The 65967-nt window shown below is 32.1% G+C and overlaps 1 long non-coding RNA gene across 2 annotated transcripts; it reads left to right on the top strand.

Annotated features, from left to right (window-relative positions):
* Positions 1-29888: 29888 nt before the first annotated feature.
* On the top strand, positions 29889-37139 carry LOC116422257. 2 transcript variants are annotated; one of them, XR_004232820.1, is made up of 4 exons: positions 29889-30306; positions 32156-32219; positions 32450-32667; positions 36385-37139. It is a non-coding gene; the product is annotated as an uncharacterized LOC116422257 (long non-coding RNA). The 2 variants fall into 2 exon arrangements; XR_004232821.1 differs by lacking the exon at positions 32450-32667.
* The last annotated feature ends 28828 nt before the right edge of the window (positions 37140-65967 follow it).

Raw genomic sequence — 65967 nt, 5'->3', positions numbered from 1 at the left:
TGCACACTTCAGTTGTCTCTGTAGCTTATTCTGAAAGCAATGCAGCTGTATGTGTGTGAGAGAGCGCGCGTGACTGCACGCGTGTACGTCTGCAGCTTGTAACAGGAATCGATATGCAACTTTCTTCAACCTCGGGGAAAATCGGCTGTCCTCGTGTATCCGTGCAATGAGAGTCACTCGATTATTAAAGTGTTTTAGAGGAAAAGCAGAACCGCAATGATAGATACACCGTATCAGCAATGTAAAAACGCCTCTCTTTTAAAGAGACACGCATCAACTATACCAGAAGCTTAGACTGCCACAAATTAAATCAGGTTTATAATACTCAGGGGCCAACGCCCCTCGGTTACCCCATTTCAGTCTAAGGATCAACAAACTGAGATCTCCCTCCTAGGTTCCCCAAAGGCCAGAGCCCTCCCTGCCTCCATACATTAGTCTTGGGACTTTCCCTCAATCCTCTTTAAAAAAAAAAAAAAAAAAAAAAGAACCTTTACAACGTAATTTCAACTAATGTCTTCGAAAGATCATATAACCTTTGGTGCTCATTTTGCAAGTAGCTTCTACATTCCTCCTGCATATATTTTTTTTCAAATGGTAAAAAGGAATATAAACCCCAGAAAAAAATAAGTTTCTCTAATAGTAGCTTTGGAGAGTGCTTTGAATTGTTTTGATATTTTCTTTAAACCTTCTGTTTTCTAAGTAGCACTGTGGTTTAAAAAAAAAAATCCTGCTTCATTTCATCTCACGTCTCTACAACTGTGCTTCATTCCCGAATCATGGATTCTGCCTCGCTTTCCAAACTCTTCGAACATCAACATGTGGGGACTGAGGGATGCTGAATTTGTTTGAGATGCTGCCATCCTGGGGAAAGGTTTAGTGCAAAAAGAAAATTGGAATATTGAAATAGAAAAAAAAAAGGTGAGTGTTTTGATTGCTGGAATATTGATCAGGATTCATAAATATAAAGTTGAGTTGCCATTTATAAATTGTGTATGACGGATGTACAAACCTGTAACTTGAATCATTTAGGATACAAAGAAAATCATATCTAGATCTATTATAAGTAAGATAAATAGACAGGCACATGTATATAAATTATTACAGGGGTAATTGTTTTAAGGTTCAGGTAAAAAGAGTTGGGTTTTTGCTTTGTTTTGTTTTATTTTGTTTTAAATTTCTCTGAGAGTTTTCTTTGGAAGGGTAACCTTTAATCTGAAGTTAGAATCAGTATTGTGTCTATCTATAAATATTAGGAAATCAAGAGCGCCTCTAATGATTTTAGAAATTAAAACCGCTGCTCTTTTTAGTAGAATTTCAAATCCTGAGATGTCTGCACTTTCAAAATGGATAGTTTCTCTTGGGGTAGGATTTTGCAGTTAATCATCAGGAATGCAATGCTTTGTTAAAGCTGGGCTTGTTTTGCAAATAAGTTGGATGCATGAGTTGCCTGCAAAGTATAATTGAAGGACATCAGGCGCTTTGGTGGTGCTAATATGTACAGAGCTGTCCTTGTACCACAAACATGGAAGATGATGTTTTATGGATATTAAAATCACTAGATAATTTCTTAATTATAAAAGGGATGGACTGAATATAATTAATTAATTGATTTCTAAGCATTCCAAATCTTTTATTTATGGTGACTACACAATACTTCAAAGATAGTCATGCAAGGCACTTTAGATAGTTACACACTGCCTTGGTATTTGTTCTCTAACCTCTTTCCAACAAGATATGGAGAGACATGTATGTGGGAATAAATAAGTAAATAAGTCGTTGTTGTTGTTATTTTTTAATAATAGCTGTTAAACCCAGAAAGGTTAAGTCCCAGAGGATAGTTAATGAAATAGTGTTATGTTAATAGACATGTATACATGTGCATATTTTCATATAATATATGTATATGTAAAACCCTTATGTAATTATGCCCTGACTCCCTCTAGTGTATTGAGCAGGAATAGTGTGTATTTATGGCATATGCTGATGGAAGTGGGGCCAAGTGGAGAGTGAATTAGATTTAGAATAGGTAGGCTATACTTTCTATCTAATCTGTAGGAATATGGAAAGTTTGTTGTATACCAAAATGAGTTTTCCCCTTCATCTACTTTTTTAAAACTTAATTTTAAGTGGAAATTTTACTTTTTTGAAATGGTTGTTGAGAATGACACTCCCTTTTGTGAGTTCTTCCTTATCCATAGTTACTTTCAACTTTGAAAATCCTATTTTGGGTTTTGACTTCCTTTACCTAACAGAAGAATTCCTTTCATAGGATTTTCAGGGATGATTCTTGGGAGATTGCTCCTGATTTCTTTAATACGATATATTTCTCAAATGTATGATGAAAATATGGGCATGCAGTCTGATTCCCTCAATTCTTTCCCATCCCTAAAAATATAAATTAGATTGTGCTGGGGACAAATTACAGTATAGTGACAGTTTGCCTATGTATCTGACTATTGATTTAACCCCATTCAGTCTCATGTAGCTGAATTTACAGTTACAAAAAGACTAGATTCATACTGATTAATAGTAATTACAAATAAATGCTTCAAACTCTAATGAAATTATATTACCACCATTGTTAATATTTATTGAAAATCCAAAGTGTTCTAGATGATTTACACAATATCAATGCATATACATGTTCACTGAAAATAAACAGTTTAGAGTTTCTTAGAAGAAAGCTGCTATATAAATGAAAAGGGGTTGTACATTAATATGTTATGTTAATCTGGAGAATTTCAAGTATGGATTGTTGATATGTGTTAAAAATTTCTTAGACTAGAAGGTAAACAAACCTTCCTTTCTATGTAGGCTCTTATATTTAGACAATGCAATTAATACCTTTTCCATTACTTTGATTACTGACACTAATCAGGAGAATATTAAATGAGAGACTATATTCCCTCCCAAGGGAAGGTAATGGAACTGGGTTTCTATACAAAATAATTTTTTAAATATATTTCCTTGAGGAGGATGGGGTGGGGGGGGAAGATTGAGGTGGTATTTCTATACAGAATTGCATTGCTTTTTTGAATAAGTGAATTAAATATTATGCCCAGACAAGCACTTCATAAAGAGACAGTTAAGAAGTTCTTAGAAGTCTTAATAGCAACTGTAGTAATATGATTCAAAAACTTGCCCTGCCAGAGTTCTTCTAAAATAAGATGTCTTCCTTGAAAGAAGATGTTTGGTGCCAGTTTATTTTTCAAGTCAGCTAGTACTCTTTTCCATTTAGCTGAAGCTATGAAGAATGAAAAATAATGTTATGACTAAAATGCAGGCTTTTCCTTAATTTCTTCCTTGCTTTTTCTCCTGTTTTGATTTTATTTTTAAAAGATCTTTTTCTAATGTCTGAATAATAGTGTTTTATAATTGTCAAAATATATATAATCTTTCACATCTAATATTAGAATGACTGAAATGTTTTGGTAGGGTGGTCCTGCATGTTATTAGATTCAGTTTTTCTCTTTGTCCGCCATGGACACTTTTGAGAGAATTTTATGCTTCCATGATAAGCAAAAATTTTTCTTTTTAGAAGTTTAATTCTAAAGAAGTTTAAATTAAACTCTTCCTTCTTAACAAGTGTTCAGGTCACTAGTATCAACAGGATAACTGACAACATAGGTTACTTTCTTCTTAATGTTATATTTGAATTATGAGAATAGATTACACTTGGATGCAATTTTAAGGGAAATTATAGCACTTAAAAAAGTTAATCTTATAGATATTCCCTCTCCTCTAAATAATTCCCTCTTCAAGCAGTAACATGTGCAGATATATACACATGCACAACATGTGTGTACACATATCTTACATCTGAATTTGAAATCTCACTCTCAAAGGAAGATAAATCTAATTTTGATATTTAAAATTAACTGCTTTTGTTTTACATTCTTGGAATTTTAGATGAATTTAGAAGGACAGGTCAGAATATATCTGACATTTATGTTATAGAATATGTATTCTATAATTTTAGCATTTACATTAACATATAAATAAAATCATTAGAGTTCTTCTATTGGGAAATTGTTCTCAAATAGTGCCTAGAATAAGAGAAATTCACTGTAAGTAGAAATGAAATTTACATATGGAAGGTATGTATCTTTTATTTCATTGTAAAGATATAATTAATATAGATTCAATATGGGTATTTTTAGCAATTTATAGTTTTGGAAATTATCCGTTACTGATTCATGTGATGTGCCTTAGAAGTTAGTTTTTAAGCTTTTATGAAATTAATAATTTACAAACTCTAAGTTATTTAACAAGTAACCAGCATTGACCATGAATATATGTGTGGTGTGTGAAAAGGGTGTGTATGTGTATTATAAGAATTTATAAATTGGAACTTTGGAACCAAATATATCTGTTGTTTTGATGAAAATAGAAAAAGAAGTTGCTTTACCTTAATTAAAAATTATCATGTAGATAATTTTTTAATCCTGAGCTTTAAAAACCTATTGACAAAATTTACTTCTTGAGTTTAGAATCCAGAAACAAGTCTTAATTACTCAATCCTGACTTCCTTCAGAAGATACCCAAGAACAAGTTACATGTTAGCTCCCCCTTGTGGGTTGTTAGTAATATGCAGATAAGGTGGGAGGCAGGGTAAGATTACTTTGAAGAAATAATTTATTTGGTAGACTGTACACATTCATAAATTCATGTCCTTTTAATTCAAAAAGTTAGTTGTGAGTCAGATGCATTTATGTAACAAAAATAGATTTCTGCATCTTTAAAATAAACTTTAAAATATGGTAGGTAAGTCTTAAAAATCATTATACTACCAAAGGTTAGTATTCTGACAATTCTTACAGGAAAACAGGATAGGAAAGAGCTAAAATTGGGAGACCAGCCTAACAGGCACACCCGAGAAATTTGATTCAGTAGGTGGCACTCTATCCTCAGAGTCAGTATTGCAATGATGACCCAGCATGTTATTTCTAAGAACTGTGTCACTGGAGGTGCTGTCTTTTAGGAGAGGCAAAACCAACAACCTGACCACTTGTGATAATAACTGATCCCACATTACTTTTCACAATAAGGATGCATTTACACTGCCTGTCTGTCATATAGTTCCCTCACAGAGATAAAAGAGAAAAAATATCCAAGGAGCACATTGAGCTTCTGGGGAAATAGATGCTACAGAAAGCCACTGTACATTATTAGGGATCATTACTATTAACCCTCTCCAATCTTAGGGATAAGGTTTCACCTGTATCATTATGTCCTCACTATATAAGTTCTTCCTCTCCAAACACTTTAACCTGATATTCTCTCATCTTATGTTTCCCTTTAAATTGCAGTTGAATTGAAAAAAAGATAAAAAGAAAAGCAAAACAAAACAAAATAAAAAAATAGTAGTTGCATGTCAAACTATAAAGAATAAAATTTAGTATTTCAGTAACTACTTGCTTTTTTATACCTAAAATACATTATAAAAATCTTTTTCTACTAGAATACTGTGACAGCTAGAGTTGCAAACCCATTTCACTTGCTAAATGAAGTAAATTACTGGGGGGGAGCCTCTTAATTTTGTGTGAATTGATTTAAAGTTAATGGATCTTTATTTCTACTATTAAGTTTGTAAATTGAATCTGTGGTCTAGAATTTCCTCCTACATTAACACACACAGAGACACAGACACACATATATGCACACAAACACAGACTCTCTATAATTTAGAGGCCTTGGCCATAATATAATAATGCAAAAAAAAAATCTTGCACATGATAGTAACAATATACCTACTTTGCATTAAATTTAATACATGGAATAAGGTGTGCAGAAGATAAAATGTAGACATCATTTGAGCAATGAGAATTCATCACATTCCCAAAATTAGATATAATAGTATATTTTTGTAACTGTTAACTTATCCAGTTCATTGCACAAGATTGTAGAATTAAGTAAACAAGGCTATTATGCCTATGATGAGAACATAGTTGACTATTGGGCATCAAGTTTTACTTAACAAGTTAGAATTCCAGATAATTAGGTAGTGTAGTAAGTGAATAGAATTTCACACTAATACCTGAAAAACCTGTATTCCAAGACTGCTGCCTACATATATGAGGTAAATGACCCTGGAAAATCATATATTTCAATGGGCTTCATTTTTTTTAAATCTGTAAACTAGTCCTGTTGGGCTCAGGATTTCTAAAATCTTTTTTCATCTCCAAATTTATGATGCTGTAAAATAAAAGTAAGGTAAACTTTTTTTGGTAGGGGGGGAGGAATTGCTTTTCACAAATGCTTTTCAATGATAAAAATGTTATAGCTTCAGAGACAAAATATATTTTCTAAATAAATATATTTATTGAAAATATAATCTACATGTAGAAAATGCATTGTATTTGCATATGTATGTATATATAAGTATATATAGGTATACACACAGATATGACATATTAAAAATGTAAAATTTGGCAAACCATTTGAAAGCTACTTTAACAACCAAATATTAGAAGAGCAAGGTTTAATTTTGTTTCTCTTTTATAGGAGTTCAAAAGGACATGAAAACTATGTCCTTTGAAATATTGATACCTTTGAAATATCTTTGAAAAATTAAATAATACTAATTTAAAAAATAAAAATGTCTCTAAAATTGTGATGCTATAGTATCTATCAGTAAATCTTTTAAGAATCAAGGGAAAAATAAGACTTACCACATTAAAACTAATTCACTTCATTATTTAGGTCTATAGTCAACATGCCCACTGAGAAATAGAGGTCTTTCACCTTTCTTTAGAAGATTGATGTGCAATTCTGTCTAATTAGAGGTGAGGGGCAGTGTTGATGTGATCAGGGTAGAGTATTCTAAGAAAGGGGGAAAAAAGGGGAGGGGATTAATTGGTTGTATTTCATAGCATTTCCACATAAGAACTAATTCAATTTTTTAAAAGCAGGTTAATGAAAAAGGGTTAAACAATTAGGGCAATGTGATAGATTACCATACAAATAGAGGACTTTGACTCAGTGTGCCTTACTAGAAAAGGGATGAACACTTAATTCCTCCTTGTAACTCTTTTCTCTACACACCACTTTTTGATGTACATTCTCCAAAGACAGAGACCTTCCTCCTTGCCACCTTCCTAAGCTTCCTAAGCACAAACTGAATTTTCTCCAAGGGTCAGTATTCTTAATTATAATTTGAATTCTAGATGAGTCAAGGCTATAAATGAAAACATTTACTTGGTTATTTCAAATAAACAAATATACTAATGTAATTTTTTTTTTCTTAAAGAGCAGAGCAAAGCTTAGAATTTGGCCCTGACAATTCAGGCAGTTAGATAACACAATAGATAGAACACTGGGTTTGGAATCAGGAAGATTCATCTCCATCTTCATGAGTTCAAATCCAGACTCAGACACTTAGTATCTTTGTGACCCCTGAACAAATAATTTAACCCTGTTTACCTGAGTTCCTCATCTGTAAAATGAATTGGAGTAGGAAACGGCAAACCACTTTAGTATCTTTGCCAAGAAAACCCCAAAATGGGGTCATGAAGAGTCAGATATGACTGAAATGATCCAACAAAGATTTATACAAATCTACTTCCCACTACTTCTCATGTATTCCATCTACTAGTAGCCATTGAAATCTCTATAGAAGGGAAACGTTCTACTTTCATGGCTTTACTCATATTGGACAGCTTCCCTCATAATTCTATCTTCTCTCACCTATCTCACTTTGTCTACACATTGCCAAGACTCAAGCAAAGTATACTTTCCTCCACAATTTAGCTTAGCAATTTTAGTCTATATTTCTCTCCTCTCCATCAAAGTCTTTATGTACTGTACCATAATTTATTGTGATTATGCTGTCATGTCTTTTAGCATTGCCTGTATGTTTAACATCTCTTCATAATTATAGCTCAAGGACTCTTAGGGAAAACTCTCCCCAACAAAACTGTTTTCTACTTTTCCCACATCACCTATCATGGTGCCAGGAACATAGGAAATTCTCATTAAAATGTGTTGATAGATTATATGCTATAGGCAAGCAATTAGAACTATTAGATAGAGTAGAGTTGGCTTTTACATCTCAATGTGATATCCACAAAAATCTCTGCTTAGAGTTTCCCTCTATATGGCATCAATTCATAGATAAAGGAATTTTGAAATTGAGTTTTATGTATAATGTAACCATTATTATTATCATTGTTATTACATTCTTCTCATCTTTTTACTGAAATTTAGATAGAAATTGTCTTAGTAAAAAATGTTATTTGGTTTTTCTTTTATTTTTGATATTCTGCACACTGAATAAAATAACTGCTTTTGTAATTAGTTTTACTATTTTATTTGATTATCATGTTCTATATACTCACTGGAAAAGCATTTTTGAATAATTCTATGCATGAAAGGGATGATATGATGCTTATTCTTTTCTTAAACAATTTTAGTATTTTTCACAAGACTTCTATGTTGGGAAAGCATTCCATTCCATGTGGTGCATAGATTATTAGCATAGTACATCTATTAAAAGCAATGTTATAAAGTTTTTCCCCATTGTTTATTTATTCATTTGTTTGTTTATCTATCTATCTCTTTATTTATTTTAAACTTAAACACAAAAGGAAAAGAAAACATCATTGCCATGTACACAGCAGAACATAAGAGAAGATTCAAAATATAAGCCAATGCATTTCTATTTCAAGAAAGACTATATAATAGATGCTGTACATTGTATTCAGAGATGTCCATCTTTTCTTTCCTTTCTTGTGGGTTTTTTGTTCTTTGCTATGCACTTTTTACTTTATTCTTTTTTTTTCTACCCTCTTCTCAAGAAGGTTATAATGTAAAGATATACAGACATACATACATGCACAAAGATATATGTGTTTATATACAAACATACATATGCATATCTACATATTATATATACACACACACACACACACACACACACACATATATATATATATATACTTAGACATAGATATCTATAATCATAGATATATACATTCATATGCCTCTAGGTATATGTGTATATGTATGTGTATGTGTGTATATATGTGAAGACAGAGTTAGCACCCTGAATACCTTAAAATCAGCCAGAGTCAGGATAAGCAAAAGTCCTTGGTCTTTAGGGGTAGAAGTAAATTGGATGGATGCAGAATCTCTATGACCTCTCCTCTTTGTCTCCTACCCAAAAGTGACTCTGGCTAGTCTTACTCCACCCCCTAGTCCCTCCTGCAATTCTCTGTATACGCCAATTATCAAGCCAGCACAGAATAGTGGGAAGGGCCATTTTCCAAGTATATGCTAATAGAATATTGTTTAATTGGTAGTTAGCCTTAAGTGCTTGGTTGTCCAACCTCAGTGCATCAACTCAAGAGTTTCAGCCCTTTACATATATATGTATACATTTGGTTAATTAGTTGTTGTCTTTTGTTCCGGAAAAGGATCAGAATGACATCACTGTCTTAGAGTCAAGTCACAATGTGTCCAAGTGTGGCTGATCAGATCAATAGGAGCTTGGAATGCTCTGCCATAGGTCAGACACAAGTAGTCCCTATGAACATTTGGGATGACCTCATTAACTTGGAGCATTTCACATTTCTTCTAAGCTAATGCAATTCTGTTGCACAGCATCTTCTCTGATTAAGACACACCGTACTGGGTGGTCCTGTACTAGTATCTCCAAGTCATATAATTAATTCCAAAGTTCTTAAGAAAGACCTTGAGAGCATCCTTGTATTACTTTTTTTGACCATCTTGTGAGCCATTGCCCTGTATAGTTCTCCATAAAATAATCTCTTTGGCAAGCATACATTTGGCATTCAAACTATGTTGCCAGCCCAATAGAATTGTGCTGTCTGTAACAGAGTTGAAATGCTTGGCATTTAGTCAAGAAAGGACCTCAGTGTCTGGTATCTTATCAGATTCTCTTCAGAATGTTCCTAAGATAATTCAAATCAAAATGATTCAGTTTCCTGATATGGCTCTGGTATACAGTTCATGTTTCACAGGCATATAACAATGAGTTCAGCACAATAGCTCTGATAAGGCCATACTTTTCTTGTTTGCCTTTGTTTCTCTAAAAATGGATAACATCTTCCTTCATATGTAAAAGTTTTTCCATATATTTCTAATTTTACCAACTCATCGTTTGTTTTAAGTTTTGTTTTTTGTAGATTATTGTATCTGAGAGATTGAGTATAGTTCTTCTGTCTTCATAATACTTCAGCTTCAAAAGAATTTATTTCTGATATTCTCATTTACTCGAAACTTAAATACTTTAACCTTATAATGAGAAGACAGGATTCATTGAGAAAGACTCTCACATTGGAGAAGATAGAAGGGAAAAGGAGAAGAGGTTGGCAGAGAATGAGATGGATAAATAGTATCATGGAAGAACAAACTTTGAAAGATAGATAGAAGGATAGGGCATACTCCATGGAGTCATGAAAAGTTGGTTGTGACTGAATGACTGAACAAAAAGAAGTTTACTTGGGTGTTTGTATTTGGTGTATGAGGCTTATCATTTCTATAATCAGCAATTGTACTGAAAAATATTAAATTGATTTTAATGTGAGCAGAATGAAGCCCTACCAATACTGTAAGGGTAAGTTTGCCTCAGTCATCTGGATAAGTGCAATAAAGTTTGCACAGTGAAAGTATGCTATTCTTCCTAAACAAAGATGTCATTTCTGACCCATCTTCAGGAATTCATAGATATTTTGTCACCTACTATGTGTCCTCCTAATTTGTACAAATGCCTCCCTTTCTTTACATGTATTTCATTTTGTCAAAAGTAGTATGCATTCATGTATGCATGAAATGGCTGATGAGTGTTAGATAGTTCTTGGCTAGTTGCTCCATTTAGTGTCATTAGCACAAACTAACTGTGCAAATTTGCATATTATCCTCATTCCAACTGCTGGAAGAAAAAGAAATCATGATATGGAGTAAGACCTTTTATAAAACTTCATATCAAAAACATATGAACTTTGGCTAATCATTTCATTGTTAATAGCTTCAATTTCCTAGCACTGATCACCCAAGATTCTTTGAGATCTTTAATCATTTCCCACTTTACTTCGCAGGTTATGAACTTATTTTAACAGTATTAGAAGGTTTTTTTTTTTTCCTTTCTTTTTCTTTTTTTCTTTTTTTTTTCCTGAGGCAATTGGGGTTAAGTGACTTGCCTAGGGTCACACAGCTAGGAAGTGTTAAGTGTCTGAGACCAGACTTGACCTCAGGTCCTCTTGACTTCAGAGTTGGTACTGTATCCAGTGTGCCATCTACCTGCCCCTATTGGAAAGTTTTTCAAAGAAACAATGAGTATAAATATAATTTTACTGAAATATCTGATGGTATAATGTATTAGGCAACTATAGCTGAATTATGGAAGAATGGACAAAATGCATCATCAGGAAATGACAAATTATTTTGCACCAGTAGAGGAAAATATTGGACTTATTTATAATTAAAATTCTACAGCCATCCTGCTGTGCTCCCTTCTACTTCAATGGATATTACTGTCAAATGTTCCTCAAATTAAAGACTATGTTTTTTAGGCTGAATACAGTTTATTTGATTAGGATTTTTACATAGTTAGCAATTATTCTTTCTAATTTATATTTTTATCTGTTACCAACCAATTAGATCAGTATTTTGCTTTTTTGAACTTTTTATTTGTATGTTTCCAAATGTGTGATAGCATAAACACAACTGTAAAGAGTATGGAGAAGTTCTCAAAATGTTATGTGGCATTTTGCCCAAACATCTGTCAAATAAAGGTTACGAATTTCACTTTTTAAAGAAAAACATACACCAATTAGCAGCAGTGTTATGCTGTCAACAAGTTGATCTGGGGGAGGACTTGAGATCTTTCTTGACAAAACAAAAAGGGGTCTACTCCTAAATAAATATTTCTGTGAGAGATATATAGTATATATTTTAAAATAACCACTATACAAGATCAATTAAGTTGCAATTATTTAATACAAGGCATTAAGATTCAAAAAACAAAATAACTTTGACAAGATAATATACCCATTATCTATTAAATTGTCTATTAAATTTCATTTAACCTCACAATAGTTATATATATATATATATATATTTATATATACACACATATATACATAAATACATATACATACACATATATATATACATATATATTCACAAGAGAAACTCTTATCTACAAATCTAGTAATCCAAATTTAATATAATTGTTGTCATGAATGTAAGGATACTTATTGTCACCCTTTTTCCAGATTTCCAACTAAGAAAGGAAAAAACAGTATTATGCTGTATATCTGCTTTTATTTCTCTCAAAGGAGGCTTGCATATATGTGAATTTCTAATTGGAACAACTCACCAAAAGGTTGGATGTGAAGAAACTATAAAACTATAAAGCAAGGAAGTGATCCTAACTCAAGACTTCTAGCCTAATATCAGCCAAGATCAGAGTTTCCATGAAGCAAGGAAATGTCCCTGACTCAAAATATCTGGTCTATTATATTCCAAGAGTACACTTTCCATAAAGCAAGGAAGTGCCCCCTGACTCAGGATATCTGTGCAAGCTTAATCCATTCTTGTGGTTGCTGACACAGCAGTATTTCTTGTTTACTCAGAGAGTATCAGAGAGTTGTTATTATGACAGTCCAGAAGGGCTTAAATCATCTTCTCTGATTGGCCAGTCTGGTGTGTGTTTGGTTTTTTTTAATTTATTTGCTCAACTCATTATGAAATAAGAAAAAAGAAAGACAGAAAAGGAAAATTAAAAAATAAAGCAGTTTCATGTCTAGCAGAACATCAGGAAAGATTCAAAATATATAACAATACATTTCCATTTCAAGAAAATATATAATAATAGAAAAAATTATTTTCAAGTGTCCATTTTTTTTCTTTGCTTCTTTGTAGGTTATTCTTTTGCTCCCAGCTGTGCACGTTTTACTCTGTTCCTTTGTTCTCCCTTTCATAACTAGTCCCTGACTTCTCCAAGCAGGCTACAGTTAAGCACAGATAGACAGATAGATAGATTCACACCTATCAACACATCCACATACATATACCTATAGCTATATACACACATACATAGACCTATATGCATATATACTCATGTATACTCAGACACATGCAAAGTATTTACCCATATGTAAACATCTAAACAATACATTAAAAACAATATTAATATGGCTGACACATAATGTAGATTTCTCTCTTCATTGAATCTTTAAGTTTAACTTTGTATAAGTTCAATGATTACTAGTCCAGATTCTTGTTATAGTGTTTCTGTATATCTCTTATTTCCTATCTCTGCTAACACTTCTACTTTAATTCTGTTCCTTAATTTGCCTTGCTATCAGTTAATCTCTCCTCATCCATGGATCCTTTCCCTTATATTCTCTACCATTTTTTCCTATTTCCATTAATCTATATACCTTATCTTACTCAGATTAATCTAAACACCCTTCTGTACCCTGCCTCATCCTATGCTTTCCCCCTTCTCTTTAGCCCTTTCCCATTAATCTACATATCTTGTCTCACTATCTTTATATACCCTTCTATACTCCACCTTATCCTTTATCTCTTGCTCATTAATCTAAACACCTTGTCCCAGTGCCACAATACTACACATCCTTCTATACCCTATTTTATCCTATTCCCTCCTCCCCCCTTAATTTTTTAATAGATTTTGAAGGATGCTATACTCTTTATGGTATATATGTATGCATATATGTATGTGTGTATATATACATATACATACATATATATGTATATAGTGATATGAGTAGGTTTTCAGAACTATAAGTCCTCTCCCCTTCCAATGCCTCTGCATCAGTTCTTCCTCTGCACCTCATTGTATAACATCATCACAGTTTTTACATTTTCTTAGACAGTACTGCTTTTTAGAATCAGATCATAGACAACAATGCCCCAATCTTTCTTTTAAGCAGCCCAATTACTGAAGTCAGTCTTAAATATATAGTATACATTTCCATGACCAACACATAAACAATTTGCCCATGTTGAATTCCTTGAAATTTATTTTTTATATCGGCTCTTATATGTTAAATTTTCTATTAAGTTCAGATTTGATTGAGACAAAATTCTGAAAATCTGCAAATTTATTAAATGTTCATATTTTTTCATTCAGTCTTATGGATAATTTTTGCTGCAGGTCTAGTCCTTTTGATTGCCAGTGTATATTATCCCAGTACCCGCAATCTTTTATTGTGGCTGCTGATAAATCCTGTACAAGTCTCATTGTAGATACAACATATTTGATTTGGTTCTTGTTTGTTTCTTGGGAATTTTTCATTTTGATCTGTCATTTTGAAATTTGGCAAAATATTCCTATGAGTTTTCCATTTTAAAAATCTCTTTAAGATGGTGATTGGTAGATTTTTTTTTTTTGCTTCTAGTTTTTTCTCATGTTCTATCAATCCAGGACAATTTTCTTTGATTATTCTTGCATTATTGGGTGTGGATTCTTTTTCTTTTTTTGGTCACAGCTTTCAGGTAGTCCAATTATTCTTATATTTTCTCTTCTTGATCTGTTCTCCAGATTTGTTGTTTTTCTTATAACTTTTTCACAATCTGTTCTATTTTTTTTCATTCTTTATATTTTGTTTTGTTATTTCTCAGTCTCTTCCTGGCTTCCCATTGCCCAATTCTAATTTTCAAAAAAAATATTTTCTTATTTAGGAAACTGTATTTCCTTTTCTAGTGGTTAACTTTTTTCATAATTATGTTTTTCTTGGACTTTTAAAAGTTTTTCCTCAATCTCTTTCATTTGATTTTATTAGTCTTTTTGAGTTCTTTCTAGGCAGGTGGCCATTTAATGTTACTCCTTGGGGTAGAAAAGAGTTGTTTTTTTTTTCACTCTGCTGTTCTCCTCTGAACAAGAATCTTAGTCTTTCCTATTCCCATAATAAGTTTCTATAGTTGAGTTCTTCCTTTTTGCCTGTTCAATATTTATTTATTTATTTTTAATAAGAACTATTAGTGTAATCACTGTAATCCTGGGGTGGGAGGATGGTACTTCTAGCTTCACCTCATCTCTTCCCTCTGACCTAGAAACCCAAAACAAGAAATCCCTCTTCTTCCCAGTGCTGGCAGCCAGCAGCATCCCTGCCCCCCTGCTTCTGCACTCACTGGTGTTCTGGTTCCTTCTCTCCTAGGGCCATGTCTCAGCAGCACAGCTGCTGAGGTTCTTTCCCTCTTCCTGTACTTAGATCTCTGACTCTACACAAAATCCAGGAGGTGAAAGTTTCTGTGGTTCTTGCTGATGCTCCAGTCTTACCCAGCTTACCCCAGGGATCCTGTCTTGAAGTTTCTGAAGCTAGCTCTTCATACTGGTTAATCCCCAGCCTGAGGATTTTCTTCTCCTCTTCTGAAATTATCCCAGAAGATCTCCTGTTCTACCCCAAGTCTCCTTTATGTTTCACTGGCCTATTTCACCTTAAGGCTAAAATTTGTTCTATTAGTGGGGGAAATCTGGAGAGCTTGAAGTTTACCAACCTACTCCACCATTTTCCTAGAATCCTCCTGCCAATCCAGTTTTTGACCTTTGAGTTATAAGGAGTTTAAGGTAGTTTACACTACCTAGACTGCAAAACTATGATTCTCTTTTTTTTAATTGTCCCAGTTCCAAATTTCTGATTGAATTATTCTTTTTTGTATCCTCTCACAGTCCCAGAATCAGAATTTCTTTAAGTTCTTGCATATTCTGTAGGTGTCCTCCCCACAGTGTACTCTAATAAAAAAATCTAATTACATTGATGTTCCTTCATGCTTGCTTCTATTTATACACATATAATATAAGCATAAGGAACAGATTCTATTTCAGATGAGTCATAATTCTCAAGAGAAGCACTATTTAGTGATGTCATGTTAAGTTGTAATAAATAGATCTATCCCCCCATCCATGCACATGGTCTCTTCATATCTCAGATTATTGTCTTCATAACATTTTTGGTCCTGTATTTTTTCCTTTATTCTAATTTTTGATTTTTCAAACTGTTAAAGGTAATTTTAAAATTCATTAAAAGGTCATAATACTAATTTTGTTTAGTTGTTGTCATGTGCAACTTTCTGATCCCATTTGGGACTTTCTTGGCAAAGGTATTGAAGTAATTTGTCATTTCCTTCCCCAGCTCATTTTATAGAAGAGGAAACTGAGGCAAACAGGACTAAGTTATTTGCCTAGGATCAACACATCTAGTAAGTGCCTAAGCCACATTGAAACTCAGATTTTTCTGACCTGGGCCAAGCACTCCGCCACTATACTACCTCGCTACCCATAATATAATAGTAATAATGATAATAATAACATAATGATAACTAGCATTTATATAGCCCATTGAAGTTTGTGAAACAATTTATAAATGTTATCCCAGCTTTATCTTCTAGTAAGCTTGAATAGTAGGCCATGCTTTTATTCCCACTTTACAAGAGAGGAAATTGAGGCAGACAGAATTTAAATGATTTGCCAGGATAACACAGATGTTAATTCTGAGGCTGAATTTGTAGTCAGGTCTTCCATGCTCCTGGTCTAATGCTCTACTCTTTTATGCCACCAAGCTGCCAATGTGGCCTGTTCTCTGTGATTAGAGAAATGTACTAAAATTAGAAAGTTATATGAGAGAAACATGTTATTAACGTTATTCCTAAATTTATCACAATAAAATAAATGCAACCACAAGCAAAAATATTTCCTTTTCCTCTCCTTTCTCTTTTTTCTCCCTCTCCTTTCCCCTTTCCTACTCTTTTTCCTTCTTATTCTCACTTTCTCTGTCCCTCTCTCACTTCCTTTCCTTCTTTCTCCTTCATTCTCCCTCCTTCTTTCCACATAACACTCATACATAAACACACAAACATAGTTAAATGAGTAGAGAAACATGGAAAATGAATACACTCTCAATAGTGAAATATATGCATATGTTTGGTTGTTGTCCTTCATTCTTAAAGAGGAACAAAATGACATCACTATATTAGAGTCAAATTACAGTGTGTCTTAATTATGGCTGATAAAAACAATAGTAACTCAGAATGCTTTATGAAAGGTCAGGCACAAATAGTCCTTGTGAATATTTGGGAATGGTTCTCTAAATTCTTTCTATATAGATATATAGAAACGTGTACGTATATATATATATATATATATATGTATGTAGTGATATTTTTCTTTTTTATTTGGACTTGTGATTTCATCAGCATTAGGAACTTCCAGTGTGAACACTTTACATATTCTCTAACAGTGTAATTCTATAATACTTATGGTCTTAGACAGTCATTTGGGAAAGTAATAAGTTATGCTCATAGCTACAAAGTTAGTATACATGAAAAGCTCGACTTGAATCTAATGCCAAAAGTAGAGCTGGCCTTCTATCCATTACACTCCGTGCCTACTTCCTACTCCTTACTTCAATATTATTTAACGAAAATAAGCTAATATGTATTTGACTTTAGGGTAAGTAGGTGGTACAATAGCTAGAGTGCCAAGCCTCAAGTAAGAAAGACTCGTCTTTTTTGCCTCAGTTTCTTCATCTGTAAAATAAGCTGCAGAAGAAAATGGCAAACTGCTCCAGTATCTTTTCTGGACTCCCAAAAGGATCATGAAGAGTCAGACATAAGAAAAAAATACCAACATGTTTATATTTGTCTTTTTTAACTTGGAATAAATTTACCTGGCAAACATTTCATCATAGCAGATCTACAAAACTAATTTATCCATGTAAAGGAAATATTTCATTTCCACTTAATAAATATTACTATTCATCAATTATATGCATAGCACTCTTAAGTACTGAGTGAAATAAAATTTAGATTGTGTTCTGTTCTGTAACTTAGGACTTCTCCTTAGTTATTGAATCAATGTGTTTTAATTACCTAACCCTAAATTGCAACTGAATAAATTAGTCTAGAATGTCAATATTTTTAGATTGAATTTTCAGGACATTACAAATATAATTTATATTGCAAATTTGAAATTCAACAACATTTTACTAACTAGAATTTATATAGAGCTTTAAGGTTTGCAAAATTCTGTACACATGTTATCTCATTATGTATTTTTTAAAAATCCTGATTAATTCAGGTCATTTCTGTCTCATATATTTCAATCATGAATTCTGAGATTTTCTAAGGGTTTTGTTGTTATTGTTTTTGATTTACTTTAATGAAACATACAAATTGCTATACTGGAATTTTCATTCAGTAACTAAGATGGTTGAAAATATCAGTCTCTCACCCAAATTTTTGTTTCATGTGAACAGTGGGATTGGGAAGACTCAAAGCATTTGATTTAATATTGAAGAGATAAGCCATCATTTAGTCTAATATGACTAAATTTAATGTAGAATGATTCATCTGGTTAGCTAGACATCACCATAATCAAAGTTAACTAGCAAGGTATAGCAATTAGGATGGCTTATTCCATATAATAAGCTGGAAATAGAGGTAATTAACAAAATGAATCATGAATCAAAATCTATTTGAGATGAGAAAACTCTGAATGCATAGGTAGAAAGAGGAGGTCTACAGAAAAAGACATATAATATTTAGTACCAAATTCTTAACATAAAATTAAATAATTTAGTAGGGACAAATCATCCTAAATGAAAACAAGAAACAGAAACAAAATTCATATTGTTTATATGTGAGTATATTGTACCATGGATTTACATATTTTTTGTTTTAATCATATCAACTTCAAATTTTTTTTGATTTGTAAATGTGAATGAGTGTTGGCTCATGTCTATCAAGTATGTTATCTCCTTGTTGTTTCTAATAAAATATCAACCTGTTCCTAAGAACTCTGTGTAATTAGATTAATTATTATAGGTAAGCATCCATTTTGTTCAGGATATATATTCAGAATCCTAACACCAACAAAAGCACAAAAAAATCAACTAAAAGGATTATAAAACTGAGTCATTATACATCACATTTCATTCAGACTGTTGTTTAAATATGGGTGCGGTATTCTAATTATTTTTGGATCTTGTTTATGCAACTAGTACTTGTAATATGTGCCACATTTTATTATAGAAGTTTATGTTTTTTTTTGTTTGTTAACACAAAATGTATTGAGTGACATAGAATATAGTAATTAGATTGATGTGTATGTTAAAAATGAAATATTTTTGAAAATGAACTTATTTAAAATAAACCCTATCTGTAAGTTCATATACATATACACATACATATATATGCACACATATATAGACAGCATGTATATATTATTGTATTATAATAATTTGACACAAAGATTCACATATATTTTTAAGCTGACATATATTAGAAATCATATTTTACAATATGGTAAAAATAAGAGTTTTAGAAAAATTGAATTCAAAATAAAGTGACTTGAAGAAGATCCCCCAGAGTTGGTCAATGGAAACCTGCTATTAATCTGTAACCAAAGAAAATATAGTACAAGACACAAAGTTATATTCATAGTGAAAACCTGAGTCAAATTCTACCTTGGACATGTAGTAGCTGTGATCTTTTAAAAGTTACTTGATTTATTTGAATCTCAGTCTTCTTAAAGCATCTACTTAACAAGGTTATATTTAGGAAAAGAAAATGTTGGCAATGCAGTGTAAATTGTAAACCTTAAAGTGCTATGAAATGTGAGCCCTTTTTTATAATTACTTAAATAGGTTTTCTGTTTCAACATTAATTTATATGTGATAATTTAAATGTGTTTAATTAAGTACCTATTATTTATAATAGAGTATGAACTGTTTCCACACTATGGAGGTAGAAAAACTAATGAAATATCATTAGTATTGTTTTTTCTCTGGAAAAATACTGGAAAGAAGTGCTCTGAATAATTCTGGTACTGATACTGATAAGAAGCCTTCAATGCTAGTGTCTTTTAAAAGTTTAATTAATCTATTGTATTTTTAAAGAAGAGAGACATTAAGATTCATGTTAATTTATATTTGTATCTGAATTTTTACTAGATGGTTATCAGTTTTGACTTCATATGTTAAATACTCAACAAGATTAATTTTGGTATCATTTTATGATGTCTTTTAATGTGCTTTATTGTTTCAATTATCTTTATGAAGTTAATCCATTTTTTACAATAGTGTCAGATGCCCAAATTTTAGCAAACTGCTTTAGTCATATAAGTCATACACATAAATGATTTGATGTTACATTTTAATCGGTGTTATTGTTAATTAATCAAATCCTTAATTGGGCTTCAAGAGGAAAACTCTAGTAGGCATTTATTTCTTGTTAGGTTAGTGTGGCTCCAGTAAATTTTAAAAGAAAAGGAAAAGAAGGAAGGAAGGAAGGGAGGGAGGGAGGGAGAAAGGAAGGAAGGAAGGAAAGAAGGAAAGAAGAAAGAAAGGAAAAAAGGAAGAAAGGAAGAAAGGAAAGGAGGGAAGGAAAGAGGGAGAGAGAGAAAGAAGGAGAGAGAGAAGAAGGGAGGGAGGGAGAAAGAGAGGGAGGAAAGAAGGGAGGGAGGAAAGAGCAGATATCAACTTTTTATTATCAGAAGAATTTGTTGTTGGAAGCCTGTCTTTCTCAAGTAGCTTTTACTCTTACATTAGAAAATGGTTTTATACTTTTACAAAATTATCAATGATAAACATACTACAAGATTACTGAATCTATTTTCCTTTTGAATCACAGCTTCTGAATAATTTGGTGTGTAGGTTCACAAACTTATTAAAAATGAAGAAAAAAAGGGTTATAGTTCAGTATTATTGTGCTTTCAAAGGCTGGGAAATAGTTTGTAGGTAGAGGTGAAAAATCACACTAGAAGAGAGATAAAACTTATCAAAGAATATTTTATAACCTTTCTGTTCATTGGGCCCCCTTTAATTATACGTGGCTTTATAAACTTGCTATCAAAAACGATGGACTATATGACCCTTAGCAGCCTCTAGTATACATCCTGGAGATATTGTTGTTATTTTTTCCTGTGAAGCTATTCATATTTACATCTATTACCAAATATACATATATATTTATATCCCTTTATATTAAAAAAGAATGCATTTTTTGCATTCAAAATTTCGAAGCTATATAATTACATTTAATGATATGATAAAATAGGAAGCATTAAATGCTATAGAATCTTAAGTACGGAATAAAAGTAGATGGCAGAATATTATAAAAGCAAAGACATCTTTAAAAGTTCCACCTTTAAACTTAAAAACATATGGTTATTGAAATGCTCTAGAAGGTAAGTCCACTATTCCTTTTCTTATATTATAGCAAGGGAATATTTCTGGAAAATATCTTTCTCCATGAGGGAAACATTAAGAACTTAGAGATATTTCTTTAATAACTTGCTGAAGTTCTGTTATTTGAAAGAATTTATGATTTAGCCTAAGTGTTTTTATTTGAAAAACAAAATGTCATGTTCATGTACACACAAAATATGTAAAATAATTTTCAACTTTTAAACAAAACTAAAGTCATTTTACACAATTAGCAGGTGTCAGTCAGGAGAAACAATACATTATGTACCCAATTACTTTCCTATTTCAGACAACAGTTTGCAATCAGGAGAATGTGTGATGAGGTTTAATCAAAGATTAGAACTTTTTAATTAAATAGAGCCTTTTGTAACTAGTCATTTGACATTAATTACTATTTTAGTTGGATTCTTTTTGATTTGCAAAGGGCCCTGAGCACAGCAAAAATTATATTGCGCCACAGAAATTGTTGATAATTAAAATAAAAGCTCATCTTCATCAATCAATCACATACACCTTAAAAATGAACATGATTTCAGATGTTAAATGAGTGCTTTGGAGAAATAGACTAGTGCATTTTAAAAGTAAAATAACAGATGGCATGTCCACATAGTTGCTTTGGATGGGCATTCTGAAAGTCTTTAATCACAGTGATTGATAAACTATTTCTTAATGCTCAGCAAAACTTTTAGAGGACTAGATATTGAGCATGAAGTACATATAGAATTTTTGTTGGCCTAATACCCACTGGGGATCTTAAAGCTAACTCAGACTATTGTTATTAATAGAGGTCATCAATCAAAACATAGAACTAAAACAGTAACTGATCTAAAACTTCCACTAGCAGTTTAGTGTGTTGGGCCATAGAGGATAGGATCAATGTTTAGCATTCTTCAGATACTCTAAAATCAGGTACAATTATGACAATAGTGATTGATTCTATTTTATATTATTGTATTGGCTAGCACCAATTACTCAATACAAAATATGTTGAAGTTTAATGAAATAATATATAAAGAAGGGATTTGGAAAGGGAGAGGAAAAGGAAAGCACTAGTTCTAGAACAAATTTGCTATGATTACATAAGAGTATCATGAAATTGACTCAGCAGAAGGATGTGAGTAATAGTGTTGACAGAATCACAGGGAATGAAAACCATCACATCCCCAGAAATAAGACCTTTTGATTCAATACATTAAGTATACTTTAGGGACAGGCAGGTGATCAAGTGGATAGAATCCTAGGCTTGGAATCAGGTAGATCTGAGTTCAAATCTACCGTCATATTCTTACTAGCCATATGACCCTTAGTAAGACATTTCATAATGTTTGCCTCAGTTTTCTCATATATGAAATGAACTGGTGTAGAAAATGGCAATCCAGTCTAGTCTCTTTGCCAAGAAAATCCCAAATGGAGTTATGAAGAGTCAAATGTGGCTGAGACAATTAAAAAATAAAAAAGTATACACTTCGAGTTATTTGCCCAGCAGTGGGGACAGATTTGCAAGACCATTCATAATCCTTTATCTCACTCTCCAAATGATCAAGGCCATGCACTTCCAAGCCAACTACCAGACCATCAGGGCTGGATTCTGGAATTGTGGAACATTCACACTTGAGGATAAAAGTAATTACTGACTTTATTAGTCTTATGCTCTAACAACTGAACAAAAGAGCCTTAGTGGTAGTAAATGTTCATATAAAAAGTATACTATTTTTTGCACAGAAGTTGTTGTTTGTCCTTTGTTCTCAAAGAAGACCATTTACATCAGGGAAGTAATGCCATGACATGTATATTAGATTTAAGTGAATAAGGGCTGTGCAAGGTCACCTGCCTCACTTTCCCCTGAAGAGCCATCTGGGTCAAGTGGCAAGATAGAGATCAAGACACTGAAGATGGTTCTGGAAGAAATGGGAGATCTTGAGCTTCAACAGGTCTCAATTTGACTGAGGTCACATCTATTCAGTGATTAAGAGTAAGTAGCAATTGAGGCAATGAATACACAAGATATATATTGCTTGAAGTCACTTTTAAACCTTTACTATTTAAAATATTCTTTGTAAGATTTGCTAAATACCTTTCATTTAAAGAAATTATATTTAACAGTAGGAACATACTGCTAATAACAATTGTGTTATTGAGTTATTATGGAAATAGAAATCATGACTGTTAATATCATAAAAGAGGTCATGAATTGCCAAGAAATGTAAATTTTGTTTGATTTTGATTAGCAGACACTTCACAGACAAACTTATATTTCACTTTATTCATGCCCTATGGAGACTTTATGTGAAAATTTTCAAGGCAGAATATTGATTGTTCATTATGTGGAAAGGCTAGAAGAGTTTTGGAGATGGTACATTAGTGATCCTGATCCTCTTGGCTTCAGTCTTGGGGTGAAAACAGCTTGCATCTCTGCTATAAAGCAACTCTAATGCAAACTCAGCCCTAGAAATCAGTAGAAGAATAAGCCATGCCTCATAGTTATTCCAAATTATTTTAGTAAAACATACCCTAACTGTTTTGAATATGTTACATAGCCATCTAGCTAATTGCACACAGAATAGTAGTGCTGCCTAGCTAGTCCAGATCATTAGCCTAGTCTTTTCTTCAAACAAGACTATAGGTAAACATTTAGATAAAGAGAAAAGTTGCAACTGGGGTTAAGTGACTTGCCCAGGGTCACATAGCTAGTAAGTGTTAATTGTCTGAGGCTGGATTTGAACTCAGGTTCTCCTGACTCCAGGGACAATGTTCTATCCACTGCACCATCTAGCTGCCCCTAGAAAAAAAGTTTTTAAAGAATTCTGAAGATAACATTAAAAATATCCACTGACTTTTAATTTAGGGATTCTATAATTATTTATTTTAAGGGATAGAAAGTATTAAAAAGTGGGAAGAATATTAGAAAAAATTAATTTAGAGATTTCATTCAACTTCCTTGATGCTTAAAATGGGAACGTTTTCTGGGTCACTAATATATAATAATAATAATAGCTGTGGTAGTGTAAATGTTAGCATTTACACAATACTTTAAAGTTTGTAAAAACACTTTATAAACATCTAACTTTATCCTTAGAGTAATCCTGAGAAGTAGTTATTGTTATTACCCCCATTTAACTGTTGAGAAAAATGAGGCCCAGAGAAGTAAAATGACTTGTCTAGAGTCACACAATTAAGTATCTGAAGTCAAACTTAAACTTAGGTTTTACTGACTCTAGGTTTGGTGCTCTATCCACAGTACATATAGCTGCTTCTGAATTTACAAGCTACATTTATGAAAAAGCTGAAAATAATAAGATGTTGGGTATGAATAATCTTCCTCTACATAAATGCTGCTTCTACATAAGCCTTGATTTTCAAATATTCATAATCTAATCAGAATTGACACTTCCTTTACAATAGTAAATCATTGCCTCTCTATATTATAATATTTAAATTTACTCTAGCCAAGAAGAAATCATTACCTTTTCTGGTGGCTAAATTTTGGTTGTAAGACTCTAAATGTTTCTAGGTTTTGGATAACAGTGTAGATTTCTGTTCTTCTGCACATCCTTAAAGTTCTTCCGTCTTTTCCCACAATGCCAGACTTTTTGTTTGTTTTTTTTTTTGTTTGTTTTGTTTTGTTTTTGCTCTACTGTTAGCCTTAGATGGCCTAGTTTCATTTCCATGCTACAGGAAATCAGAAAAGGATTTTGGTAGGGAATGTTGCTACTATTCTTGCTGTCTTTCTACATTTTAAGGCTCATGGATATAAATCCAGAACCTTGAGAATAGAACAGAAAAACAGAAATTCCAAAGCAAAGGCAGTTGGAAATAGTTTTTAAATAGAAAGTGTTTGGTTTTAACTCTGCATCTTCTTATGAGTAGTAGGAAAAGGAAGACTAATACAGTTGAACAGGCAATGGATACTAAATGATTTATATGGGAAAATGGGAGAAAAAACTGTAACCAATTAGACTGAGGATATAATCAAAGGAAAATTACTGATCTTGGCCTTTTTTTCCTATTAGGTCTTGTTTACTTTTGGCTAAGAAATGGGAAAAAAGTAGCTGACCTCACTTACTTACACCACTTCCCAACAGCTGAGGAACAGCAGGGACTAAGAAGAAGAGAAGTAGAAGAGATTTCTGCTGATTCTAACTCCATACTATAGTTTAGATACCTATGGGTTTTCCATATCTTAGGAGTAAGGATTGCTCCAATTTCATGGGCAACATGAAAGATAATTTCAAGCTCAATTTAAACATGAGATTTATGAAATTAAACAGAAAGTTAAATTGAATAATATCAAATTATGAAGCACCAAAGGTTATTTATATTTATAGTAAATATCTACATGTATAGATATAAATACATGATATATGTGCATATTATATACATATCCATACACTATACACATAGGTATATGATATAACTATATGTATCTTTTTTAAATAAAATAAACTGTGGGATCCATAATTAGTATGAGAATCTTGTTTATCATTGAAAAGAGTTATGATATTTGAGGAATGCATTTGGAAAGCATCAAATTAAGGTTGCATTTGGTATTCTTTGCATCAGTTATTTCTCAAAGAAAGCCTATCAGTTAAAATGATGAATTTTAACCTTTTCCATTTCTTCCAGGGAACATTCAATTTTTTTCTTCAGGTTTTTGATACTGGTTCTCCATACTAATATAGAAATTATTGTTTTTTTATAATGTTTACTAACATTTGGTCACTGTGCGTTTCTTAAGGCCACATTTCATAAACCTTTTGAAGTGTAATTCTATGAGTATCACTTAGGAAAAGAAAAAGGGAAAAAAAGCATTATCATATGGGCCTAATTTTATGATTTAATGATTTATTATTGATTTATTCTGTATTAAATATGATTTATATGACCAATAGGAAATACAAAAGTCATAATATCAAAGATCAATGGATCAAAAAATAGCCATATCTAAAATGTTCTTTTGCTCAGTTTCTGATTTATGCTTTTCATACTGATCCAAAAATACTTAGGAAAGACAATTTTTGTTTTAAAAATCTAAAAAAATTACTAAATGGAACTCAGGTTTTAAAAACATTTTGAAATGTCTGATTGCCAGAAATAATTAGCAGAAATCATTTTATTGGAACCATTAATTGCCTTTGGACATTACTCAGAAGCACTGATTTAAAAGTATGAATTTGTGATCCTTGCCCCTCATTTAAAAAAAAAAAACAACAGGATGTTTTGAGTCACATTACTCAGAGAAGGGATTGTCTCCTTTATTCTGAATATTTAGGTAATAGATGGATAGCTACCTATGAAAGGGACTCTATAGGACTTTCTTAATACTGCTTTTTTTTTTCTTTTAGGCTCTTTGACCCTTATGAATATATGATTAGGGAATAAGAAAATAAAACATGTGTTTAAAGTACAACCTTTAGTTCTAATAAAATTTTAATGCATAATCTGATAATTTTAAATGCATTTCTTGGCCAAAAGGATGATACAGAACATTTTTTTGCCTTAAATTATTTCAACAATTTTGTTATAATAATTCAATACTATGGACTTTACTTGTCACAATTTATACAAGAATTTTACTGAAGACCTTATTTCAGGAGAGACTTGAATAATAGATATTGATATTCCTACTTAGATAGATAAAGATGTCATGGTGATGATTTTTTTTTAACAGTAATTCAGAACTTCTGGCCAAACATCTATTATAATATCTATTGATACACGTTCCTGTGCCCTCAATGTTGAGAAACATATGGTTTAGTTAAAATAGTACCAGAATTTTAGTCAAAGGGCATAACAATATCTTGATTCTGCAAGTTACTACCTGCATGACCTCAAGAAGTCTTGATTACAAAGAGCCTCAGTTTCCTCACTTGTAAAATGGGAAGTTTGAACTGAATTCTCATTTACTCTGTGCCCAGATATAAATGTATAGTCTAGAAATTGTCATTTTACAGATTTAAGAGAAAATAACTTTTAAGATCTGATTTTTGTACCTAATTTTTCCCCTCCCTTCAAATTACAATAATGGCATTGCTTTTGTTAGTCACTTAGATTGTATAGTGGATAGAATGCCATGTCTGGATTCAAGAAGAGTCATCTTCCTGACTTCAAATCTGGCCTCAGATACTTGCTAGCTGTGTGAGCCTGGTAAGTCACTTAACCCTATTTGCTTCAATTTTTTCATCTATATATATGTATAAAATTAAATATATAGAATTATTTTAAAATTATAAAATTTATGAATTTTCTTTTTGTGTTAAGGTTTAGCTTAACCCTTGCTGCAATTTGGACTAGAGTTGTTCACTGTATTTATTCTTGCCCTTAGTCACCTGGACTCTTGCTCTGATCTCTATCTCCCAGGCTTCCATCTTCCTGGATCTCTGAGAAAAGAGGGCTAAACTTTCAGTGTCTATTTTGAGGACTCAGAAAAGAATGGTATGGACTTGGGAAGCCCTGGGATAGTAGGCTGTTCCGGTCTGAGTGTTGTCATACCTCATTTGTCACTGATACTTCCCAGGGCTTACAAGGTCCCAGCTGTAGGTTTCTGACAACCCTGAAATTTCTGATTTCCCTGGAGCTTTCTGATTACTTTGGGCCTTTCTGAACACTAATATTTTGGGAGACATAGGGGGCTTTCAATCTTATTGTCTCCAGATACAGTCTGTCAAGTTACACAAATTTTCTGAATCTGTTTCTAGACACGTTGCCAGGCTAAAGACCATTATAGGAGGCTATAGTCTACTTTGTCTGTACTGGCACTGGCTTTGCTGGAGGTCCCACTTAGTAACAACCTATTAGCTTTTGAATAACTTTTTGTAGAGTTTTTTGAATTCAAGAAGTCACTTACTTTGATTTCTCATTAGATTTATTGATCATGACTTAGTCTATTTCAAATTTCAAGTTTTGCTAAAATAGAAAGCAAGTGGGAGCTAAATGGTACACCTCCATTCAGAACCCCATATTGTCTGCCAGGTATTTCATCTTATTTTGGGTGGTCGTCCTAGTTTTTCCAAAATGGTAATATTCCAGTAATATTCCATAGTGTACATCTCTATGAGCTGGAGGGGGAAAGTAAACAATTTGTGATAATTGAGTAAATTGTTAAAATTCCCATATATTTGACTTTTTATTATCTTCCCCATTCAATTCTGGATTTAGATTCTTGCCTTTTTGCTGTGTGTGCCTGCCTAACTCAATAGATTATCTGCCTTTCAAATTTCATATAATTTTCAGGGCAATGTACCTTTATTATTATTGTTGTTATTGTTATTATTGGTATGGATGGTTAAGCTGATTTCTTTCATATAATCCATCAACAAATATTTATTGTTTTCCTGTGGCTCAATTATGTTAGGTACATAAAAGCATAACTCAAGAACGAATCTTGTTCTCAGGAACTTTACATTCAATGACTGTTATTCCCTAAGCCTTTTAACAATCTCAATGAAATTAGTAAAATATTCTGTTGATTTGCAAATCTTCAGTATTGACAGAAAATCCATGTTTTATTTAAATTGGGCATAAGCCAACTTCTTTGACACTGATGAATATATTTAATTGAGCATATGATTTAGTAATCATCTGATCACTGAGAAAAGTAGGGCTGCACAATCAAAATCCATCACTGAGTATTGTATAACTTTGATGCATGCATTTGAAATACTTTGTTGAGATATTATTTGAGTTACTATATTAAATCCAATACTTTTAAAACAATAAACAGTAGATAAACCTTATCCTATGTTCTATCTTAGTCATTTATAAAGATGTCAGTTTGCATTGGTGCAGATTTTGTGTCATTCTGATCTTATCATTCTTGCACATTTCTTTTTCAAAGCTAAATTCTTAATAGTGATCTCTTTGATGGGATATATTATTTCCTAAATGTAATACATGATGCTCTTCCTATTAAATTTTGTGCTAAGTTAATTTCTATCTGTAGTGTCAATGCAATATATGCATATGGAGATGTTAATTCCACTGATGTATTTTAATTAAATACCAAAATCTGGATAAAATTTGTCCTTCATTCCCATTTTTATGGTACTGATTGGCTAGTTTCTCTAGATTCATTACTGATTTCAGTGAAAAAAATCTTCCAGAGTTCTGCATCTCATATACTCAGGTAATTGTAATCCACAAGCAGGAGTATCTGGAAACCTTTGCCATCAATAAACACTCATTTTTTGGAATTTGTGCTAGACATCCTCCATTAGACATGCTACAGTGAGCATCATTGCCTGTATGCCTGATTTGATTTTAATACTTAGTAAGTTGTTAAAATTTTGTGTTTTCATAGGTCATGGTATCTTATATGGTCTTATGAGTTATCTTATTAAAGTCCTTATTTTATTCCACAGCAAATTATTTATTTGTTTTCTTTTCAATATATTTTGCTTGGTAAATATTATAATAAACCATGTATTTATTTTCTATACATTGTTTAATTTTGTTATCTTTGATGTATGATCCATTGTAGAACACTTAATATGTGTTTAAGTCTTCCTGTTCACTTTTTATTTTTTCATTATGGATTTCATAAATGTATGCATAGTCAGAGAATTTTGGAATTTAAAATCTTATAAAATGAATGTTGAAAATTATTTTCACATATAATTGAAAAGATAAAATACCATTAAGAAGAAAAAAAGAAAGATCATGTGATATATGTATTCTATAAATATTCAATTACTATTTTTCCCAGAATTTATTTTTAAATGGTATAGGACATCATGAAGTGAGGTGATAAGAGTCCAAATGTGGTAGCTTCCTTTTTCATTGTTTATATAAATAAATTTAAATCCTTATATTGCTTCAGGGTCAAGATTGACTGTTGCTTCCTGCTTGAAATCTTTGTTGATTACCCAACTCTCCTCTTCTCATTACCTTATACTTACTCATCTGTGTATATTTTATATCTTCTCAGAGGATTACAAGCTCCATAAGATTGTAGACTATTCTGTATATTGTTGTACACTTTATCCAGTGTAGCATTATCATAGTGGGTACATACTTGTTAAATATTTCATGACAGTTTTTTTGTCTTCCTTCAAGTTTTACATATAAATGCCCACAGAATCTTCCTTCACTTGGGCTTATGAAGAGATGACCGCAGGTATGTTTCATGCTGAATTACTCTCCCCACCCCCTTCTTGAAGCTTCTATAATGGTCCATATTACAAAGTGTTCATATTCAAAATAAAAACAATGTTGTAAAGCCTTGGTATAGCTATTTTTACATAACTTAAATGGCTGTAGAACATAATAAGAATAATATGAAAAGTACTTTTGTCCATTTTCCAAGATGAAGAATTTGAATCTCAGAGATATTAAATTATTTACCCAGCCTTGAAAAGGTACCTTGGAATTGAACCAAAGGCAGAGGCAGCATCCTTTACCCTATATTACTCTGCAACTTGTTTAAATAAATTGGAATTGCTTTAACCATACGGAATTTCTTCTCATCTTTATTTTTCTCATATGTATTCCCTTGTAATTTTCTAGCCAATGAGAAGACTTTGTTCAGACAGTTGATTCTGATGACTATAATCAATTTTTTTATGTTTTTATTTTATTTTTTATTTTGTTGTTGTTGTTATTGCTTTTCAGTCACATCTGACTCTTCATGAGCCCATTAGGGGTTTTCTTGACAGAAATACTGAAGTATTTTTCTATTTCCTTTTCCTGCTCATTTTGCATATGAGGAAACTAAGACAACAGATTTAAGTGATTTTCCCTGGGTCACATAGATGATAATTAAGACTAGATTTGAATTCAGGAAGACTCCTCTTCTGGATGCCAGACCTATTGGTCTCTATACTATACCACCTAACTACTGCTATGTAATAATATATTCAATTTTATGTTATGATATAGTCAATTTAGTTTTTAATGTAGCATATAAAAAATAAAGAATGTCATTATGACTTATTCTAAAATGTTAGCTTTAAATGAAAAATAAAGATTTAAACTTAGGATAGCACAGAGCAGTGATATGTTTCCTTTTGTTTGTTGAACATAATGATATATGATATGTGCTTTTTCATCTATATTCATTTATTTGATCCTAACAAAAACCTCTGTGAGGAAAGATGAGGAAACTAAAGAAATTTGTCTAAGGTTATTAGACTAATTAAAGGAAGAGTCAGGGTTACTATCCTGCCTTTCTGTTACTTTGAATAGTGTTGTGTATTTTTTTTTCTTTTTGCACCATCCATGCATTATGAAATGAAGATATTTTAATGAAGTGATCATTTTATTTAGCCTTGAGCTAAGCATCTGGTATGTCACTTTACATGTCATAAATAAGCCCTATAACTATTGGTTAATGGAGTAAAGAATCTGCTCTCCTTTGAATAGGTTTAATCTTGTTTCTTTTTTCAGGTGCTCTTGAAATACATGTTAAAGAAAGGTAGTTTGTAGGTCACACCAGGTTTAGAGGCTATGAAGATAAGAAAGAGGAATTAGTTAAGAAAATAAAAACCACCCAACCCACTCAAATTGAAACTGCACAACATAATTTTAGTTAGTACAGAATTTGGTCAGAAATTGCAGATGAAAAAGGAACTAGCCCAAACTTTAATAGAAAGGAAAGAATAAGGTAGAAATGATTCTTCTAGCTTTCTCAGTTTTCCAAATTTGCAAAAAAAATTTTAGTGAACAAAGATTTAGAGGTAGTCCTCATATATATATAATTTAACACCCCTGTAATACTCTATTTATTTGAATTTTTATAAAGGATTAGTAGAAGATCATTCTTGAAAATTGTACAGGATAAGAAAATAAAGTTAGTATTTCTTAAATTTGGAAGAAGGACTCATGCTGTGAAAATTCTGAATTCAAAAAAGGAACACCACCTTTTCCATCAGGCTACTAAATACTGGATATTATCAGTAATTGAAAATGTCAATAATAATCTTTTCTTTTTCTTGTTCTCCTTCCAAAATATTATCTTTCTTTTGCAGTTTACTGAATATTTGAGTGGCAAGAATGTAACTAAGAAATGTCTTTATAGACATGGAAATCAAGGTATATGCTTATTGCCTCTTCAAGTAGTTTAGTTGCTGCCTTTTTCTGTTTTCCTTTCTCTCTAGATATGTCCATCTCATGGTGTCTCATTTTGCTCCTTTTCTATCTTCTCTTCCTTCCCTCCTTCATATGTCATCATTCACCAATTCTCCTTTTCTTTGTTTATTTCTCACCATCAGTCAGTGTTGCGTATCCATTGATATTTGAAACTAGTTTCCTTTGTTTTGTAGGAATGCTTCATGTTTGAATCGACCAATCAGAACTAGAAATAAATCCATTCTCCTTTTGCATAAGGAACTTAATATGAAAGCAGAAACACATTCAGAAACAGAAAGTGATTTTGAATACCTGGCAAAGAAGAGGAAGTAAGGAACAAATCAAGAGCTGAGAGAAAAATAATTGCCAATTAGGGACAACTAGAAAAAGGGAAAAGGGAAAGTAAAAGTAGGTAGGTATTCAGAACCACAGAGAGAGTTCTAGGCCTGGAGTCAAGAAGACTCATCTTCCTAAATTCAAATTTAGTCCCAGACACTTACTAATTATGTGACCCTGGGCAAATCATTTAACCTGTTTGTTTCAGTTTCCTCCTTTGTAAGATGTGGACAGTAATTGCATCTACCTCCCAGGGTTGTTGTGTGTTATGGACCAGAACTTGAAACAAGGTGCTAAGTAAGTGGAATTGAGGAGACAGTGGTTAAATCTAGTTTAGCATTGATTTAATCCTACAACAAATAATGGTTTCCTAGTGATATAATGATTGGTATATACTCAGTTTGGAACATATAAGGAGGAGCTGTCAGGACCAGAAAGGACATATCCACTAGAAGCTCTGGGAGCCTCAGCCAGGATTAGGTCAGCAGATTCAGAAGTCAGAGAAGGCAGTTGGGCAGAACTAAGGAAGACAGAGAAGTGGTGTCAGACTGTCCTATGGAAGAACACTGAAACCAAGATCCGGAAAGCCTCCAGAAAACTAGCTGATCCCCAAATGAAGGAGATAAGATTTTGAAGGAGACAATAAAGGATTTGGACTTTAACTCCTGGCTGCACTTGTGATTACTGAACTGAAACGAAGGCTGCCTCCAGAAGCCCCCTAAGAAACCTATTCCCAGAGAACATTATATTTTAGAGAACATTACATTTGTGAGTCTCAAATGAGTTAATAATTATAGAGTTTGGCATGGTGCCTGACACTACTATGTAAGTGTTATATAAATGCTAACTATTATTAATAGTGGTAATAGTAATAGCAGTAGTACTGAATTGTGACATAAATGAGAGATAGATATTTTGTTGAGGATTATTTCTTGTTTGTTGTTTGTCCTTTCTTCTGGAAGAGAAACCTATGGCATTAGGAAAGTAATATCATGACTTGCGTGTGAATTGGATTTAAGTGAGGCAGAACTGGGCAAAGTCATTAGCCTCCCTGTCTCCTCCAGTCATCAGAACCCTGTGGCCAGACATAAATCACAGCAGGAGATAAAGCCAGGTACACTGGGAAACATTAGCCTTTTTAAGTTCTTTCCTAGATTTTACTTTGCCAGAGGCAACACTCAATCAGTAACTAAAAGTTAGCTGAGAACTGAGGGAACAAATGGCCTATCTTGCCTTCTCAGAAGAATTAATCTGGGAGGGGAAGATGCTCAGAGTTTCTAACTAGAATTGGAACAATTACTATTTAACCTCAGAGCCATTAAAACCCAAACAATGAGCCTCTCTTGAAGAAGACATGGACTAAAGCTGCCAGTCATACTCACTTCTTTAAGAAATGAAAACTATTCCAAGAAAAAGTCTGGTCTTTTCCCAATCAAGAAACACTGCAATACTCTGCTGCTTCTTTACCTAAACATTTCTACTAATCTGAATTTTTATTCCAACAGAAAGAGGCCTGAGGTTAACTAGAGAAAGATACAAATGTATAAAGCAGGTAGTCAAAGCTCTGAAGAAATTAGATATTTCATACGTGGGGACTTGGAGGGCTTTGATTGATTGATTGTGCCCCTTTTGGTCTAATATAAACTCCCTAAAGTAGCAAAGAGGAGGGAACCTCCCAGGCTGCAGAAGGATCATTATATTGCCCCAGGTGGAATATATGCTAATTAGTTCAGCAGGCTATTACATATCTATACTACACATTTAATTGAAGGACCAGAACTGAATAGACCTAGGCCAATCCCCCCAAAATTAGGGAACATAATAAAAGAGAATTCTTAGAAAAGTATCACAAACATACTATTTCCATAGTCAAGTCAATTAGGCTAATACTAATAGCTAACAGTTATATATAACTGTTATATAGTTATATATAACAATTATAAGGTTTGTAAAACTACAATGAGTCTTCTTATTTGAGCCTCACAACTACATTGTGAGTTAGCAACTATTATATCCATTTTTCAAATGAGGAAACTAAGACTTAGATTAATGACTTGCTATAACTTACACAGCTTTAAACACATATCAGAGGCAGAATATGAAGGGAAGGGAAAAGGGAATAAATGTTTATATAGGTTTACTCATGTGCAAGCAACTGTATTAAGTGATTCTTACAATATCCCTGGGAGAAAGGTACTGATTATTATATGCATTTTACAATTGAGGCAACTCAGTTACACAAGGATTAAAAGTCTGACATAGGGTCACACAGCTAGGAAGAGGTAAGATTTGAACTCAAGTTTCCTGACTCCAGTTAGCCATTTTTTTATTACTACAGTAAGCTCTCTCTGTGTTTCTCTTTATCTCTCTCTTTCTTTCTCTATGTCTTTCTATCAGTCTCTGTGTCTCTCTCCTCCTCTTTGTCTCTCTGTCTTTGTCTCTTTTTCTCTGTTTGTCTCTCTGTCAATCTCTCTATCTACCTGTCTGTCTCTCTCTATCTCTCTGCCTCTGTCTCTCTACTCTGGGTCTCTGTCTCTCTCTGTTTCTCTCTCTCTAAATAGTAAAATGAAGTATTTGAAATTAGGTCAAGTGGGGACTTGAAGATCATAGGGAATAAGAATGAATTAAAATGTAAGAAGATATTGTCTTGTTTGATGGCCCTTATGTACAAAATAAGTAAAGACAAGATTATTATTTAAATGAGGATTGCTTAGTTTACCAGAATTTTTTCTTATTCATTCTCTACCTTGCAATTGGCATGTCCTGTCATTTCTCTTCTATGTCCTGAAACTGTTATTTAAATTAAAGGGACATCATTTAAGCTTCTTAAATATATGACAGAGTAATCATCATCACAATTTTATGTGAATAACAAACAACAATCAAGAACACCAAAATGTGTTTTAATGAAATAATTTGTCATTTAATCTGTCTAAGCATTGTGCATGACGAAGTTGCCCTATCAACAGAACAGTTAATTCAATTCACATGGATGAACAGTTTAAATATTAAGCAATCAATCAATCAATCACTTTTCCCCACTGTGTCTAATGAATATGAATATTGCTTCAGTTGTTTCTCCTCCTAGCAAAAGAATGAACATAAACAGAGTGGTCCTTTCTGGGGATGAAACAAATTAACTTTTTGAGTGAGAAATGCTCAGATGTGAATGATAGCTTACAAATATTATTAAGAGAGTGAGGAATATCTTTCAAATTGCAATAATTTATTTTCATAATTAGAAAGTATTTACCAATAGATAAATACTATTATTTTTATCTGATTATCAAAGTTTGTAGAATAAATTGATGCATGGATATTTCAGATTTTCATCAATTTATCTCACAGTTAATATTATGTGAATTGCCATGGTAAAAGAAAATATTTTTTAAAATGTTAGTGTCTAAATATCAAGGTGCTAAAATTCAGATTGAGCTGAAGATAGTTGATACTTGCACAAAAATATTTTTAGAATGAAAAAATTATTACTGAAAAATGTTAACATATGTTTGTGATCCTTGGTTTGATGTGGTGTGAAAAAGTTAGAAGAATTCAACAAGCATTTATTAAGCACCTACCCTGTACACGGTACTGTGCTAGGATCACAAAAATGAAAATGAATTAGTCCCTGCCTTCAAGTAGCTATTAGAGGGAGTCATTTACATGGATATTTGCATAGGAGATGAATACATTAAGTGTAAAGCACCAGTAATTTAGAGGAATAAGAAAGGCTGCATTTGAGCTATGCTTCAAAAGAATAAAGATTTTGAGTTTTGTTTGTTTGTTTTCAAAGGTGATCAAGGATAGAATGCATTATGTGTGAACAAGTAGCTGGACAATTTGACTGCCAGGAAGACTGTGAAAATGTATGACTTGGAAGAAGAATGAAAGGTAAATGGAAACCAGATTCTGTAGCTCCTAAAATTACAGACTGAAGATTTTCTGCTTTATTCTACAGATAACAGGGAATCTGAAAATTTTTGAGTAGTAGAATGATATAATCAAATCCACTTGAAGCTAGGTGAAAACGAATTGGAAAACACAGAGACTGGAAGCAGAGACATCAATGGGGGAAAAAAATTATTATTGCAAAAATCCTTTCCTATTGAAGAATATAATTGTAGACTTGAAAATTTCATTAGTCGTTAAATTTTTGTATGATTGTGTAGAGGGGATAATTGTATCTTCAACCAATTATAAGTTCTTTTCCAATACACCTGGAAAATTTTAAAATTTATTTACTAATGCCATATATTAGGTGCCTATACAGCACTATATTATACAGTAAATGTACAAAATTCCTTCATATAACCATGTATAAAATGATTTTTAAAAAATATGGTATTTAATGTAAAACTTAATTTATCAATTGTTAATCTAATAGAAATATATCATTGCATTTGTAAGAATTGAAAATGTAAAACAATTATCTTCTTCAATACTCGCCTCATCCTCCCACTTCTAATACAGGAAAGAAGACCCTATTTTCCTCTCCCTCTCCCACCTTTCCTTCTTTCTTTTCTTCTTTTTTCTCTTCCTCCCCTTCCTGCTTTCTTTTCCCCCCTTTCTTTATGTTTATATATTCATGTATTCATTTTTTAAAAAAAATTGTTCAACAACTCTCTAAGAAACATTTTACCTTCCCTGTGACCAGATTGAATTTCTATTTCTTTTGAACCTAGATGGCAAATTCCTTTCAATCAAGTATTTTCTCTTCTATTCCCTTATTGTGCCTAGGACAGAGATTTAAAGGCCTTGAGTAAGTAGTAACTAAACACAATTGATTTGCAGACTGATGAGAAAGATGTATGTTTAAATGAAGAAGAGTCCACAGGAGTGGAAAAAGTTAATATGAAGAAAATGGGAAGGGTGCCCTCAAATGATCCAGAGGGGGCCTCGGGATACAGGGAAACACTAATCCAATCATTTTTATGGTCACACAGCATTACACAAAGTTCAAGGCCAATTAACCTCAAAATAAGTTGAGAAATGTGGTGTCTTATGGTTCTTCTTTATTGTAGGCACTATTTATCAATAGGCAGCCTCTTTACCTGCCAAAAAAACAGATGCTCTGTGGGCTTTCCAGTTCTAAAACTCTAGGAGATAAGTGGGATTCTGTCAGGTTAAATAAATAAAAAAATATATAAAATTAAACTCTTGCTTTTTGGCAGCTATAGATTGCCACATTAAGCATTCCACAGACTTTCTCTCCTCACTCAGCATGAAGATTGCAATTGGGTATAATATATCAAAAACCTTTGACTGCCAGAGGCGTTTGAAATGCTCCATGGAGTATACTTTCAGAATCCTCATGGGGTCCAATATGGGGTGAGCTCCCCTGTGGCTGATTAATAGATTTCCTTCTAGGAGAGTTTAGGGTGGGTTTACAACAGAAATCCATTGCAAGTAAATCTTTGTGGAATAGTCAGAAGTGTGCTAACAGGTGATGCATAGACTTCATAAAGTTGGTACTAGATAGACTTGTCTCAAGATACAGATCCCAAGAATTTGTCATGGAGAAACTTGATATTCATTCTGTCCATCACAGAGCAGTTAAAAACAAAATAACAACAACAACAATAAGAAACTTCTAAATTTATATTGTAATTCTCTTTCCCCTTTTTAAATTTTGCATTACCTGCCCCCCCTCCCAATTTGGTAGCAACACTTCTTAGATGCTCCATTATTTGCAAGTCTTGCAAATTGATTTTGAATTCCAAATAAGATAAAAAGTTTCTTTTTTAGATGTCACTCTTAAATTTTATGTACCTTTTTTAATGAAAAGAAAGTTTTACAGTCACATTTCTCTTATTGCCATGACGTCTAAAGGAAAGAGATATTTTTGAAAATTTAATCCTTTTTCAAAGAGGCCTTCTGGGAAGATGATAGAGTAAGTCAAAAATTTCCAGGCTTTCCAAATTTCTTTCATAAACAGAAAGTACATTTCCATAAAATGACAGAGAACAGCAAAAATAAAGGATTTTTAAAGCAATTGTTCTCCTAAGATTACTTAAGAAGACAATTTGAGAGAGACTAGACTTTCAGGGGTTGAAGTTTGGTATGAATTAAGTATAAACACCTTCAGTCAGACTCCACTGAATCAACAATCTGCTGACCCTGGGATCACCTTTGTCCAGAAGCTGACTAGGTCTCAAGAACTTTCACTTCATAAACATAATGAAAGCTGGATCTAACAGCTGAGTGAAGGAAGATTAAAGAATATGGGGTCCTCCTCTTACACACATACACACACAGACACACACAATTTCGAGTAGTCATGCCTAGTGGTGCTGATCACATATGAGTAGAGGCTGTAGGTATGGGTGAGAAGGATGAACACACACTCAGTGAGTACAATAACACAGCAAAAATATTTTTATATATATTTATTTATTTAAAACAAACAACAAAATAGGAAAAGAAAAAACTAAAAAATAAAACATCGCCATGTGCACAGTAAAACGTGAGGATTCAAAATATGAAACAATAAATTTCCATTTCAAGAAAATGTATAAAATAAATACTATGCAATGTATTCAAAACTGTCAATCTTTCTTTGCTTCCTTATAGATTTTCTTTAGTTTTTCTGCTGTGCACATTTTACTTTATTTTTTTTTTCTTTTTTCCTCTCCACTATATCAAACGCATTCATACAAATACACATACATAGATATCTATAATCACATTGAGCACACATACACATATATGCAATATTTTATTATGCTGTCTCTGTTTCTCTGAAGGTAGATAACACTTTTAGGTCCAAGTCTTTGCATATTTTTCCAAACCCATCAATCCATCATTTCCTACATCACAGCAATATTTTGACCTCATGCTATAGTTCTTTTAAATATTCATAATATTTTTTATTAATATGGCTGACATATAGCATAGTTTCCCTATTTTTCTCTTTTGATTGAATCTATTTTAATCTTTAAATTTGTCTGAGATCAATTCCTACCCCTCCTTTTTTTTCTAATAAATTTTACATCTGAGCATTATTGCTGTTTATGTGTATCTCTTGTAGACTAGTTTCAGGCAAAAAAGTGAAAATTACAGGGATTCTTGTCAATTGGGAATAGCTGAATAAATTGTGGTATATGATTGTGATGGAATACTACTGTGCTTTGAGAAATGATATGCTCAATGATCTTAGAGAAACATGGATAGGTTTGAATGAAATAATGAAGAGCAAAATTAAAAAAAAAAAAGGGAACATTGCACACAGTAATAGTAATGTTGTTTAACAACAACTTTGAGTGAATAAGTCATTTTAACTATTGTAAATGCCTAAAGTAACTGCAAACATATATGAAGGAAGGCACCATCTGAAGCCAGAAAGAGATCTGATAAATAGAAGTATGTATAATTTTTATATATATATATAGAATATGTGTACATATTTATGTCTAATGGCAGCCATCTTTAAGATTAGAGGGGAGGTAAGATTAAAAAAAAAGAAAAAAGATTTACATGATAATTTTATTATATATTAAGAGGATTAGCAAGTTGTATATAATAGATTAGCAGTTTCATGCAATCATTTTTAAAAGTAATTATTATAATACATAATGGAAATGTTGAGGTAATGGGATGTAATCAAATTCTACCTGTACCAGGCCACTGAAATGATGGGGTTTAGATTCCAAATGATGGGATATGGGTTGATATCTCAAAAGAATATTGGCATTAGGGGTTGCAAGTCTTCTCAAAAGAAATTGTAAGTTTAGATGTTCTCCAACTCAGTGGACAAACATTTTATCATGCTACTAAGAGCAAGCTAAATTTCAAGAGAAGCTAGCAAGGAAAGGAATTTTGGCAATTAACAAAAAGAAAGACAAGTTTCCTGGTGGGACTCACAAATAACCAGGAGGAAGAAACTATGAGGTGGAAATAAGTCAAGGGACCAAATTCTTAGAGAAATTTAGGGAGGATCTACAAGAGAAGTAGGTCTTTTATAGGGGAAATATAACCTCATGAGTTTGATATTATATCTTGGCTTTCTGACTGGATAAAATAAAAGTAAGGTTTCTAGAGAACTCCACCTGGTGTGGAAGTATAATTAAAAATCCACTCGAACAAAAGACTTACTTAAGAACAAAAAGACTAAACAAAATCAAAAGGGTCCACTTATGATCCTATCAGTGCTACTCTCTGCTTGTTTTAGTAAGTAGTTAGACTTCTACAATATTTGTAGAGATTCAGTCTTTCTCTGCTAAGTCTACCTGGCTATCTAGAACATCATCAGAAATGCTTAGTATTTTCTCAAAATTAAATGAGTATCTATTAGGAAAAAAAAAGTTTAAAGGGTGATATAGACCATATATTGAGGGGGGAGGGGGTAATGACAAATTCACATTAGTTATACTTAATTCCATAGATAGCTAAAGCTATTTTTCCTCTAAGATTTGTTTTGTTTTAAAACCTACTTGTGTTTTGAAATGACTATGAAAATGATTGTTCTTTTATTAATAGCTGAGCTTTTCTAACTTTTTCACTTAAAGAGATAATATAGCATGGTGAAAAAAATAGCAAATCCTGCTGCTCTCACACACAATTTGTGTGAGCAATTTATTTAACTGATTTGGTCCTCAATTTTCTCATAAATAAGGGAGTTGGACTAGGTAACTTTTAAAATTCCTTTCCAGCTCAAAATTCATGTTTCCACTATATTCAAAATCTGACTCCTTCCTATCGTTCCAATATTTACACCCAATATTTCCCTTCTGTAAATCTGTGATCCCGACATACTAACATATTTCCTGTTATGGACATAGTTACTTCATCTCTGATATTTCACTTATTGCTAAGCATTTGCACTTCCTATCTCCCATGTATGAAAGACACTGTCCATTTCCATTTTCCATTTTTGAAGTTTTTTCCATTCTTCCTAGCTATTAAAGCAATTCATTCCTAAAACTACTTGTATTCATTTTGCATATATATTAATATGCATGTGTAAATGTTGTGACTCTTATTAGAATATAAGTTTCACTGAATGAAGCACATTTTTTGCTTTTTTTCTTTATATCCTTGCTGTTTACCTTGGAACCTGGAATGCAGTAAGCATTTAATAGATGTTTGTTGATTTATTGATTGATTTATACCTCTCAAATGGAAACTTATGAGAACTATTTTATTAATGCTGACGGTTCTCTTTCCATTGTGGCAAACCAGTAGCTATTCTTAGAACTATATGTCATTTTAGGTTATAACAGGTCTATCTCTCCTAACCTCCTGACTTTATAAATATGTAAAATGAAGGACAAAAAGGTAAAATGTCTAATTCAAGTATCTATAAATTGATAAATAACAATATCAGGGTACTTGAGTGTGAATCTTGGGTTCTGTTTTATTATGCAATGCTTTAAGAAAGAATTATAACTAATGACCTTCCATGAATGTAAAGGTATTTCAGGAATTTTTTAAACAAGAAAAACAGGAATGGAATAAATTCCTAATCATAATTGCATTGATAAACCATATTGAAGTTTAACTCTGATCTGGAAATAAATAAATCATAATGATATTGAAGAGCTGAATATAACAAGATTGAATTTTTTTGTGCATTTCTCATATATATATATATTTGAAAGGAAGGATAGCACAGGAAGTAGGATACAAGAAACAGGAAGTGAAAAGAGGCCTTTGAAAAAAACAGTGAAATGGTCACTGTGAACGAATGTTATGTAAATAATCAATTCACAAAAATAACAAAATTTCCCCCAGAGAAATGAAAAAAAAAAAAAAAACTTCCAATGAAATTACCAAGAATGAATACTAAAGAAAACAATTCTGAAGGAATTACATGATTCGTTATTTTAATATAAAATTTTTGTGTATGTGTTACCAGGAGGTAATTTAAAACACTCCAATATTATGAAAAATCTTAACTTGAAAACTGTGTGTCATCTGGAGTAGAGTATAAGCAAAAACTGAAATGAAATTGTTTATCTTGCCATTGCAGGTTGCATAATTCTCAGAATGTTAGCTATTACTGCTACATTTTATTCATAGGAGGCTGCTGTATTCCATCCAGTTTTGTGAAACAAACTTGATTTAAAAGAGTTCTTAATTCTGCCAAACTTTGCTCTAATTTCAGGTTTGACTAAATTATGTACCTAAATTAACATTTATTTCAATTAGATTTACCCTATCCCAGTTATGATCATTGCCCTTCTTTATCCAAATGAAGTTTCTTTATATATGTCTGCTGATAAATAATAAGTTAACTTTTCAGAGAAATAATAAATGAACTTTATCTTCCTAAATACATGAATATTATAAATATATGAATAAGGCTTTGTCTTAGTTTGGGGATTGTTAATATGAAATCCTTTATGCTTTTAGTATGTTCAATAAGATTAAAGAAAGAGATGTTATGAAAGTTCTGCTGTTTTTGATTTACTGACCAATATATCAAACTATATTTAATCTATTGGTCAGTATGTCAAATATATTTCTAAATATTGATTAGTATATCAAAATGTATTTTGATATATTGACTCTCATTTATAGTAGACCTCATCTGATTTCTGCTTTATCATTATTTTAATATTTATTTTATGCATGCTACTAAAAAATGTCACATCCTAATTAAACTTTGTCTTACCTTTTGGTCTACTCTCAGGTCTGTGTGTCTATGTTTGTTTGTGGGTAATCAGTGTCATAATATTCTATTTCAAGAAATATTCAAAGCCTTTTACTTATGTCATCTTGAAAACAATATTTCTCCACTTCTGAAATCCCTGTTGCAAAATGAGTGGTGAATATACATGTCCAGAATTTCTAAATTAGTTAAAAATAATGGATAAAAAGAAATTTTTAAAAAGAAAATAATGGATATAGATTTATAAGCCTTAGGTGTTACTGGAAATATTTGCATAATTATTATTGATAAAAATGGTTAAAATTTCAACTATCAATATTATAGGCTAAAAATATCTTTTATGGCTTAAAAAATATTAAAATTTAAAATTACAATACTATGGAGTGAACCAGGAATTTCATAGTATTTTTATGGAACTCTATCTTTACCTCAATATTGATGACCTCATCACATTTGGGCATTTTATAAAATGAGATTAATATGGTAGAAATAATTATCTCCATTTGAGCTCTAGTATTTTGTCATCATTGTTCTTTCAATATTTGTGTAATTTTTCAGCTGGATGAAAACTTATTGGTGGAATAGATAGGTTAGAGAATAACTTTTTGTTTCTTTAAGCTTGGTTTATCATATTTTGAAGTATCAGCTCTTTGTTAGTAGCTTCTACTATCAAGTTCTTAATTGAAAAATAAACAACTTTGAAAGCATATTTGACATTCCTAGAGTTCTTAAAATTTTTATATACATAAATGGTGAATATATATATATATAAATTCATTATGGAATATTTATTTCTTGTGGAGTATTAATATTTAAGGCCTCTCATGTCATAAATTCATCAAATAATAATGTACATTTTTACTTTCATTTATTTGTAAGGAGATGATTTCCTAATAAAATGATATATTTCTCTAAGTCATTCCCCATGTGTGGAATACAGTGGTATATGTTCATCTCTTGAAATCTTTCTTTTCCTAATAAAAATCAATTTATACCTCCTCACATTTCTACAAATACTTTCTAGTGTTCTCTTCTTTGACCCTAGCAATGCTACATTATGTCATATATATTGATTGTGAGCTTTTTGAAACACAGCTGTATTATCTTTTACCTTTGTACTTCCCATGTGTAGAACAGAATCTTCAAAATATTTCTTGTGTACATTCCTTGTCATTAAGCTCTGAAGGAATACTGAGCTTTTCTATTGGTCCTGTAGTTGAAACATGCTATATGTGTTTTCTCTCATAATACATTTTAGGCTTCTTGGTTTCCCTTCCCTCACCTTGTCTTCCTTTCTCTTCCTTCACCTTTCCCCTCTTCCTTGTCTTATTTTCCTTTCCCTTTTTTTTTGATTTCTCTTTGATTCCCTTTTCTTCTCATGTTTTTCCTTCACCTGCCTTGCCTTCCATTTCTCTGCCATTTTTTTTAACTGACTCTCACTATCTTACCATGTTATCTTTATTTCTAGGCCTATTAATGCTACCTTTAAGGGGCACAGGAGCTTTCATCGGCTCCATTTTTCATCTGAGTTGGTTTTCCCTTTCTAGGCAGCCTGGCTCCACCCTTTGCCCCACATTGCCAAAATTTGTGTTGGAATTGGTGCAGACATCAAACTGACTTACTACAGTGTAGCTAAGAACTCTCAGGCTCAAACCACCTACCAACCCATCTGGTAGCAGGGATTACAGATGAACCACATCATCATACCTGTCTTACTTTGCTTTTTATTTATTTGTATCATCAATTGATTGATCATCAATCAATACAATTTTATCAATTTGTATCAGCATTGTAGCACAGTGCTCTGCATATAATGAATGCCTAATAAACAGTTTTCATTGGTTCATTCATTCATGTCATAGGTATATAATGAATATTGTTGAAATAAAACAGAAATGCAGTTTAAAGTGATTATTTTTATACTCAAATTTCAAATCAAAAGAGAACATTTTTTTCTTTTTCTTTCTTTTTTGAATATCAAATTCAAATGGAAACTTTTCCCCTTAGAACTCCCTCTCCTAACTCTGTCTCCCTCCTCTCTCCACCCCCCCCCCAAAAAAAAAGAAAGAAAGAAAGCCTTTGGTGATATATACTGTTGAGAATGTATAAACTAATTGGAAAAACACTTGAAAATGACATGAATTTCACAGTATTGAAAAGAGTCTATGATTCAGCAAAACACTAATAAACAGAATAATAGACAACTAAAAAAATTAATAGCATTTTTCTTATTTGTTTTGTCTTGTTTTGGGGTTTTCCGTGAGGGAGAAGAATAATAAACCATAGCTTCAATATGACATTTTGCTCAATGAGAGTGTCAAATCTTTAACACCATGAGATCTGAACTGGGCCTAAAGTTTAGGTCAATTTTACATGTCTTATTTGTGAAGACTGCAATTCTGTAGAATGATAAAATAGGGTCAGTAACATTGACTTCCTTAAACACCTCATAAAAGCAATTTACAACATATATTTGACTGATAACAATGTTGTTCTTCATATTTAAAGGGATAACTGACCCACTGTTAGCCCTGGGACTCCTAGGAAAGAGTAGGTAAGCAACCGTCATGTAGGGTGAAGAGTCATGATTAAAAAAAAAAAAAAAAAAAAAAAATTTGGAACAGACTGGCAGGGAAAAATAATAGTCATGGGAATACACCAGACTTGGATGAAGTGGGTTGAAAAATCAGTTCTCACAGCTAAGAAGGGAGTCTGGATCCAGGTGAACCATCTAAAGGGAAGAGTAGTGACATAGATCAGTAGCATATGGTATACATACCACAATGCTTAAATTTATTTTTGAAACCTCTCTTGTGGTAACATTCTGAACCAGCTGGAGTTTTGCATAGTGATTTTGTTACCTAACCATTATTGATTTTTCCTCTTCAACACTTTAAATATATTTTACATAAACAGTTTTGGAGTATATTTATTGCTTCAAAATATATATATAACTCCCCCCTCCAGTAACAAATGTTATATATTAGTGGTAGTTGGCAAGATAATGCTCCCCAGTGATGAGAGAAAAGCTGATTTTTAAAAAATATTTTTTGCTTTAATTGAGAAGCTTCCTTCTCATCCTGATACTGTAATATTTGCTCCTTTTCTATGGAAAGCAATCCTCTCAACAAGTACAAATATTGTCACTCAGTAAAAATAGACAACTTCCCATTTGCATGCTTGAGTTGGGTTGTTAAGTGACATTAAGCAACATTTACCTCTTGGCTGCCATTTCCTCATCTTTTATTATGTATTTTTTGTTGCATTAAACACTGAAGCATAGGGAAATTTTAAAGTTGGAGTGCACCTGTGGGATGACAGCATGATAGAAATCTGTGTAATAAATGCAGACTTACAGTGTGCAAAATCAACTATAACTCTTTGGTGCATAGCTCAGACTTACCAGATGAAATGTGCAACAATTACAGAAAAAAATAATGTATTACATAAAATGGTAGTATAAGAATAGAAAATATAGTATGCAACTATATTGTATAGTATATATAATGTATAGTTGCCATATGGTATGCCAATAATAGTAATGACACTTCTACTCCTTCTGAGAGGACATTCAAAATGTAAACTAGTGACTGAACACAATGATGAACAAATTTTGGGAGAAATTTATGATTCTATTAACTCTTTGACCCCTTAACTTTATTTATCCCTCTTCCTAAAATATTCTTTCTGTCATTTGGAAAATTTTACACTTATAATACTTGTAACAATATTACCTTAATTACTTTTAATTACTTGGGCAGCTAAGTGGACATTGTGGATTGTTTGCTTGGCTTGAGGTCAAGAAGACTCATCTTGAGTTCAAATTTGGCCTGGGACACTTACTAGCTGCATGACCTCAGATAAGTCACTTAACTCAGTTTGCCTCCATTCCCCATCTATAAAAGAAGCTGGAGAAGAAAATTCAATTCTGTATCTTTGTCCACAAAACCACAAATAAGGTCATGAAAAGTTAGACATGACTGAAATGGTTAAACAACAGCAAAATTACATCCTTATAAATTAGTTCAAATGAAAGAAAGGTATATAAAATACTTTTCAAAAGTTTCGGTATTATATTATTGTTGCTGTTGCTATTGTGTTTTTCTTTTTTTTTTTTCTTTTTTGCTGAGGCAGTTGGGATTAAGTGACTTGCCCAGGGTCACACAGCTAGGAAATGCTGTTGTTATTGCTGAGGAATCATCAATGAAGACCAAAAAAATGCACTTCTTACCTCAAATAATGTTGAATTAACTTTCCCAATACCAGAGGCACATGTGTAATAGTAAAAAAAAAGTTTGGCATTTCTTGAACATTTGAAATAACAACAGTGCTGACCCTGACATCACTACTTATGAGAACAAAACAGAGATGTATCTTCCAGTGATTGAATTCAATAGCTAAATTTCACTAATATGAAGATATCAGAAATGAATGAGGTGGTTATGTTTGAGGACAGTCAACATTTTCTTGGGTAGTACAAGAACTGCAACCAACAACAGATTTTGTCCATAAATAGGAAGCCTTAATAATTGGGGAAGGGTTGTGGTTCTCATACACACATGGAAAATGGATGATCAGAAACATATCTATTAATATTAAGTACATTTAGAGATATTAAACTACTATATCATGCTTTCTATTAATAAATTGGTAAAATAGATGAGATACTCATCTTTCTACTAAAGCAAATTTTGTTAGCTTTCAAACAACTATCACTACATTATTCAAATAATTTGAACTACAGTCTTTATGTCATTTGCTTAGTAAAGTTATTCCCTAAATGTTTTATATTTCTGTTCGTGTATAGAATATATTAATTCTAATGTTATTCAATTTACGGTTCATAGACCATCATCTTTCCTTTTAGAGTGTAAGCTCCCTGCAGTCAAGGATTCTGCTTTTGACATTCTTTGTATCCCTAACTCTTACACTTTAGTACATATTAAGAAATAGATAAATGATCACTGACTGGTCAGTTTGATTGCCACATGTAAAAGGATTTGGTATACATTTAACATTCTTCCTCATGAAGGAAGGAAAATAGACAAGTGCACTTTTGCAAAGGATTTTCTGCAATTGCAATAGACAGATATTGGGAAAGAATATAAGATCTCATTGTGCTTATCGTTTGGTGATTTTAAAAATGCCTTAGATTTCATAGGGAAAAAGTCCTTCAACTTATAGAGCCTTCCATGTATATATTTTAAAAAATCAAATAGCAATTTTTAAAAAAATAATAATTTTATTTACAACCTTCTGATGACAAGTATTGAATTAGGATTGAAACTTATGCAATCCTGCCATATCTGCTATTATCCAGGAATATGTCCAATGCAGAACCCAAATTCAAGATTTCCTGTAAATGATAGAGTCTGCCTTATGTTCTCATTTCTTAGTTATATTGTGCTTATTTCAACAAGTTTTAGAACACTGTAACTACTTCTCAATGGGATTCTTAATTGTTCAAGATTTCAGTCTATTTATACAGGAGGGAAAAGAAATGAAAAAAGAATATTTGTAATTCATAATGTGATATGCTTTTGAATGGACAGTAAATGAAGCTGGCTAATAAGTATTTATATTTTGTTTAAACATCAAAAGTAGTCAATGAATTTGGGCTCAGATTTGAATAAGAAGAGGAATATAAGTGCATATGGCAAAATACAAAGGCTTTTTTAAATGATTGCAGTTTTCTCTCTGAAATAAAACACATATTTTGATGATAATATTCCTCTGGTTACTTGGTATAATTTTGAAATATAGAATACCAAGATCTGGGAATGATTAACTCTTAAGACCAACCAAAGAACAGGGCAAAGGTAAATACAAAAGTACATATATACTGGGTGTAATTCCTGTCTTCAACAATTCTCAAGACAACTCTATGTCTCACTGTCACTTCAGTCTCAACCAAAGTGCGTTTTTCCTTCCCCTTTGACTTTCTTTTTCTAGGTTTCTTATTTCTGGATCTGAAAATATCTTTTTCCTAGTCTCCTTTGATCACAGTTTTGGATTGTTATCTTTGACATAAAGCATCATAGAATATCAGAGGTCATTTAGCTTAATGCCTAAATGATGGGTTCCATCTTACAACATCCATCCCTGAAAACAGAAAAACAGACCTCATTTGATGCCTTGCAGTGATGGGGAAACTGGATATTTCAAAATATTGCATCCATTTTTAGACAGGAAGTTTTTCTTACAATGAATCTAAATTTAACTATCTCTAGTTTCTATTTGTTGACACTAGTTCTGCTCTTAAACCCAATATAATTGGTTTTCTACATGGTAGCCCTTCAAATACCAAAAGAAACTTTTCATATGTTCTCTCTGTGTTTCTCCTCCTAACCAAGTTATGCTTTATCATTTCCTTGTATCACAGTATTCATCATCAGATAGCATCACTGGAAAAAAAATTATTGTAGAGGGAATTCATGTCCTTGTATATGCTATGCTAGGTTGAGATCTCTTCCACTTTTGAATTTATATAATTCAACATACCAGTCAACCTTATGAATGCTTTTTACCTTATTAATTTTCCAAAATACATTACTCGTAAGTGCACTGATCAGGGAAGAGAACAGAAGTACTAATGACAATGTTAATATTATGCTCATATTAATGCAACTTCCAAGCACATTCTTTCAGTTCTGTGTAATAATGTTGACTCTTACTGAGTTTGTATTCCATTAAAGTTCTCAGACCTTTTTCAAATAAATGGTCATTTGTTACATTGTCCATGCCCTGTATTTGTGGAGTTTTTTTTTTAACCTAAATATAGTATACAAAATTGATATTTTTACAAGCTATATTTTTAGATTTGGTATTTTATTTTAGCCTATAGAGATATATTTTCACATTAATGCAGTCTTTCAATAGGTTACTTCTGTTTCCTAGCATAGTTTTATCTGACAATTTTATCTAAGTCATTGTGTTTATACACACAATGTTATATAGTAGAAGAAATGGCATATTTAGAATCAATGGACCTGGGTTAGAAGACTCTTTCATTTGTTACATGTGTGACTTGGTAAGTCATTTAGGCCTCAGTTTTCTCATCTCCAAAATGGAAGACCTTATAGCTCTATTGTGCAGCACACAGAAAAGGATAGTTCCCTGGTGTGTTTTATTAGATACTTGTATCTAAAATAGCATTTCTTCATTAATCACCATTCTTCAATTGTAGGCATTCAATTAACCTGCTAATTACATTTTGATCTAAGCTCCATATAATTTCCACAAATACAAGTTGAGAGCAATTACAATGGATTTCAAATCTAGAATTACCTTTTTGTATGCAAGTACATAATAAAATAGGAATATAACTAGGTACCGATAAATTATGCCTCCCTCCCCCCTGATTTTAGCTATCTTAGTGATTTTTTATCCTGCAACTGTCTTCATAAGAGTAATACTTTTATTGAAGAAATGAGAGACCCCAGATCCCTTAGAAATTGTTGTGAGAGAATCTTAAAAGAAGAGTAAGTATAATGTAGCTAAAGAAACAAATTAAAAAGATCTAGGAAGACCAAGCCCCCCCAGATTTAATCCTGAAAATAGTCTCTCACACACATACACTCATGTTCACATTCCCTAAACCTGAAGCTTAGCACAGTGTCTTCCCACCTCTAGGTAACCAGAACCCAACTTTAACATAATGTCCAAAATGAAGAAATAGTCTGGGAAAATGAAAACAAAACAAAAAGAAAAAGAACTAACCATAAAAATTTACTTTGGTAACAGGAAAGAACAAGAAAGAAGCTCAGAAGAAGACAACAATGGAAAGCTAGTTACAAATTAAGCCTTGGAAAAAAATGAAAATTGGACCCACAATCAGCAAAAATTCCTGGAAGAGTTAAAGCAATAGATAAGAATATTAAAGAAAAATTGGAAAACACATGAGAATGATTTAAAAATATTTTAAAAAAGAATTAATAATTTGACAAAAAAGACAAAAAAACTGAAAAAATAATACCTAAAAAATCAGAAGAGGCACAAAAATTCACTAAAGAAAACTCCTTTAAAAGCAGAATAAGCAAATAAAATAAGGTTTAAAAAAATCTCACTGAAAAAATTAATTCCCTTCAAAATTATAATTGGGTAGCTGAAAACTAATAACTCCATGAGACTTTAAAAATGATAAAATTAAAAAAGAATGTTTGAAATATTTTTGTTGAAAAAGAAACTGGAAACTAGATCAAGGAGAGATAAATTAAGAATTATTGAACTATCAGAAAGCCATGACCAAAAAAGGGGGGGGGGGGAGGAAGCCTAGCCATCATGTTTCAAGAAATTATTAAGGAAAATTTCCCTTATGTGCTAGAAGTAGAAGATAAAATAGAAACAGAAATAACCTACTAATAATCTCCTGAAAGAGAGCTTAAAATGAAAATTCTCAATTATATTATGGCCAAATTTCAAAGTAATTTGGAGGAGAAAATATTGTAAACAGTCAGAAAGAAACAATTCAAATACTGTAGAGCCATAAACAGAATCAAACATCAAATTGTGAAAGAAATGTGATATTCCAGAAAGTAAATACTACTACCAGGTTTGCACCCCATAAAGTTCAAAGGGGACAAAAAGAACCTACATATACAAAACCATTTATAGCAGTTCTTTTTCTTGTAGCAAATAATTGAACGTTGAGGGTATGTTCATCAGTTTTAATTGCTGAACAAATTATGACATATGATTGTGATGGAGTACTGTAAGAGATGATGGGGGAGGTGAATGTAAGAAAAAACAGTGGTTAGAACTATATGAACTGATGTAAAGTGTAATGAGAATAAAGAGATCATTATACTTAGTAACACAAGTAACATGTTACAATGTAATTGTGATTAACTGTGAAAGACATATCTAATCTGATCAATACAGTAGTCCTAGACAATAATAAAAGACTCATAATGAAAAAGTTCACCTCTGAAAAGACTGGTGCACTCCGAATACAAATTGAAGCATAATTTTCCTCCTTCCCTTCTTCCCTCCCTTTTTCCTTCCTTCCTTCCTTTTTTCCCTCCCTCCTTTCCTCTTTCCTTCCTTCCTTTCTTCCTTCCTTCTCTCTTTCCTTCCTTGCTTCCCTCCTTCCCTCCTTTCTTCCTTCCTTGCTTCCCTGCTTTCCTCCTTCCCTTCCTCCTTCATTCCTTCTTTATTTCCTTCTTTCCTTTTCTCCTTCCTTCCTTCCTTCCTTGCTTTCCACCTTCTCTCCCTTCTTCCTTCCTTCCTTCTTTCCCTCCATCTTTCCTTACTTCCCTTCTTCCCTCTTTCTTCCTTCCTTGTTTCCCCTTCTTTCTTTCCTTCCTTTCTTTTGCCCTGCCCTCCTTTCCTCCATCTTTCTTTCCTTTATTTTTTCCTTCCTTCCTTCCTTCTTCCTTCCTTCTCTTCCTCCTTTCCTCCTTCATTTATTTCTGTCTTTCTGTCTCTGTCTCTGTTTCTCTCTTTGTCTCTCTCTGTCTCTCTCTCTTTCATGACATGACTAAAATGGAAATATGTTTTGCATGATTTCACATGTATAATTAGCATCACATTATTTGACTCCTCATTGGGTAAGAGAGAAGTGGGAGGAAGGGAGAGAACCTGTAAATCAAAAATAAATAAATAAATAAATAAAGAGAAAAGTGTGTTAAAAAAAACTTTAAAAAAAGATATATACCCAAAAATTAGAGTTTGTTCTATGAAGCAGAGATTCATAAGTAATAAGATAGTTCAAACAATAGATTTGGACCTGAAGTTACTAACTCCTTATTTAATTATGACTTTGAGATTGTTCTAAAGAGTTTGAATTTTTGAGTTGCTTTCTTTGATTATCTCCAATTAGTCCTATAATTATCTTATTGTATATATATATATATATATATATATATATATATATATATATATATGTATGTTGACTTTCTTGATATATTATAAATACTTTGAACATAAGGACTGTTTTTGCTTTTCTTTGTATATTAAAATTTTATCACAGTATCTGGAATATAGCAAGTGCTTCATAAATGCTTTATAATATATAACTGGACATTTGGGCAAGTCATTTTTTTTTTGAGATGAAAAGGCTATTTTAGCAAATGTTTCATAAGAAGTGAGAAATGATTTCCTGAAAAAATGTTGAGAATGTTTTTCCCCTCCTAGGTACTGGAAGATGGTTGATGGCTATCATTCTAAAAGAAAATTTGAAGGCTTTCAACTGAAAGAGCATAGCCATCAGGGATCATGAGACCTGGGTTGAGACATCTGTCAGAGATTATATATCCAGTGAATTATGCCCAGAAAAAGGCCATACAATAAGCTAAGACCAATATGAAGAAGACAGAGGGAGAATAGTTCCATAAAATCAATGAAATAATTTGGTAGATTTGCTGTGCTGGAAAAATTTTCTATGTGTTTACCCTGGCTATAAATTTTCTTTCTATCTGAACCCCCTCAACATTTGTTCCAATTTCCATGTCTATTCTTTACCATAATATTGTGGAAAAGTACATATTGAGTTTATGAGAAAAAAAAGTTACATTGCTAATTTTCTTGATATGTGATTTCCTTGGGTGCTTTTACTTAGAATTGATTGTATACTCTGAGTAATAAAGGCATTTATGAGTCATGTTTCTGAATAGATTCAGATCTATAGAGTATCTTAAATATGGGTTAGCTTTGTGTAGAGGTGAAGATGTGAGATCTGTGAGATGAAAGTCTCTTTAGCTTTCAATTTTTAAAAGCTACTTATACTGTGAAATTTTCATGGTATACTAATTTAGCTACTCTCCAAGAGGAAATGACATTTCTTAAAACCTGCTTTTTATGAACCTGTGCTTCATCTTAAAGATCACCATCAATTTTTCTAGATTAATAATAATAGCAATAATAATAGTACGCATTTAAAGTTATCAAAAGATCTATTTGTACATAAATTCATAAATTATACAATAAATATAATATGTATAAGTGAAAACAAATGTCCATAAGTATAATTTCATACTCATTTCTAAATATTTTCAGTCCCAGAAATTCTTTATAATAAAGATTAAAAAAGAAAGGCAGTTGAATCAAAACAACTACAAAGATGACTAACAATATGTGTAACAATATACCACTGGAGTCTCCTGCTTCTTTGTTAAAGAGTGAGGTATGTTTCATTAGGGAAACATTAGAGACATCTAATTATAGACCACTCAATCTACAATCAAGAATTGAGTTAAAATCTGACCTTTAATAACTATGTCACCATATACAATTTACTTAGCCTACATATTTCTTAGTTTCCTCATCTGTAAAGTGGAGACAGTAAAACATCTAACTCACAAAACTATTATGAGTACAAAATAAAATAATATTTATAAAGATTTTGTAAATTTCAAAGCACTCCAAAAATGGTAGCTTCTATTATGATTACTTTTTTTAAGTAGTCATTTTAAATATATTTGTGTGTCTTTTAAAAAATCCTTCCCTAAATCCTATTGTGGAGATGATAATGTACTCTTTTTTTCGCCTTAACTTTTATTTTTATAATAACTTTATTTTTCAAAATATATACAAATATAGTTTTCAACATTCACCCTTGCAAAATCTTGTATTCCATATTTTTCTCCCTTTCTCTCCCCCTCCTCCATTCCCTAGACAGCAAGTAATGCAATATAGGTCTTACATGTACAAGTCTTCTAAGCATATTTCCAGATTCATCATGCTGACTAAGAAAATCAGATCATAAAGAGGAAAAAAGGAGAAAAAAATCCAAGCAAACAACAACAAAAGGTTAAAATATTATGTTGTAATACACATTCGGTCCTCATAGTATTCTCTCTGGGTGGAAATGGCTCTCCATTACAAGTCTATTGGAATTGTTCTGAATAACTCATTGTTGAAAAAAGTCATCTCCATCACAGTTGATCATCACATAATCTTATTGTTGCTGTGTACAATGTTCTTTGAGTTCTACTCACTTCACTTAGCATCAGTTCATGTAAGTCCCTCCATGTCTTTCTGAAATAATCTTACTGATCCTTTCTTATAGAACAATACTATTATATTACATTACATTGTTATATTGTAACTTACTCAGTCATTCCTCAAGTGAAGGGCATCTGTTCAGTTTTTAGTTCCTTCCCACTACAAAAAGGGCTGCTACCAATATTCTCACATATATAGGTCCTTTCCCTCCCTTTTTATGATCTCTTTGACTTACAGACCCAATAGAAACATTGCTGGATCAAAGGGCATGCATATTTTGATATCCCTTTCGCCATAGTTCCAAATTGCTCTCTAGTATGGCTAGCCTAGTCCATATCTCTACCAACAATGTATTAGTGTCCCAGTTTTTCCATATCCCCTCCGATATTTTTCATTAACTTTTCCTGTCACCTTTGACAATCTGAGAGGTAGGAAGTGGTATCTCAGAGTTGTTTTAATTCACATTTCTCTAATCTATATTAATTTAGAGCATTTTTGTCATATGACTAGAAATGGCTTTAATTTCTTCAGAAAATTTTCTGTTCATATCCTTTGACCAATTTTTTCTCATTAATTAATTTGTTTTTAAGACACATTGCTTTATTAATCATATTGGGAGAGAAAAAGCAGAGCAACAGAGATAAACCATGGGAGATTAAAAAAAAAAAAAAAACAGAAAAAAGAAGTGAACATAGCATGTATTGAATTACATTCAGTCTCAATTTGCACATGGGTAGTTTGAGCCAATGTAAAAAAAGCAAATTGAAATTTTTTTCCAATTGTTTATAGCTAACTTTATTTGTGTGAAAAGTGTTTTATAATTATTGGGTTTCTCTTGACCGGTAGACCCTCAAGCATTTTATTTTGTCTAAAGTAATTTTAAATGTAATTTCTCTATCTCTTGTTGATGGATTTTGTCAGTAATATACAGAACTACTGATGATTTGTGTGGGTTTATATTATATTCTGCAACAGTGCTAAAGCTGTAAAATATTTCCAGTAGGTTTTTAATAGGAATGGGGCTGTATTTTGTCAAAACCTTTTTCTGTATCTATTGAGATTATCATATGATTTCTATTGGTTTTGTTATTGATATAGTTAATTAAGGTAATAATTTTCTTATTGAACCAGCCCTGTGTTCCTGGTATAAATCCCACTTGGTCATAGTTTGCAGATAATTTGCCTGAATCTCTTTGCTAATATTTTATTTAAAATTTTTGCATCAGCGGTCACCAAAACCATTTGATATTGGCTAAGAAATAGATTAGTTGATCAGTGGAATAGATTAGGTTCACATTTGATATTGGCTAAGAAATAGATTAGTTGATCAGTGGAATAGATTAGGTTCACAAGACAAAATAGTCAATAACTATAGCAATATAGTGTTTGACAAACCCAAAGATCCCAATGTTTGGGATAAGAATTCACTATTTGACAAAAACTGCTGGGAAAACTGGAAATTAGTATGGCAGAAACTAGGCATGGACCCACACTTAGCACTATACACCAAGATAAGATCAAAATGGGTCCATGATTTAGGCATAAAGAATGAGATTGTAAATAAATTAGAGAAACATAGGATAGTGTACTTCTCAGACTTGTGGAGGAGGAAGGAATTTGTGACCAAAGAAGAACTAGATGTCATTATTAATCACAAAATAGAAAATTTTGATTATATCAAAATAAAAAACCTTTGTACAAACAAAACTAATGCAAACAAGATTAGAAAGGAAGCAACAAACTGGGAAAACATTTTTACAGTTAAAGGTTCCAGTAAAGGCCTCATTTCCAAAATATAGAGAGAATTGACTCTAATTTATAAGAAATCAAGCCATTTTCCAATTGATAAACGGTCAGAGGATATGAACAATTTTCAGATGATGAAATTGAAACTATTTATATCCATATGAAAGGGTGTTCCAAATCACTATTGATCAGAGAAATGCAAATTAAGACAACTCTGAGATACCACTACACACCTGTCAGATTATCTACAATGACAGGAAAAAATAATGATGAATGCTGGAGGAGATGCAGGAAAACTGGGACACTGATACATTGTTGATGGAGTTGTGAATGAATCCAACCATTCTGGAAAGCAATCTAGAATTAAGCCCCAAAAGTTATCAAAGTGAGCATACCCTTTGATCCAGCAGTGTTCTATTGGGCTAATATCGCAAAGAGATACTAAAGAAGGGAAAGGGACCTGTATGTGCCAAAATGTTTGTGGCAGACCTTTTTGTAGTGGCTAGAAACTGGAAAATGAATGAATGCCCATCAATTGGAGAATGGTTGGGTAAATTGTGGTATATGAATATTATGGAATATTATTGTTCTGTAAGAAATGACCAGCAGATATGAATGTTATTGAATATTATTGTTCTGTAAGAAATGACCAGCAGGATGAATACAGAGAGGCTTGGAGAGAATTACATGAACTGATGCTAAGTGAAATGAGCAGAACCAAGAGATCATTATATGCGTCAACAACGATACTGTATGAAGATGTAATCTGATGGAAGTGGATTTCTTTGACAAAGAGACCTAATTCAGTTTCAATTGATCAGTGATGGATAGAAGCAGCTACACCCAAAGAAAAAACACTGGGAAATGAATGTAAACTGTTTGCATTTTTGTTTTTCTTCCTGGGTTATTTTTACCTTCTGAATCCAATTCTCCCTGTGCAACAAGAAAACTGTTTGGATCTGCACACATACATTGTATCTAGGATATACTAGGACATATTCAACATATATAGGACTGCTTGTCATCTAGGGGAGGGGGTGGAGGGTGGGAGGAAAAAATCGGAACAGAAGTGAGTGCAAGGGATAATGTTGCAAAAAAAAATTACCCTGGCATGGATTCTGTCAATAAAAAGTTACTATAATAAAATAAAAATATAAAAAAAGAAAACTATCTTTACATGTAATTAAAAATAAAATAAAATACTAGTAAGTGGAGAAAAAAGAAAAAAAAAAAAAGAAATGACCAGCAGGATGAATACAGAGAGGCTTAGAAAGAGTTACATGAACTTATGCTGAGTGAAATGAGCAGAACAAGGAGATCATTATACACTTCAACAACAATACTGTATGAGGATGTACTCTGATGGAAGTGGATATCTTCGACAAAGAGAAAATCTAATTCAATACCAATTGATCAATGATGGACAGAATCAGCTACACCCAGAGAAGGAACATTGGGAAATGAATGTGACCTACTTGCATTTTTATTTTTCTTCTCAGGTTATTTTTACCTTCTGAATCCAATTCTTCCTGTGCAACAAGAGAATTGTATGGTTCTGAACACATATATTGTATCTAGGATATACTATAACATATTTAACTTGTATAAGACTGCCTTCCATCTAGGGCAGGTGGTGGAGGGAAGGAAAGGAAAAGTTGGAACAGAAGTGAGTGCAAGGGATAATGTTGTAAAAAAATTACCCAGACATGGGTTCTGTCAATAAGTTATAATTATGAAAAAAAAAAAAAAAGTGTAACCTTTTTTCAAATCCTTGATTTTTTCCAGATCAAAAGGAATATATCTTCTCCTTTGTTGACCTGAAGAATCAAACTCTTCAATAACAGGTTATGCATTTATTTTTAAATCAGATGTATCCTGTCCTTTTTGTTTGTTTGTTTGTTTGTTTTTGCCTTAACCAGTGCCTTTTGTAATCTTGTCATAGTCTGCTTCATAAGTAGTGCTGATTGTGTTATTGCCTCTGGCCCTTCTCCTTCTCCCTCTACCCATGAAGAGTTAATTGAGGGGGGAGGGTCATGAGATGAAGAATGCCCTAATGGCTTCTGCTGTGAAGCACCACACTCAGAATTGTACTTAACTCTTTTCTTGCCTAATTCTTCTTTCTTTTCCCCTAGTTTATCTGGATCCTCCCTCTCTTGCTCTTTCTTCTTTTTCCTTATTCTATAACATATATAATTTCCTAAAGCCAGTTGTATTAAATTATATGTATTAAGTGTTTCTTTGGAAATTGAGTCAAGTCCATTATCATTGTTGTATTCACATAGTTGCTCTTCTGCCAATTTCCACTGTATGGATTTAATTATTTTTCTTTAGATAACCAAAGAGATGTGTACTGTACTGTTTCTAAAAGTTCAGTGATCAGCTCCCAAGTTATAATCAAACTTTGGCTTTTAATGAGTTTAACCAAGCTTTTGACAAATTTTCCTTTCGGTGGAGAAATCTCCTTTCTAAATATTTGTCCAACTTTAATTGGAATACTACTTTAGCCCATTATAAAGTTTCCTTGTCAATTTTTGTCCTCATCCTAATTTCTGGGTCACAGTTTCTGCCATACTATTTTCCAATTTTCTGAATAATTTTTGTTAAATAGTGAATTCTTATCCAAGAAGCTGGAGTTTTGGGGTTTATCAAACACTAGATTACTATAGTCATTAACATTTGGGTGACCATGTGGGAATGTTGTGACAGATCTCATATAAGAAAATCATTGATTAAACCACTCCTAGACCATGCATATCTTGGTCAAGGACCTATTCAATGCAATTTGGAGTAACTCATCACTTATTTTTTCATGGATTACCAGTTAGTTGTCCACCAAACAATGAACTCTTCAGCCATAATAAATAATGTCTATTTGCATTAAGGGAAATCACAGAGATGAAATAGCAGGCTTTTTGAAACACTTAAGTATGACCTTTTATATTATGATTGATAAGAATGTCTTGATGTAATTTCTTCAATTTGAGGTAGATAGGAAAATTATGATTGTTTATGTTTTACAAATGAAATAGCTAAGATTTCTAAGATAAGAGAGGATAAAAAGCTTGCCCATAGGCATGTTGCTAATAAGAGTTTGAGAAAGAAGTCAGACCTGTATCTTCCTTACTCAACTTCAACATTCTTCCTACTAGAAATTATTGACTCTGTACTTCATAGATATTATGTATTTTATAAAGACTTATCTCCACTCTTGATCATCTGCCAGCTTTAAGCGTCATGAGAATGCTATACACATACTTATAAGAGTTCAGAAACTTCTCATAACTGGGAGAAAATTAGAGTTAAATTACTTAATCATATTATTTTGTGTCTTTTCTTTTACTAAAGTTTCTTTTTCTTCATTGCTGAAAAGAAAATTCTTTAGGAGCAGAGAAAATGTTCATCACAGAAGAATGAGATGTCTCTGTAGGATTTGTAGTATAAAGTATCCACCCATGTAATTAGGACTTTTTTTCTTAATGTTATTCCTATTATTCAGAATATTGCTTTTGTTGAACTGAATGATATCCTCTTGTGCAATGAAATTTTACATTAACGTTTCTAGGATTTCCACACCTCAATGCATGCCTGATCTGTAACTCCAGCCTGCTTTATTGTAATATAGTATATTTGCCATCCAGTGGCTTCGCCCTGTTTTGATCATTTTGAAGTAAAATGCTTTTCTCCCAGCAAGGACATTCCTTATAATGTTTCATCATCAACACTGTTTCTTTTAGTCTCAGTGAAAGCAGAATTTCCTTTTCTGAAAAATATTCTGAGATTGTACTAAGGCTAATAAAAGCTAACATTGGGGATGTGGAGACTGCTGGGATTCCTTCCAGAGTTTTTCTGGGATAGTGTGCCTCTGTGAAACACTCACTTAATGAGGTAGAGCTAAGTTAGTAAAGCAAAGGCTCCCCTGACCTCTCCCCCAAACTTTTCCAAATACCTTTAAATAATCCCTCTAAATAGATCCTAGAGTGGCAGAACTCACAAAAAAGATAAAGTGAAACAATTTTTCAGGCCAAGACAACTTAAAAAGTTGCCAGGAATGCTCTGTTGCACCAGGGTGGTAGTGGAGCACAGTCCAATGCAGGCCATGCCAGCATTGCCTGGGACCCAGAAAGCTAAGAGCAAGCATTGGAAGTTACTGAATCAGCAATTGCAGTAGCTGTTTCCATAGCTCTCACTCCACAGACTGTAAGGGGATTGAATAATTGGTCAGAAGATTACAGACATCTTTTTGCTATCACTGAGGTAAGACTAGAATTTATAACCACAAGTAGAGGAGGGATCCTATTCCCAGTTCTAGAGCAGAAAAAAGAGTGCTTGTGGTCACCCATACACCATAACACAGGCCAGGAGTATATCCTCACATCACATTACCTTGGGAGAACTGAAAACTTACAGGTCCCTCGAAGGATCTCTGAAAATAGCTGTATAAAATTCCTAAAGCTTAGGTAGGTGCATCCTACCTGAAATAGACCCCAACTTTAAGAGGTAAAAATCAAGTAATAAGCTGGGAGCATGAGCAAACAATAAGAAAAATAATTCTGACCATAGAAAGTTACTATGGTGACAAAAAAGATCAAAACACATACTCAGAAAAAGATCACAAATTCAAAGTTCCTACAGCCAAAGCCTCCTGGAAAAATATATAAATTCGTCTCAGGCCATAGAAAAGCGAAAAAAAAAAAAAAAAGAAAAACAAGTAAAACAGATAGAGGAAAAATGGAAGAGAAATTAGTGATGCAATCAAATAATGAAATAATAAGCCAACTGCTTGGTAAAGGAGAGACTTAAAAAAATACTGAAAAAAATAACACCTTAAAAAACTACACTAATTGATAAAGGAGGTACAAAAAGTCAAAAAGTAGAAGAACATTTTAAAAAAATATAACGAGCCAAATTGAAAGAGGCAAAGAAATTCATTTGGGGGGGGGGGGAACTCCTTAAAAGGTAGAAATGGACAAATGGACATGGAGATACAAAAGCTATCTGAGGAAATGAATTTCTTAAAAATTAGAATTGAGCAAATGACAAAAAAACCAACAATAAAACAAAATCAGAAGAATAAAAAAATACAAGCAGAAGAATAAAAAAATACAAGACAATGTAAAATATCCCATTGGAAAACAAATGTCCTGGAAAATAAATCCAGAAGAAATTATTTAAAATTATTTGATTACCTGAAAGTCATGACTTAAAGTCTAAATATCATTTTCTAAGAAAAACTGTCCTGATAATTTAGAGATAAGGGATAAAATAAAAATGGAAAGAATCTACTGATTACCTCCTGAAATATATGATCAAAAAAGGAATACAATAATATATGTTAGAACAAAAGGAAAAAGTAGAATTTAAGTCACCAATGATCACTTGAAAGAGATCTTTTGAGGAAAACCTATACAAATATATTCAATTTCAAAACCTCCATTTCAAACAGAAAATATTATGAGCAACAAGAAAAAAAATCAATTCAAATATGTAGAGCCACAGTTAAAATCATGGAAGACCACAAGTGGTAGTACAATCTTTCATAGATTCATATGAGTGCATTTGTGTATATATGTAAATGATTATAGCTATTTATGTTTATGTATGTATTGTGTACATTTAAATATATATGCACCTTTTGGGAGGAGGGAGGTAAGGAAAAATAGAGGAAAACAGTGCAGACCACAGAATAAAAGAAAACTTCAAGGAAGCAAAGAAAAGGTGGACTTCTCTGAACACAATGTGTAGTATTTGTTATATGTATAGGTTTTCTTAAAATGTAAATTTATTGCTTTATATTTTGAATCCTCTCATATTCTGCTGCATACAAGGAAATTTTTTTTCTCTTTTTCTATTTTCTACTTAAGCTTTTTAATAAACAAATATTTTAAAAGATTTTAAAAAAAAGAAATGATGAGCAAATTGTTCTTAGAAAAACCTGGAAAAACTTAAAAGAGCTGATGCAAAGTGAAATGTACTATGTATAAAGTAACAATATTATAAAATGCTCAACTATGAATGATATAGATATTTTCATTACTAGAATGATCCAAGACAATTATATATATATATATATATATATATATATATATATATACTCAATTATACATATATATTATATTTATATTTATTTTCTCTATTTTTCTTCAGGGTTTTTTCTTTTTTCTGTGTTTTCTTTTACAACATAACTATTAGGGCAATGTTTTACATGACTACACATGTATAATTTATATTCAATTACTTGCCTTTTCAATGAAGTGGAGTGAAGATGGAGGAATGGAAAGAATTCAGAGCTCAAAGATTTAAAAAGGAATGTTAAATTTTATTTTTGTTTTACAAATGTTTAAAATTTATTTTACAAGTTTTTACATGTAACTGGGGGAAAATAAAATATTACATAAATTTAATTTTTAAAAATGAAACATTTGCATTTCCTCAAGGAGGACATTACTTGGTTGAATCATGACTGGATTTTAATGTCTCAGAAGGCAAAGAGTATAGGTAGTTCTATTTATATAGTACTTATTTTAGCATTTCACAAAATTAACCAATTAATATAGTCAATTAGCATTCATTAAGTTCCTACCATGTCACAAGAATTATGCTAATTGGGGAGGAGTTATAAAAAAAGGTTAAAAAATCTCTCAAAAGTCTCTTTTCTTAAGGAGCTTATTATCTAATGGAAGAACTCATATTCTAAAAAAAAATTATGATAACGATAATAATTTGTATCAAAACATAATGGAGAAAGGAAATTGATATAATAGAGATATTATCCACTGTGACTTAGAATTGTGGAACACCAATAATTTAACAATCATTTAACAATGATCCTTTACTGAAATGTATTTTTTAAGATGTTACTTGTGTGGAAAAACCCACTTTGATCATTAAAAAGGATGCTCTGTTGGACATGATGCATCTTATTGCTGGACCAGGAAAATAGTATCTCTACATCAAATGGTCATCTTATTGAATTTAGTATATGTTCTCTTTATTAAGTTGTAGAACTATTATCAACTATGCTTCATCCTTGTTTCAATAGATCAAAGCTATTTTCCCCCTCAATCATATTTTATTTTCCCAGTTACATGTTAGCAAAGTTTTCAATATTCATTTTTGTAATATTTTCTTTCTCTCCCTCCCTTACCTCTTTCCACCCCGACAGTAAGCAATATAATATAAGATTATGCATGTACAATCATTTTAAACATATTAATCATATTGTGAAAGAAAAAAAAAAGGGAAAACCACAAGAAAGAAAAAAAGCAAACAAAATAAAAAGATGAATGAATATAGTATGCTTTGATCTGCAGTCAGTCTATATAATTCTCTCTAAAAATGGATGACATTTTCCATCCCAAATCTATTGGAATTTTCTTCAATCATTGTATTGCTGAAAAAAGTTAAGTCCATCACAATTGATCATCACATGATCTTGCTGTTATTTTGTACAATGTTCCCCTTGTTTAGTTCACTTCACTTAACATCAGTTCATGAAAATATTTCTAGGCTTTTCTGAAATCAGTTTGCTCATCATTTCTTATAGAATAATAAATTCCATTACATTCATATACCAAAAATTATTCAAACATATAGGCATCCCCTCAATTTCCAATTCCTTGCCACTACAAAAAAGAGCTGCTACAAATGTTTTTGCACACATGGGTTTTTATCCCCTAATTATATAAATCAAAACTTTTGAAACTGTTACACAATATCAGAGATTACATAACTAAATGTGTGAGTCACAAAAAAAAAATTGGCAACAGTAAAAAGTATCAAACAATCCATCAAGTTTTAATTCTTTATGTAAAAATAAATGAACATCTCTATTTCATTTTATGCAAATTTATTTTCATCTTTAATAAGTGGTAAAATTACATGTATACCAAAGAATTGTTTTAAAATAAATTTCTTCTTATGCTGAGTGAAATGAGTAGGGCCAGGAGATCATTATATACTTCAAAAACAATACTATATGATGAACAATTCTAATGGACCTGGCCATCTTCAGCAATGAGATGAACCAAATCAGTTCCAATAGAGCAGTAATGAACTGAAACAGCTACACCCAGCGAAAGAATTCTGGGAGATGACTAAAAACCATTACATTGAATTCCCAATCCCTATATTTTTGCCCACCTGCATTTTTTATTTCCTTCATAGACTAATTGTACAATATTTCATAGTTCGATTCTTTTTGTATAGCAAAATAACGGTTTGATCATATATACTTATTGTGTATCTAATTTATATTTTAATATATTTAATATCTACTGGTCATCCTGCCATCCGGGGGAGGTGGGGGGGAAAAGAGGGGAAAAATTGGAACAAGAGGTTTGGCAATTATCAGTGCTGTAAAGTTATCCATACATACAGCCTGTAAATAAAAGGATATTAAAATAAAATAAAAAAAAAACAGAATAGAAGAAACTAGAAAAATTAATAAATTTCTTTAGTATTTACTACCAGGAAATGTTTGATTTGTGTGCCTATTTTATATATCTATATACCAGTGGTCATGTAAAAATTTCTCAGGGAAAAGGGGTCATGAGTAGAAAAAAGTTTAAGGCTTGCAATAGATTGGAATGGTTGACTTTGTGATTTCCATCTATTTTATTGGAGGTTGAGCTCTGCTTTTGGGAACTTGAAATCTGATACAAGCTATGGGAAAATATTTTCATCAATTGAGAGCATGCACTTTGTCTTTTTAGCAGAATAAGTTATGACAATATTGACAAGTTTTAAAAGTATATTTTATTTTCATTGTGAGGTCAAAACATTACTGAAAATAATATTACTTGAGAAGTGTCCAATGGATCTGAATCCCTGTTGATTTTTCAAAATCCATATTTACTTATTTCATTTGAATCCAAGATTCTAGTTGTCCTATATTCCACAGCATATGCTTTAGCACAGTATTACTGAGTTAGAAAAGTCAGTCAGATAGTAGGTAGCATGGCTGGAACACTGGATTTAGGAAGAAAGACCTGTATGAAATTTTGTCTCAGATACTTAGCAACTTTGTGATAACTAAGTAAATTACTTAATCTCTGTGTCTCATTTTTCTCCTATATGATA

The sequence above is a fragment of the Sarcophilus harrisii genome, chromosome 3 (assembly GCF_902635505.1).
Source record: "Sarcophilus harrisii chromosome 3, mSarHar1.11, whole genome shotgun sequence".
NCBI lineage: Eukaryota > Metazoa > Chordata > Mammalia > Dasyuromorphia > Dasyuridae > Sarcophilus > Sarcophilus harrisii.
Note: the sequence above shows the minus strand (reverse complement) of the source record. Positions and strands in the feature narration are given on the sequence as shown.